We start from the raw sequence: 72089 nt of genomic DNA on the forward strand, positions 1-72089 counted from the left end.
GATGGAACTGAAAGACCAATAGGGTTTATGTCCCGAACTCTAACACCAGCGGAAAAAAACTATTCCCAGTTAGACAAAGAGGGGTTATCAGTAATGTTTGGGTTACAGAGGTTCCAAAATACATATATGGCAGGAAGTTTACCATATGCACCGATCATAAACCTCTTCTCTCTCTTTTCAATGAAATGAAAGCAGTTCCACAGATGGTGTCACCCCGGATCCAGAGGTGGGCCGTGATGTTGAGGGCATATGAGTGTGTCATCGTCTACAAGGCGGGCAAGTACCATGGGAACGCAGATGCCTTGAGCCATCTTCCACTGCCAGGCACACCTATCCGTGCAGCTCCAGAGGACAGAGTTTTGATGTTGGAGGACACTGACATGGCACTTGTGACTGCAGAGCAAGTAAGAACATGGACAGGTAAAGATCCAGTACTGTCTAGAGTTCGAGAATATGTGGTGAGGGGATGGCCACAGCATCCAGAAGGGGCTGACTTCACACCTTACAGAGTCAGGAAAACAGAGCTGAGTGTGCAGGATGGTTGCGTGTTGTGGGGAGCACGAGTGATTATTCCACAGCCAGCAAGACAGTCTATCCTAGAGCAACTACATCAGTGTCATCCTGGGGTCTCGCGTATGAAAGCCTTGGCTAGGAGTTACTTGTGGTGGCCAAAGCTAGATGAGGAGATAGAAAATCTAGTCAAGACATGCAGCACTTGTCAGGAACACCAGAAGGCACCAGCAGCGGCTCCTCTCCACCCCTGGGAGTGGCCAGATAAACCATGGAAAAGATTGCACTTAGATTATGCGGGTCCATTCATGGGGAAGATGTTCCTCATAATCATTGATGCACATTCCAAATGGATGGATGTTTATCCTGTAAATTCTGCTTCCGCCACTATGACTATAGACTGCCTGTGTCGGAGCTTCAGTAATCAAGGGCTACCGGAGATCATGGTGAGTGACAATGCCATTTGTTTTGTGAGTACAGAGACAAAAGAGTTCTTGAGAAAAAATGGCATAGTGCAGGTGACCTCAGCTCCATATCATCCATCCTCAAATGAACTTGTGGAGAGAGCCATACAAACATTTAAAGAGATGATGAAAAAAAGTGCAGAAGGGAGTTTAGCAGCCAAAGTGTCACTGGTTCTGTTCAGCTACAGAATAACACCTCAATCCACCACAGGACTCTCTCCTGCTGAGATGTTATTCGGTCGTAGACTACGCTCCACTCTTGACCTTGTCCACCCAGACCTAAAAAGGAAAATGGAAAACAGACAAAACAAACAAAAAAAGAACCATGACAAAAGAACAAAGAGCCAAAGTTTTGGAGAAGGAGGTGCGCTCCTTACCAGGAATATCAGTTATGGACCAAAGTGGATTCCTGGCTTCATAGACTCAATGACAGGTCCAGTATCATACAAGGTCATGTTGGGAGATGGTAGGGTAGTACGCAGACATGTAGATCAGATACTTACCAGACAAGGGGAAATTGAAATGAAGGTTCCAGATGCAATGGCTGAGGACAGGTTTGCCCCCAGTTATCCAAGTGCATCTGTGGTGCCACCACCAGGGGCAGAGACAATTCCACAGGAACCCATCGTTGCAGAGTCAGATACTCCGAGCACTGCTCAGGAGCAGCTGGTGGCTTCACCAGAAACAAGCAGGGACTTCACTGTCAGACGTTCACAAAGGTCCCGCAAGCCACCAGAGAGATTGATACTGACCTGTTAGATTCGTCAAGTATGGAGCATGGTGAATGGAGACTTCTTATGTGACCCTTAGGAATGGTTGTTTGTTAAGAAATTCATACTGAAATCTTAAGGGGGGAGGGATATAGTAATCTGGGATGTTATGATTAAGGTTATCCACCAGGTGGTGCTGTAGCCAATGCTGCTGCTAAGGTCAGGGGTTTGCTTCCTGTTAAGGCCAGGGGTTTGCTTTCTGCCAAGGTCAGCAAAGGGTGCAATGACTGGATGCAGGCCTGCCTGGTTGTTTCGCAGTCGTTTAATAAAGTACTCGTATTAATCCTAATACCTCGCCTCTTCGAGTTCCTTGTCCCACTGCATGGATTTATCTCAGTGCCCCTTAGTGGGCGGAATCCGCATTGTGACTCTGGGAGGAGCTCTTCGGCCACTGGCTTCCCCTGTGGCAGATAGCAGGGAAACTCCTCTAATTACCGCAATCGGACTTGTCACCTTTCTTGAAGATGGTCACAATTACGGCGTCTCTGAGATCCCCTGGCATGCTCTCCTCCTTCCAGATAAGAGAAATTAGTTCATGAATTCGCGCCAGTAGTGCTTCTCCGCCATGCTTTAGTGCCCCGGCGGGGATTCCATCTGCTCCTGAGGCCTTGTTGTTCTTCAGTTGTCAGATGGCCTTTTCAACTTCATGCCGGGCTGGGGTTGTGCTGAGATGGTGGCGGGTAGCATGCTGTGGGATGGAGTTGAGGACACTCGTGTCGAAGACAGAGTCGTGGTTAAGGAGATCTTCAAAGTGCTCCTTCCAGCGGGCACTGACTGCTTCCCTGTCCTTGATGAGTACCTCTCCGTTCTTGGTCTTGACTGCGCTAAAGAATCCACGCACATCGTGGTTTTCAGCTAGCTGCTGGATCTCCTGCGCTTTCTCCACCCACCATCTGTTCTCTAGGTCGCGAGTTTTTTGTTGGACCTCAGCCTTCAGGCTTCTGTAGAGCTGCTTTCTTGCTCTCGAGTTCTGTTGCTGTTTCCAGATCAGAAATGCCTTGCGCTTGCGGCTTATTAGCTCCTGGATGTCCAGGTCATTCTCATCGAACCAGTCTTGGTGTTTCCTGGTTGAGTGACCAAGCGTCTCTTCACAGGTGCAGATTATGGAGGCCTTGAATGCAGACCAGGTGCTGTGGGCACTCTGTGACTGTGCATCACTGGGAGTCGTCAGGTTGTTTGTGAGGCGCAGGCTGAATAGGGCTTTCTTAGCGGGGTCTTTGAGTGCTCCAGCGTTAATTTTCCTGCGGCATTGTTTCTGTTGCCGCCGCTGTTTTGGGGCTACATTGACGGAGATGACAGAACGGATTAGGCGGTGGTCTGTCCAGCAGTCATCAGCTCCTGTCATGGCGCGGGTGATGCGGACGTCCTTGCTGTCCCTTGCTCGGACGATGACGTAGTCCAGCAGATGCCAGTGCTTGGAACGAGGGTGCTGCCATGACGTCTTGTACTTGTCCCTCTGACGGAACAAGGTGTTGGTTATGACGAGGCCATGTTCTAAGCATTTCGACAGGAAGAGGGTACCATTGGAGTTGGCTTTCCCTACCCCCTCTCTGCCGATCACACCTCGCCAGAGGTCTGTGTCCTTTCCAACTCTGGCGTTGAAGTCGCCAAGGAGGATCAGCTTGTCGCCCGTTGGGACTCGGGACAGGGATTGTTCGAGGCTGGAGTAGAATTCCTTTTTGGTCTCGTCTGTGGCTTCCAGTGTTTGGGCATACGCACTGATGACCGTAGCGCACTGGTTTCGGGCTAGGGTGAGTCGAAGAGTCATGAGGCACTCGTTTATACCACTAGGGGAGTCTCTGAGACGCCCGACCAGTTCATTTTTTATGGCGAAGCCTACCCCACGGAGGCGGCGTTCTTCTTCGGGTTTGCCTTTCCAGAAGAAGGTGTAACCACCACCTTGCTCCTTGAGCTGGCCTTCCCCTGCCCACTGGGTCTCACTTAGGGCGGCGATGTCAATGTCAAAGCGTCTGAGCTCCCGGGCAATGATAGCAGTACGGCGTTCCGGTCTGTCACTGTTGGGGTTGTCCATGAGGGTCCTGACATTCCAGGTCCCGAACTTCATTTTAAAGGGTGGAAGATGCCTGTGCGTGAATTCTTTTAACGTGGGGTGGCCGTTGCACACCAGCTACCACACGGGCTTGACAGAGCAAGGTCTTCACCGCACGTCAATTACAAGAGAAATGCAGGGAACAGCACCAACCACTGTACATGGCCTTCTTTGATCTCACAAAGGCCTTCGACACTGTCAACCGTGAGGGATTATGGAGTGCCCTCCTCAAATTCGGCTGTCCTCAAAAGTTTGTCAATATCCTCCGCCTGCTTCACGACGACATGCATGCCGTGATCCTGACCAACGGTTCCACCACAGAACCAATTCACGTACGAACCGGGGTCAAGCAAGGCTGTGTCATCGCACCAACACTCTTCTCAATCTTCCCCTCAGTAAGCTCCCCACTGGAGTGGAGCTAATTTACAGAACAAACGGGAAACTGTTCAACCTCCATCGCCTTCAGTCCCGATCCAAGGTCGTCCCATCCTCTGTCGTCGAATTACAGTATGCAGACGATGCTTGCGTCTGCGCTCACTCGGAGGTCAAACTCCAAACCATCGTAAACACCTTCACCGAAGCATACGAGAGCATGGGCCTTACACTAAACATCCATAAGACAAAGGTCCTCTACCAACCTGCCCCTGCCACACAGTGCTGCCCCCCGATTATCAAAATCCACGACAAGGCCTTGGACAACGTGGACCACTTTCCATCCCTCAGGAGCCTACTGTCAACAAGGGCAGACAACGACGACGAAGTCCAACACCGCCTTCAGTGTGCCAGTGCAGCCTTCGGTCGCCTGAGGAAGAGAGTGTTTGAAGACCAGGACCTCAAACCCGGCACTAAGCTCATGGTCTACAGGGCAGCAGTGATACCTGCCCTGCTGTATGCCTCAGAGACATGGACCATGTACAGCAGGCACCTCAAAGCACTGGAGAGGCACCACCAATGCTGCCTCCGCAAGATCCTGCAAATCCATTGGCAGGATAGGCACAGTGTTCTTGCTCAGGCCAACATCCCCAGCATCGAAGCTCTGACCACGCTCAATCAGCTCCGATGGACAGGTCACATTGTCCGCATGCCCGATACGAGACTCCCAAAACAAGCGCTCTACTCGGAGCTCCGGCATGGCAAGAGAGCCCCAGGTGGGCAGAGGAAACGCTTCAAGGACACTCTCAAAGCCTCCTTGAAAAAGTGCAACATCCCCACCGACACCTGGGAATCCCTGGCCCAAGACCGCACAAAGTGGAGGAGAAGCATCCGGGAAGGCGCCGAACACCTCGAGTCTCTTCGCCGGGAGCAAGCGGAAGCCAAGCGCAAGCAGCGCACGTAAACCCAAGCACCCCACCCACCCGCCCCTTCAACCACCGTCTGCCGCACCTGTGACAGAGACTGTAGGTCCCGCATCGGACTAATCAACCACCTGCGAGCTCATTTATAATGTGGAAGCAAGTCATCCTCAATTCCGAGGGACTGCTTAAGAAGAAGAAGAAGACGACAGTTTGAGTATTGGAGTTAATCAAACTGTCTGGGGACTGTCTAACGTCACTCAACCCCTATCAGACAATTTACATTCTAACAATAGACCCACGGAAGAGCAGTCCCCACCAAAATTACAGGACCCATCCAAAACATGCATAAAACAAATCACCTCGCCCAACTCCATAGAAATCTCAGGCCCAGTCAGGAAACTCGAAACCTGAGCACAATGACTACAATCAAGTAAGAGCTCAACAGCTCATGGAACCATCCTGAAACCACTTCACACATTCATAAACAAGTTACTATTAACGAGCCCGCCAAAATCTTACAATAAACCGGGACTGATTTGGCGCACAGTATAGGAGGCCCCAATTAGTATAATTGAAGGCCTGTTTTCTCAAGAAGACAGTTCAGCAGTTACACAGTTACAACAAGTTCTCTCAGGAGTTCGAGTTCGAAGAAGTTCACAGTTCTGGAAGCAGGTCAACACACAAGAAGAAACCGGAGCAACAGTTCCCATGACCATCAGACACCTTACGAAACAACCAACCGAATATTACCACCAACCAACCGGTTAATATTGGGCCACCGTGACCAAAGAAAACCAACTCGGGAGAAAACCGAAGATTCGCAAGTTTTCCACTTTGCAATCTATTCCTGACTTACCCCGGGTAAGATTTTTACTTAAAAAGACTCTAAACCCTATCTCTAACAGAAGAAAAGTGGGGACTCACCTGATAAATCCAATACGTACCCTACCGCATCAGCGGACTCGTGAAGACTGACCAGACACGCAGTCGAAGTCCTCCACTGTGTCCGGGGTACGGCAGGCACCAACCACACATCCAGCGAACCCCAAAACCGTGAACCAGCTCAACTGTCAAGGATTCGTTTGGTGAGCATTAGCCCTGGTCCTTTAGAGCCCAACTTAGCTAGTAAAGTGGGATTGGGAGGGCAGAGGTATTTTTCTACTGTCATTTCCCTCGTGTGTATCGAAGTATTCCCCATTTTATTAGAGTGTTAAGATTGTTGTTATTGCATCTTGACTGAACAGTAATGAATAGAGGAGACGGAATGTACCTTTTACTATTTACTGAGTAAATGGGTGGACATTACAGCACATTGTCTGCATGGCAGAACCCAAAACTGAAAGTGAAAGACAAAGTAAAGCCAAGCCCCCCAGCACCCCCTTCAGGTAACACCTGGGAACTGGGACAAACTTAATTGAAGCAAAACTCAAAACACAACACTCCTTTCCCCCAGATAAAACCCCTTAGTCCTCCAGGTGTCTGGGATGGAATCTAACCCGACTTGAGCGCCGCTGGACAGGCATAGTCGGGGTGCCACTGCTAGCCGCAGGAAAACCTTCCTCCGTGGCTGATGACTCCGTGACACCTTCTGTCGATGTGGCTTCCGTCGTCGTTGCAGGAAGCAGGCCGTCACTGCCTGGCAGAGGTGGCGGAGACAATGGCCTAGCCTGTGACGTCTCTGTTACTCTCACCGGAGTACAACCCCATAGCTGGTCTACGTGGCATCTGTGTAGCTGGCCATCAGGTGTACAGACGCTGTACAACAGGGGACCCGTGGCCTGCTCCACCACGGCAGGCATCCATTTGTCTCCTCCTGCATAGCAACGGGCAAACACAGTCTCTGACGGCCCGAACTGCCTGGCAGTGCCCTGGTGCTTCTTAGCCAGCTCCTCTTGCTTTGTGTGCATCTCATCCCTGTAGTCCGGGTGTAGCCGGTCCAGTGCAGTCGCCAGCCGGCGACCCATCAGCATCTCGGCAAGACTCTTCCCCGTTGCTGAGTTTGGTGTGGTATGCTGTGATAACAGGAACCTGGCCAATCTGGTTTGCCAGTCCCCCACCGATATCCTCACCAGTGCCTCTTTTGTGGTTTGCACCATCCTCTCTGCCTGCCCGTTAGAGGAGGGGTGATAGGGCGCTGTGGTCACGTGGCGGATCTAGTTTCTGCCTGCAAAAGCCTTGAACTCCGCTGACGTGAAGGCTGCTCCATTGTCCGAAACCAGCACATCGGGGACCCCATGTGTGGCAAACAGCAAACGCAACGCGTTGATCACTGCACTGGATGTCATGGAGCTCATGATAGCCACCTCCAGCCATTTCGAATGAGAATCCACCACTATCAAAAATACCTTCCCCTGAAATGGCCCTGCAAAGTCAATGTGGAGTCTTGACCATTTACGAGTGGTCCACTCCCAGGGGTGAAGGGGAGCCTTGGATGGGCTATGGCGAGTCAGCTGACATGTCTCACAGCTCTTTACCACCTCCTCCACATCTCGGTCCAACCCAGGCCACAAGACGTAGCTTCTCGCCAACGCCTTCATGTGCACAATCCCAGGGTGTGAATCATGCAGCATTTTTAGCACCTCCTCTCTTGCGGCGGCAGGAACCACCACACGGCTTCCCCAGAGCACACAGTTCTTGTGTGCAGACATTTCATGGCGCCTCTGAACAAAGGGCTTGAAATGCTCCCCCTGGACCTCGGAGGGCCAGCCATGCAGCAGCCAGCGTAGCACCCGTGATAAGACTGGATCTTTCTGTGTGAGGCTGCCAATCTGCTGGGCATGGAGTGGGGCCTCCGGAACCTCCTCCAGTAGCAGCACCTCCAGGGGTGGTGGCATCTCAGCCATCGGCCGGTTCAAAGGCAAGCGACTCAGAGCATCAGCATTAGCCAGCATCTTCCCAGGCCTGTAGCAAAGTTCATAACCGTAGGCCCCCAACATCAGACTCCACCGAAGCATACGCGGTGATATGATCTGGGGCATGGGCTTGGAGTGATGCAGGAGCCCCAAGAGTGGCTTGTGGTCTGTGTAGATGACGAACTGTCTCCCTAACAGGTACTGGCTGAACTTCTTTACTCCAAATATGATGGCTAGGGCCTCCTTGTCAATCTGGGCGTAATTACGTTCTATTGTTGAGAGTGTTCTTGAGGCAAAACTGATAGACGCTTCCCGGCCATCTGGCTCTATGTGACCCAACAGAGCTCCCAGTCTGTATGGTGAGGCATCACACACCAACACCAATGGCTTGTTTTCATCATAGTGTGCCAGAGCCTTATCTGCTTGTAGCAGTTCCTTTGCCTGTCTGTAGGCTGTTTCATGAGCTGAGGTCCAGTTCCACACTGTTGTTTGGTCTAACAGCCTGTGCAGTGGTTCTAAGATTGTGGCTTTGCCCTTGAGAAAACAACTGTAGAAGTTTAACAGTCCGAGGAATGCCTGCAGTTCGGTCTTGTTCTTGGGGGTGGGAGCGCTCCTGATAGCCTCCACCTTTTCCGTAGTCGGATGCACACTGTCTTTGTCCACTCGGAATCCCAAGAACTCCACCCCATTGGCAGCGAACACACATTTCTCCTTCTGAAGGCGTAGTCCTACCTCAGCCAGCCGGCGTAGTACTTCCTGCAGCCGCTCATCATGGGCTTCCTGTGTCCTGCCTGTAATCAGAATGTCATCCAAGTAAGGCTGAACTCCCGGAACACCAGCCAACAGGGTGTCCATGAACCTCTGAAAGATTGCCACAGCCGTAGACACCCCAAACTGCAGCCTTGTGGCTCGGAAAAGTCCTCTGTGGGTGTTGATTGTCAACAGCTCGGCTGACTCTTCATCCAGGACCAATTGCTGGTATGCTTGCTTGAGATCCAGCTTGGTGAACAGAGTGCCTCCAGCCAGTGTTGAAAACAGCTCTGTAACTGTTGGTAAGGGATACACATCTGGTAACACAGCAAAATTAACCGTACATCTGTAATCTCCACAGATTCGCAGGCCCCCATCCTTCTTTGCAATGGGCACGATAGGGGTGGCCCAATGGGAGTTCTTCACTGGCAAGAGAACCCCTTGGTTCACCAGCTTATCCAGGGCCTCATCCACCTTCTTGCGCAACGCAAAAGGAACTGGTCGTGCCTTGAAGAACTTAGGCGCTACCCCTGGGTCCACTTCGATTGAAACTGCCGGTCCCCGACAGGCCCCGAACTCACCAAAAACCTCTTCATAGTTCTCCAACATAGGCATTATGGGCTGTCGCTGTACCGTGTGTACTCCTGTCACTTCAATACCGAGGGGCTCAAACCAATCTCTGCCCAGCAGGCTTGTGCCCTGCCCCACCACCACATAAAGTGGAAGTGTGTCCTTGACTGCCTGATAATTAACTTCCACATGAATCATACCCAGCACCTGGAGCTGAGCTTTGGACCACTGCCGTAGCACGCCACTGACCTGAGCCATCGCCAGGGGTTCACTTGGCCACAGCCTATTGTAAGTCTCTTCACTTATCAACGAACACGCTGAGCCTGAATCCACCTCCATGCAGAGTGGTGCCCCATTCATGATCACATTTGCCGTGTATCCCCACGGTCTGTGGGGTAGCTGCTCAGCTTCCGTGGTATACACTGTGTACTCATTGTTGTCCTCCAGTGTCAGGATGTGTGTCTGCAATGGTTGTGTTGGCTCTGCTGCAGCAGCCTGAGCTTTCTTCATGCAGACACAAGCTATGTGTCCTCTTTTCTTACAGAAATGACATACTGCTGACACAAATTTGCATGTAGTGGAACCATGGAGAGCCCCACAGCGGAAACATTTTCTTCCTGTCTCTTTAGTTGCCTCCATGTCTCTCGCAGCAGCAGCTGCGTGTGTGGTCTTGTGCACCTCCTCGGCGGCCTGAGATGGTGCTGCCTCTGTACGGAGCATACGTGTGTTCATCGATGCAGCCTCTGCTGCCAAAGCCTTCTCCTCGGCCAGTCGGAACGTCAGGGCCTTCTCCGCTAACAGCTGTCTCTGCAATGCCGAGTCCAGCACTCCACACACAATCCGATCATGGAGCATATTGTCTAAATGGTCACCAAAATTACAATGTAATGAGCGTTTCCTCAACTCAGCAATGTAACTTGAAATAGATTGTCCAGGCTGTTGTTTACAATTGTGAAAATGGAAACGCTGCACAATCTCTGAGGGTTTTGGGTTAAAATGTTTCTGCAGCTTCTCAATCAAATCAGCATAATCCACCTCACTAGGTTTACGAGGAGCCACCAATGAATGCAGGACGGAGTAAGTAGCAGCTCCGCATACACTTAGCAACACTGAGCGCTTCTTCTCTTCTTTGTCAATATTATTGGCCTCAAAGAAACACCCCAGTCTTTCTGCGTATTCCTCCCATGAACTGTCTTATCCCCAGAGAACTCTTCAATACGTCCCAAGGTCATCATAGTTTTAATGTGCACTGTCCCTTTTAGATCCACGGACTTTTTTCTTTTAAAAAAAAATTCTTTTTCTCCTCCGGCCAGAGTTACGGTAGCTACACTCATGCTAGTTGCCTGACCCGCACAATACTCTGTCCGCCGTCGACGTTGCAGCTAGCCAACTATCAAAATGCCGTTGATGTTGCTAGCTGAGTGGCCCGCTCGTCGCCATTTCCAATATCACGGCTGTAGGTTCGCATGTCTATCTCCGTCCTTCTAGAGAGTTCAACAGCCGCCTCGTCACCAGTATTGCATCTTGACTGAACAGTAATGAATAGAGGAGACGGAATGTACCTTTTACTATTTACTGAGTAAATGGGTGGACATTACAGCACATTGTCTGCATGGCAGAACCTGAAACTGAAAGTGAAAGACAAAGTAAAACCGAGCCCCCCAGCACCCCCTTCAGGTAACACCCGGGAACTGGGACAAACTTAATTGAAGCAAAACTCAAAACACAACAGTTGTGTTATATTTTCTCTCTTGAATAAAGATCAAAGTTCTTGCACCAAAACCAGTTGTCTGCTGCACTTTTGTCACAACCCCCAAATAAGTCCAAGGTCTAGAACCAATTCGAACCGCTCATAAGTCAGAGGTGAAGCTGACACACACTACCACCCCCTACACACCCCACACACACCCCCCACACACACCCCAAACACACATCCCACACACCCCCCACTTCTTTTTCTTCGGCTGTCCCTCGGAACCAAGGATGACTTGTGTTAGATCCGTGATTCTGAGAGTATGATGTTTTCAAATAACTACACGGATGCTGTAACTTAACAATCAACAGGTGTTTACTGGAGTAGGGTAGTCTCAAGACTGGGGGTACAGAGGCATGCTCAAGGCTTATATACAGGTGTGGTCACTGCCGGCACTACAGTACATAGGAGCATAAAGTAGTTCTCTCTTAAAGGTACATACACTACAATTCCTCCCCTTTTAGATTAGCAGTACCCATAATATTCAAATAACAATCAACACTTTAACATGCACATTAAACAAAAATAGTCCATTTATAGATTCAGTCTTTGGGGCGGCTTCCTGATCCTTTCTGGATAGCGCCTTTCCTGAGGTTCTTGTTCTTGGTGCGGAGGCAATTCTGGCCCCTTTTCGTCGGTTAGTTCTTCAGTTTCCACTGCTACTGGTTCTGAGGTAGATGGTACCAGTATGTCGGGTTCATCCCCAGGTACTCGAGACATGGGGTTGACTCGTTCCTGTGACGCTAAGATCAGATCGATGTGGCATCTCACAATGTTCTCCCAACATCCACTGTGTACATTAATGGCCCCTGCCTTGTGCATATCGTTCCAGGATGCCATTTCTCTGTTCGATAGTCACGGGCCAAGACTGGTTGTCCTACATTGAAGCTCCTTGTCGGCTTCTCATTGATGTGCTGGAATTGTTTATCCTCAACATTTCTTCGCACATTTGGTCTGAGCAAATCCAGACGAGATCTCAACCTTCGGTTAAAGAACATCATGGCCGGGGTCTGTTCGGTAACTGCATGTGTCGTATTTCTGTAGGTTAATAGGAAATTGTCCACCTTATGCTGTAGTGGAATTTCATCGTCGCACATGGCCTTTATCGCCTTTTTAAAGGTTTGTACGAACCTCTCAGCCAATCCATTTGTGGCTGGATGATACGGGGCGGATGTGTAATGCCTTACCCCATTCCTTCTCATAAATTTCTGAAACTCTTCGGACACAAACTGTGGTCCATTATCAGAGCAAATCTGCTCTGGCAAGCTGTTCCTGGCAAATATGGTCCGTAGGACTGCAATCATTTTCTCTGTAGTGTTTGAGGACATTTTTATCACCTCAAGCCATTTCGAGTGAGCATCCACTGCTATTAAAAACATTGAGTCCATGAATGGACCAGCAAAATCAATATGCACCCGTTGGCATGGAGAGGAGGGCCACTCCCATGGGTGTAGAGGGGCATGTGGTGGTGCATTTTGGACCTTCTGGCATCCTGAGCAGCTCTTGGTTAGGTCCTCGATTTGTTGATCGATCCCCGGCCACCACACATAAGCCCTAGCAAGGCTTTTCATTTTCACCCCTCCCAGATGACTTTCATGAAGCTCATTTAGCACTCTCTCCCTTAACTTGGGTGGAATCACCACTCGGGATCCACACATCACTGTCCCCTGGCATACTGACAACTGTTCTCTTCTGGATGAGAATGCTGGCAACAGTGAGTCGCCATGTGTTGGCCATCCCCTCACCGTCAAATCATATACCCGAGACAGTGTCGGATCATTGCGGGTCTCCTTCTCTATATCCGTGTTAGTTACTGGCAATCGTTCAATTATTGACGAATAAAATATCTCGATAGGGTCCACTGCTGGTGCTTCCTCCACAGTAGGCAGTGGCAAGCGTGATAGCCCATCAGCGTTTCCATGCTGTTTCGTGCCTTTATATTCTGTTTCATATTGGTTCGCCCGTAGAAAAAGGGACCATCTTTGTAACCGCTGTGCAGTCATCACCGGAACGCCCTTCTTTGGATTAAAGATGGAGACAAGTGGTTGGTGGTCAGTCAGCAAGGTGAACTTCTGCCCATGCAGAATGCTATCACTACGATGCCCTGAAATGCCAAGAGCTGACCATAAAGAAGAATACCCTCAGTCAACTAGTCCTGGGACTCAATAAAGTAACTAATAACAATACTAACAATAACCAGTCCCAGGACAGTGACAGGGTAACACAAAGAATTCGACCCAACACAATCGTCGCTAAGCAAAAGGAAAAATATCTGTCATATTGGGCAGAAACAACAAAAACCCAAAGCAAACTCAATTGCTACTTGGCCTTAAACAGACAATACAACATAGCTGATTACCTGACCATGGTAAAGGATAACAAACTGAGAAGAACCTTGACAAGGTACAGACTTAGCGAACATAGCCTAGCGATCGAAAAAGGCAGACACAGGCAAACCAGGCTGCCAAGAGAAGACAGGATATGCTCTCACTGCAGTCAGGGAGTAGTAGAGACAGAGATGCACTTCCTCACAGCCTGTGGAAAATATCAGGGCATCAGAGAGAATTTCTGTCAAAAATTCTCACAAATATGCCCTGAATTCAGAAATCTGACTGACAACCAAAAACTCCCATTCCTACTGGGGGAGGAGAGAAGCTGTGTAACACTGGCGGCACACTATGTTACAGCTTGCCATGAACAGAGGGACAACCAGTAAACTAAGACAAGAGTATATATAAACAAGGCGAAAATATATTTATAAACTCAGGGATATACCTGTTTATACACTGTATGAATGGAACCGCGTTTATGTGTTCAACCATAAATGTATTTTGATGCTTTGGCAACATAAGATGTACCTTATCATGCCAATAAAGCGATTTGTATTGTATTGTATTGTATAGTGGTTGAATTTTTTTACTCCCCATACTAGGCTGAGGGCCTCCCTGTCAATCTGGGTGTAGTTGCGCTCGGCTGAGGTTAGTGACCAAGACGCAAAGGCTACTGGCCTCTCCAACCCGTCTGGGAATTTGTGCGACAGCACCGCTCCAATACCGTAGGGTGATGCATCACATGCAAAACGAATTGGTAGTGCTGGGTTGAAATGGGCCAACACTTCTTTTGATGTGATCAATTCTTTGCACTTCTGGAAAGCTCGTTTACGTTCGTCATTCCACTTCCATGGTACCCCTGTTTGCAGTAGGGTGTTCAGTGGGTGTAATACCGTAGACAAATTTGGCAAGAACTTATGGTAGTAGTTTACCAGCCCGAGGAACGACCTCAGTTGTGACACATTTTCCGGTGCTGGAGCCTTGACTACTGCCTCAATCTTTCCAGGGGACTTCATCGATAACGTGGCCACAATACGAGATCTGCTTCTGGAAAAACTCGCACTTGTGGCGATTAGCTCGTAGCCCATATTCCTTTAATCTAGTGAGCACCTTCTCCAGGTTGGCGAGGTGATCACTGTCACTTTCGCCCGTGACCAGGATGTCGTCCAAATAACACTGGGTTCCTGGAATCCCTTGCAGGACTTGATCCATCGCCCTTTGCCAAATAGCCGGAGCCAATGCTACCCCGAACACCAGCCGGTTGTATTGGTAGAGACCTTTATGAGTGTTGATCGTGAGGTATTGTTTCGAGGCTTCTTCTACCTCCATTTGCAAGTACGCCTGGGCTAGATCAATTTTGGTGAAGCGTTTACCTCCAGATAGCGAGGCGAAAATATCCTCAATTCGTGGAAGCGGATATTGTACCGTGTGAAGGACTGGGTTCACTGTCACCATAAAATCCCCACAGATGCGGACCTTCTTTGGTTCCCCAGGTATATTACTCAACGACCTCTTCATTACAGGAACGATGGGTGTAGCCCACTCGCTCCAGCCTACTTTGGACAGTACTTCTGAACGTTCCAACCCTTCCAGCTCTGCTTCGACGGCTGGTCTGATCGCATAAGGCACTGGTCTGGCCTTAAGAAACTTTGGGCTTGCATTTTCCTCTATTTTAATCGTTGCTGTTATGCCTTTTATTGTTCCGAGTCCCTCCTGGAACACTTCTTTTGCGTCAGTTAGCATTTTTGACAGTCGTCCAGGTGTGACGTCGTCATCCTTTTTGGCCTCAACCTACAGTACCTGTATGGAATGCCAATCTAATTGTATCTTCCGGATCCATTCACATCCTAGTAGCGGTGGTCCTCCATCTGACAATACATATAGGTCCATTTTAGGTATTTCCTGGCCTTTGTATATCACTTTCACCCTTATTTTTCCTTTGGGGTAGACTTTTTGCCCCGTGTACGTCTTCAAGACAACCTCTGTAGCTTTCAAGGGTATGTGTGAAAATAACCGCTTGTAGTCCCTTTGGTTTATGACTGTTAGGGCTGATCCTGTGTTCAATTCCATTTTCACTTGGACTCCGTCTATCTTGAGTGTGACCCAGATAGTCTGGTGATCCTCCATTTTGGTTACCTTATGTAGTTTCAGACAACCCAGCTCCTTGCTTCCGGAGTCTGTATCACTTTTCTGTTCGTCTGAACTACTGTCCATCACCTTGTGTACCTTTTTGTACTTCTCCTGTGGAGATTTCTTGCTGTTGGTTTTCTTCCCTGACCTGCAGACTATTGCTATGTGTCCTGCCTTTCCACACTGTCTGCACACTTGGTCCTTGAACCAACAATCCTTCTGGTCGTGTGTTGTTCTGCCGCAGCAATAACACTTCCCTGTTCCATATGACATTTCATTGGTGCCATATTCTTGTGGTCTCCGTTGTATCTCTGCAGCGCCCCTTGCAGCTGCTTCGTGTGATACTGCCATGCTGAAAGCCTTGTCCAGCGTAAGATCCTTTTCTGATAGAAGCCGTTTCTGGGTTCCTTCACTTTGAAGCCCACACACAAACTTGTCCCTTAACGTATCTGCTAGTCCCACTCCAAACTGGCAGTGTTTCGATAGCTTGCGCAGTTCCGTTAAATACTCAGCATTACTTTCGACTTTATGCTGGTTCCTTTTGTGGAACTTAAATCTTTCTGCTATCAGCAGCGGTGTGGGGTTTAAGTGGTCCTGTAGGATTTCTACTATGCTTTCGAAATTCTTATTCACGGGCTTCTCTGGGGTTATTATGTTTCGCAGTAAGCCATAAGTTTTTGCACCCATGGAATTTAACAAAACCAATGCTTTCCTAGCATCTGGCACTTCATTCGCCCTGCAGTACACCTCAATACGTTCCACATATGTCGCCCAATCTTCGACTTCATTGTCGAACGTAGAGATACTGCCACTCTTCGCCATCCCTGGGTGTGATTTAACTGTCAACAATGGCGTCTCCCGCGCTTTCCCTTCTTCTCCGCTGGCACAAAATGGCGTCTCCCGCGCTTCCCTTTCGTCTCCGCGGCTCAATGGCATCTCCCGCGCTCTCCCTTCTTCTCCCCGCAGACACTGTTCAGCCCTTGAGCCCTGGCTGTGCTCTGCGCGTTTTTTTCTTTTTTTTCCTGTGCGCCTTCCCCGTTTCCGCCGCTCGGTCCTGAACCCGGCTGTTGCTTTACCCTCTTTATCTCCGTTTTGTTTTTCCTCGATGCCGCTCGGTTTTCAAACCCCGGCTGCGCACTGTGCGCTTCACCCTCTCTCTTACCTCATCGACGCTGCTCGGCTTTTTCTCTGCCGTCGGTCGGCTCCAGCCGCCGCTGTCCGGGAAGGGTCTGCGCTGTACCTGTTGTCAGTCTGTTGCTGGATCGTCGTGGCTGGGGAACCAAGCCCGGCTCTCAACAGCCTCCCCTGCGATGTTCACTCTCTGCCGGGCGACTGGGCGGTTGCTCGTGGTCGACGCCCGTGCTTCTGGCCTCGACTTTCTTCCACCGCCCTCCCGGAGCGAATCCTTGAAGGGAAATGCAGAGTTGCAGGTGGATTCGAATCGCCACTCGTCGCCACTGTTAGATCCGTGATTCTGAGAGTATGATGTTTTCAAATAACTACACGGATGCTGTAACTTAACAATCAACAGGTGTTTACTGGAGTAGGGTAGTCTCAAGACTGGGGGTACAGAGGCATGCTCAAGGCATGGTCACTGCCGGTACTACAGTATACAGGAGCTGTAAAAGTAGTTCTCTCTTAAAGGTACATACACTACAACTTGCTTCCACATTAAAAATGTGTTCGCAGGTGACCTGCGGGACCTACAGTCTCTGTCACAAGTGGGGCAGACAATGGTTGAAGGGGCGGGTGGGTTGGGTGCTTGGGTTGACGTGCGCTCCTTGCGCTGCCTGCGTTTGCTCCCAGCAAAGAGACTCAAGGTGTTCAGCGCCTTCCCGAATGCTTCTCCCCGCTTTGTACGGTCTTGGGCCAGGGATTCCCAGGTGTCAGTGGGGCTGTTACACTTTTTCAAGGAGGCTTTGAGGGTGTCCTTGAAGCGTTTCCTCTGCCCACCTGGGGCTCGCTTGCTGTGCCGGAGCTCTGAGTAGAGCGCTTGTTTTGGGAATCTCGTATCGGGCATGCGGACAATGTGACCAGTCCATCGGAGCTGATTGAGTGTGGTCAAAGCTTTGATGCTGGGGATGTTGGCCTGAGCGAGAACACGGACGTTGGTGCGCCTGTCCTGCCAATGGATTTGCAGGATCTTGCGGAGACAGCGTTGGTGGTGCCTCTCCAGTGCTTTGAGGTGCCTGCTGTACATGGTCCATGTCTCTGAGGCATACAGGAGGGTGGGTATCACTGCTGCTCTGTAGACCATGAGCTTAGTGCCAGGTTTGAGGTCCTGGTCTTCAAACACTCTCTTCCTCAGGCGACCGAAGGCTGCACTGACACACTGAAGGCGGTGTTGGACTTCGTCGTTGACGTCTGCCCTTGTTGACAGTAAGCTCCCAAGGTACGGAAAGTGGTCCATGTTGTCCAAGGCCTTGTCGTGGATTTTGATAATCGGGGGGCAGTACTGCGTGGCGGGGGCAGGTTGGTAGAGGACCTTTGTCTTACGGATGTTTAGTGTAAGGCCCATGCTCTTGTACACTTACACAGACACCCCACACAAACACCCCCACATACACCACACCCACACCAAACACACACCCCACACACCACAAACACCCCCAAACACACACCCCACACACACACCCCACAGACATTCCACACACCACAACACACACCCTGACATATATATCACACACACACCGCACACACAGCCCACACACACACCACACTCAGACCCCACACACACACACACACCGCATACAAAAATCCCCCACACACACACCACACACACACCGCACACACAGCCCACACACACACCACACTCAGACCACACACACACACACACACCGCACACACAGCCCACACACACACCACACTCAGACCACACACACACACACACACCGCACACAAAAACCCCCCACACACACACCACACACACACACCACACTCAGACCCCACACACACACACACACACCTCACACACTCCCCACACAAAAACCCCCCACACACACACCACACACACACACCACACTCAGACCCCACACACACACACACACCTCACACACTCCCCACACAAAAACCCCCCACACACACACCACACACACACACCGCACACAAATGCCACACACTCCCCACACCGCACAAAAACTCCCCACACACACACCCCACACACACTGCACACATCCACACACACACCCCACACACAACTCCCCATACCCCACACACATCCCCCCCCACACCCACCCCTCACACACACACCCCGACACTCGCCACACACAGACCACACACACCCCACACACACCCCACACACGCACACCATACACACCCCACACACTGCGCACACAGTCCACACACACACACCCAACACACACACCACACACACCCTCCATACAAACCCCACACACACCGCACACACACCCCCACACACACACTCACCACACACCCCACACACCCACCCCGCACACACCAGACACGCACCCCACACACACCAGACACACCCCACACACTCCCCACAAACAAACCTCACACACCAGACACACCCCACACACTCCCCACAAACAAACCTCACACACACCAGACACACCCCACACACTCCCCACAAACAAACCCCCACACACACACCACAGATACATCACACACACCTACCCCATACACACATCCCAAAGAAACACCCCGCACACCCACCATGCACACCCCCCACACACACACCCCACACACACACCCCACACACCACACACACACACACCCCACCACACTCCCCACACACACACAGACACTCCCCACACACGCTCCCCACACACGCCCCCCCACACACACACCACACACCCCCAGACACCCCCCCCCGACACACCCCACACCCACCCCCCCACACACACACCCAGACATCCCCCCCCCACACAGACATGCACAGGAACAAGGAACAGTTGTACAGGGCCTTGGCGAGACCACATCTTGAGTATTGTGTGCAGTTTTGGTCACCTTATCTGAGGAAGGATATTCTTGCCATGGAAGGAGTTCAGCGAAGATTCACCAGGCTGATACCTGGGATGGCAGGAATGACGTATGAGGAGAGATTGAGGAGAAATTGAGGAGAGATTGGGGAGATTGGGCTTGTACGCGCTGGAGTTAAGAAGAATGAGAGGGGATCTCATTGAAATTTATAAAATTCTGGCAGGACTGGACAGGCTAGATGCAGGGAGGATGTTCCCGATGGTCGGGGAATCCAGAACCAGGGGTCACAGTCTAAGGATAAGGGGTAGGCCCTATAGGACAGAAATGAGGAGGAATTTCTTCACCCAGAGAGTGGTGAACCTGTGGAATTCTCTACCACAGAAGGCAGTAGAGGCCAATTCATTGGGCCAGAAATTCCAGGCCAGAAGCGTGAGTACGGTCGGGTTACTCACGCATCTGGCTGTTGGAAATGCCGGCGTTCAGCAGGAACAGCGCATGCGGGGAACGCCGGCATTTCCAGACCCGAGGTCTATTCACAGCGCGTGCGACTGCACAGGCAGCGCTTGCGCAGTGAACTTTGTAGATTTCACTGATGGATTCAGTGAGGGTAAGTCCCTAGAACTTGCACTTAAAAAAAGCAAGTGTAAAGTTGTTCATTGGCTGGGGAAGGAGATATATTTTATGGAGGAGCTTATGAAATGCAATATTTAGGTTTGGGAAAGGGAGGGAAGTTATTTTAAGAAATTTTAACTAAGTTTTAAACTTTAATTTTTTTTTTTTTAAACGGGTTTTCAGAACGGTAGGTAGAAGGAGCAATTGTGGCTGTGTGAATGGAATGTGAGAATGAGTTATGTATGTATGTCCACATATATTCCTTTACGTATATGTATGTATGTTTTATATTCCTTTACTAATGTGTATGAATGTATATTTTTAATTATGATTTTCCAATAAGTTACTTTCTCTGAAAGTCATAATTAAATAATACATTCATACACATAAGTAAAGGAATATATACATAACACGCAAAGGAATATATACAGACATACATACTTTCAGAAGCTCCACGATAAGAAATATCTTCCTCCGCAGCCTCTGGAGCAACTGTACCCATGCTTTTTTCATGTGTAAGTTGTAATGACTGGACCTCACTGAAAGCATTAATGAAAGCGGCGAATTATACTGCGCACGCGCTGCCTGTGCAGTCGCACGCGTTCTGCCTCTGAACCCCTTCGTTCAGAGGACAGGAAATGCCGGTTTTCCCCACATGCACTGTGCATGCTGAAAACCGGCATTTCATCCAGCCAGATGCGTAAGTACCCCGACCGTACTAGCGCATTTGGAAGGGAATTACTGGGCCAACATTTTACATGTCAATAAAATAAAAAATTTAACAATTGCACAACTTGCCCCCTCGCATCTGCGACTGAGGGTCCAAGGAGGTGCATTGCGCAAGAGGTCATCATCGTACGTATCCTCACACTGTTCCCTTTGGGGAACTGTATGAAGTGGTGGAAGGATTTATGGCCGTGATTAACGCTCATTCCGTGACCGTAACCATCTTTGAACCAGCCATTAGGGTGGTTAGTCCTATGGCGGGCGGGTTTTACGGGCTCCCACAACCCATCTGAGGCGGGGGGGGCCACCAACACCCACGGACGCAAGTATCCCGCTGGATGTCCACCCAGAATTTAAAGTTGGAGCTCCGACTCCACTTGCCGGGACTGTCTGGAGCGGGGTTCAAAACCCTACTCCTTCTGGCCCAGTGGCGGGGATGCTTACTGCTACGCAAAAGGCCCATTCCGCACAAAAGGTGACACCCATACGTTTCCTGCGCCCTTTCCCTCCCCGTGACTGGAGCCCTATGCTGCCATTTCACGTTGCTAATTGGATTGGGCCTTTGTCATAGCGGTAGGATCCCCGCCGCTGGGCCAGATCAGGGTAGGGTTTCGAACCCCGCTCCAGACAGTCCCGGCAAGTGGAGTCGGAGCTCCGGCTCTAAATTCTGGGTTGACATCCAGTGGGATATTTGCGTCCGTGGGTGTGGGTGGCCCCCCCTCCTTGTATAGCTTGTGGGAGCCCGTAAAACCCTCCCGCCATAGGACTAACCGCCCTAATGGCTGGTTCAAAGATGGTTACGGTCACGGAATGAGCGTTAATCATGGCCATAAATCCTTCCACCACTTCATACAGTTCCCCAAAGGGAACAGTGTGAAGACACGTATGACGACGACATTGCTAAATAAATAAATGGAATTAAAAAAATTCTTTTAGGGCTTTTAAAAGTCTTTAAATTGCTTTAATTCTCTTTAAAACTACTTCAGATTACTCAAAATAATGTAAACATTTTAAAAAGTTTATGAAAGTTACCAAAATCTTCAAAAAACTTCCAAAAACCTATTTAAACTGCTGCTTTGCATGTAAAAATGGTTAGCAGCTTGACAGAAACATTGGGGGCGTGTCCAGTGAAACTGAGACCTCAAGGGGCGTGTCTCACTTGCACTGCACGCTCCTGACTTCGCGCTGGCTGCACTCCTGGGCGGCGTGACGTCATACGCTGCCCGGGATTCTTCTTCTGGAAACACCAATTCCAGGCGTCCCTGGAGCTGATCAGCAGTAGCGCGGGGTAAGTGTAAATACGGGGCTTGCATGCGCTGCAAGCCCCGTTCTGGAATTTCTGGGCCATTAAATATATTCAAGAAGGAGTTGGATATATTTCTTAAGGCTAAAGGGATCAAGGGATATGGGGAGAAGGCAGGTATCGGGTACTGAACTTGGATGATCAGCCATGATCGCATTGAATGGCGGAGCAGGCTCGAGGGGCCGAATGGCCTACTCCTGCTCCTATCTTCTATGTTTCTATGTTCCTATGTTTCACACACAGACCCACACACACGCCAGCCCCCCACACACACGTCACACACATGCCCCACACACGCCACCCCCCCACACACACACCCCACCCCCACCAGGCACACATCCCACACACACACCCACGCACACACCCACCCCTCACACAGACCTACACACCCCCACACACACACACCCCACATACACACCCCACCCCCACACCCCCACACACACACACCCCACATACACACCCCACACACACACACACCCGACTCACCCCACACAACCCCCACTCACACACCACACACATACTCCCCACACACACACCCCACACACACACCTCACACCCCCCCCAAACACACAACTCATACCCCCCCCAAACACACACCTCACACCCCTCCAACACACACCTCACACCCCCCCCAAACACACACCTCACACACACACCTCACACCCCCCCCAAACACACACTCCACACACACACCTCACACCCCCCCAAACACACACCTCACACCCCCCCCAAACACACACCTCACACACACACCTCACACCCCCCCCAAACACACACTCCACACACACACCTCACACCCCCCCAAACACACACCCCACACCCCTCCAACACACACCCCAAACACACATCTCACACCCCCCCCCAAACACACACCTCACACACACACCTCACACCCGCCCCAAACACACACTCCACACACACACCTCACACCCCCCCAAAACACACACCCCACACACACACCTCACACCCCCCCAAAACACACACCCCACACACACACCTCACACCCCCCCCAAACACACACCACACACACACACCTCACCCCCCCCAAACACACACTCCACACACACACCTCACACCCCCCCAAACACACACCCCACACACACACCTCACACCCCCCCCAAACACACACCCCACACACACACCTCACACACCCCAAACACACACTCCACACACACACCTCACACACCCCCAAACACATACCTCACACCCCCCCAAACACATACCTCACACCCCCCAACACACACCCCACACACACACCTCACACACACCCCAAACACAACCAACACACACCCCACACACACAGCCCACACACACAACCACAAACATACCCCACACACACAACACACTCCAAAAAACACCACACACACCCCAGACACACCCCACAACACGCACCACACACACCCAACACATCCCTCCCCAGACAAAACCCCACACACACAACCCCACACACACACCGCACACACACCAACACAAACACCCCACACACATCTCACGCACTCCCCACATACACAACCCACACACCCCACACACAACCCACACACACACCCTACACACATTGACACACACCCCACACCCCCCCAGAAACACACCACACGCCCCACACACACCCATCACATCCCTCCCCGACAAAACCCCAAACACAGCTCACAAACACAACCACTCACACATACCCCACACACACACACACACACCACACACAACACACATACCCCAGAAATTCCTCATACACAGACCACACACACCCCCACACACACACAACCCACACAAACACACCCCACACACACAACCCCCACACATACACCCCACCCACAACCATACACACAGCCCGCACACACAACCCACACACACAACCCACACACAACCCACACACCCTGCCCCAGACATGTCCCACTACACGCACCACACACACCCAACACATCCCTCCCCAGACAAAACCCCACACACACAACCCCGCACACACCAACACACACACCCCACACCCTCCCCAGATACAGCCCACACACACCCCACCAACACACACCCCACACTCACCCCACACACACCCCACACACCACTCACACTCACACCCCCCACACACACACCCACCACACAACCCCCAACACCCCCCCCCCACACATCACACACATCACACACCCCACACACACACCACACATACCCCCCACACCTCCCGCACACAGTCCACACACACTACACAAACCCCACACATACAAATGTGGGGACATTTTGTAAGACAGGAACTAATGAAGTACAACTAGACCGCCATGTTCTGAAACAAGTTGATTAAGGCCTTGCTTTATGCTCAAACCAAGTGCGTAGTGAGTTGTATTACGTCACACCCCACACAACCCCCGCTCACACACCACACACGTACTCCCCACACACACAACCCACACACACAGCCCTCCCACATACCGCACAGAAACCCCACACTCACAACCCACACACACAGCCCTCCCACATACCGCACAAAAACCCCACACTCACAACCCACACACACACCCCACACCCCACAATCACACCCCACACACTCCCCATGGACACACCACACAGACACCTACCCCAAACAAACACCCTGCACAACCCCCCACACACACACCACACGCACCCACACCCCACACACACCTCACACACCCCCCAAACACATACCTCACACCCCCCCAAACACACACCTCACACCCCCCCAAACACACACCTCACACCCCCCCAAACACACACCTCACACCCCCCCCAAACACACACCTCACACCCCTCCAACACACACCTCACACCCCCCCCAAACACACACCCCACACACACACCTCACACAACCCCCCAAACACACCTCACACCCCCCCAAACACATACCTCACACACCCCCCAAACACACACCTCACAACCCCCCAAACACACACCTCACACCCCCCCGAAACACACACCCCACACACACACCTCACACACCCCCAAACACACACCCCACACACACACCTCACACTCCCCCGAAACACACACCCCACACACACACCTCACACACACCCCCAAACACACACCCCACACACACACCTCACACCCCCCAAACACACACCCCACACACACACCCCACACACACACCTCACACACCCCCAAACACATACCTCACACACCCCCCAAACACACACCTCACACCCCCCCCAAACACACACCTCACACCCCCCCCAAACACACACCTCACACCCCCCCCAAACACACACCTCACACCCCCCCCAAACACACACCTCACACCCCCCCAATCACACGCCTCACACCCCCCCAACACACACCCCACACACACACCTCACACACACCCCCAAACACACACTCCACACACACACCTCACACACACTGCCAAACACACACCACACACACACCGCACACACCCCCAAACACATACCTCACACGCCCCCCAAACACACGCCTCACACCCCCCCAAACACACACCTCACACCCCCCCAAACACACACCTCACACCCCCCCAAACACACACCTCACACCCCCCCCAAACACACACCTCACACCCCCCCAAACACACACCTCACACCCCCCCAAACACACACCTCACACCCCCCCCAAACACACACCTCACACCCCCCCAAACACACACCTCACACCCCCCCCAAACACACACCTCACACCCCCCCCAAACACACACCTCACACCCCCCCCAAACACACACCTCACACCCCCCCAATCACACGCCTCACACCCCCCCAACACACACCACACACACACACCTCACACACACCCCCAAACACACACTCCACACAGACACCTCACACACACTGCCAAACACACACCACACACACACCTCACACACACCCCCAAACACACACCCCACACACACACCTCACACACACTGCCAAACACACACCACACACACACCCCCAAACACACACTCCACACAAACACCTCACACACACTGCCAAACACACACCACACACACACCGCACACACAACCAACACACACACACCCCACACACACCCCCAAACACACACTCCACACACACACCTCACACACACTGCCAAACACACACCACACACACACCGCACACACAACCAACACACACACACCCCACACACACACCTCACACACACCCCAAACACAACCAACACACACCCCACACACACAGCCCACACACACAACCACAAACACACCCCACACATCACAACACACTCCAAAAAACACCACACACACCCCAGACACACCCCACAACACGCACCACACACACCCAACACATCCCTCCCCAGACAAAACCCCACACACACAACCCCACACACACACCGCACACACACCAACACAAACACCCCACACACATCTCACGCACTCCCCACATACACAACCCACACACCCCACACACAACCCACACACACACCCTACACACAATACAATACAATACAATAATAATACAATACAAATCGCTTTATTGGCATGATAAGGTACATCTTATGTTGCCAAAGCATCAAAATACATTTATGGTTGAACACATAAACGCGGTTCCATTCATACAGTGTATAAACAGGTATATCCCTGAGTTTATAAATATATTTTCGCCTTGTTTATATATACTCTTGTCTTAGTTTACTGGTTGTCCCTCTGTTCATGGCAAGCTGTAACATAGTGTGCCGCCAGTGTTACACAGCTTCTCTCCTCCCCCAGTAGGAATGGGAGTTTTTGGTTGTCAGTCAGATTTCTGAATTCAGGGCATATTTGTGAGAATTTTTGATAGAAATGGTAGAAATTCTCCCTGATGCCCTGATATTTTCCGCAGGCTGTGAGGAAGTGCATCTCTGTCTCCACTACTCCCTGACTGCAGTGAGAGCATATCCTGTCTTCTCTTGGTAGCCTGGTCTGCCTGTGTCTGCCTTTTTCGATCGCTAGGCTGTGTTCGCTAAGTCTGTACCTTGTCAAGGTTCTTCTCAGTTTGTTATCCTTTACCATGGTCAGGTAATCAGCTATGTTGTATTGTCTGTTTAGGGCCAAGTAGCAATTGAGTTTGCTTTGGGTTTTTGTTGTTTCTGCCCAATATGTCAGATATTTTTCCTTTTGCTTAGCGACGATTGTGTTGGGTCGAATTCTTTGTGTTACCCTGTCACTGTCCTGGGGCTGGCTATTGTTAGTAGTTACTTCACTGAGTCCCAGGACTAGTTGACTGAGGGTATTCTTCTTTATGGTCAGCTCTTGGCATTTCAGGGCGTCGTAGTGATAGCATTGGGGATTGCTCATTTGTAGGTGATTCCAAAATTTGGTGGCTCTTTTTTGGATAGTGATTATTAATGGATATTGGCCTAGTTCCGCCCTGCATGCATTGTTTACTGTTTTCCTTTGAGTCCGGAGGATACTTTTACAGAATTCTGCATGTAGGATCTCAATTGGGTGTTTGTCCCATTTTGCAAATTCTTGTTGAGTTAGCGGTCCCCATACCTCACTGCCATAGAGTGCGATTGGTTCAATTACTGATTTGAAAATTTTGAGCCAAATGCTAATTGGGATTTCTATTTGGATTGATTTTTTGATGGCATAGAAAGCCCTTCTTGCTTTCTCTTTCAGTTCATTCACAGCCAGTTTGAAGTTTCCCGTCGAACTGATTTTTAAGCCCAAGTATGTGTAGTTAGTGGTTTGTTCAATTTTGGTTGTTCCTACTGTGAAATTTATTTTGGGTCCCTGATGTTTGGATCTTTGCTGGAACACAAGGACTTTGGTTTTTTGGGGATTTATTGTCAGGGCCCAAGTCTGGCAGTACGACTCCAGCAGGTCCAGGTTCTGCTGTAGACCCTCTTTAGTTGGTGACAGCAGAACCAGGTCGTCTGCATAGAGGAGGAATTTAACCTTGGATTCATATAGGGTGAGGCCGGGTGCTGTAGATTGTTCAAGTAGTTTTGCCAATCCATTTATGTAAATATTAAAGAGTGTCGGTGAGATTGGCGAGCCCTGCGTCACCCCCCGCCCCTGTGGGAAGTATTTTGTTTGTTTGTCTCCAATTTTAACTGCACATTTGTTGTTTGTATACATTGATTTAATTACATCATATGTTTTCCCTCCTACCCCGCTTTCTATAAGTTTCAGGAATAAACCGTCATGCCAGATGGAGTCGAAAGCCTTCTGGAAATCTACAAAGCATGCGTAGATTTTGCTTTTGTGATGGTGAACGTGTTTGTCAATTAGGGTCTGTAGGGTGAAGATATGATCGGATGTTCTATAGTTTGGCAGGAATCCAATTTGGCTTTTACTCAAGACATTGTGCTCCTCAAGGAAGTTTATAAGTCTTTTGTTTATGATGCTACAGAATACCTTCCCCAGGTTACTGTTTACACAGATGCCTCGATAGTTGTTTGGGTCGATTTTGTCCCCACTTTTGTATATGGGCGTTATGAGTCCTTTGTTCCAGATATCAGGGAAATAACCGACACTCAGAACCAAGTTGAAGAGTTTTAGGATAGCCAGTTTCATTTTGTTGTCTGTGTGTTTAATCATCTCGTTTAGTATGCCGTCTGTCCCGCAGGCTTTTCCTGGTCGCAGGTCCTTGAGTTTTTCAAGAAGTTCTTTTTCTGTTATTATGGCGTCCAGCGGATTTTGGTTATCTTTTATGGCCATTTCTAGCTTTTCCAGTTTTTTGCATATTTGGTGTTGCTCTGGTCTTAGTGTGTTTTTCTGGTATAATTTTTCAAAGTGGTTTACCCATGTGTCCCCATTTTGAATGGCCAAATCGTCGTGTTGTTTTTTGTGTAGTGTTTTCAAGTTTTCCCAGAAACAATTGGAATCAATGGATTCCTCCATGGAGCTGAGTGTATTCTTAATATATTGCTCTTTTTTGGTTCTGAGTGTGTTTCTGTATTGTGTTAGTGTCTGACAATAAGTAAGGCGTAGTTCCTCATTTTCTGGATGTCTGTGTTTTTGGTTTGATATATTTCTAAGTTTTTTCCTCATGTTATGGCAATCTCGGTCAAACCATTTTTCATAGTTTTTTGTTTTGGGTTTGTTCTTGCGAGCTTTCAAGTTTGCATTTGTTGCCAAATTATCAAAGATATTGTTTAGTTTACTAACTGCCCGGTTTACGCCTTCTTTATTGTGAGTGTATATGTTATCCAGAAAGGTGTCTAAGAGAGCTTGAGTTGATGCATTGCTAATTGTTTTCTGGTATTTTTCCGTGTCGTTTTTGGCCCATCTGTACGATTTTTTGGTGTTGTACAGTTTACTGGGTTGTGTTTCTATGTTGTTTGTTTCTGTCTTTTTGAGGAACATAGTAATTTGACTGTGATCTGACAGTGTTGTTTGTGGTTTGACTGTGAATGCTCTGAAAGAGGATGGGTCTAAGTCTGTAATCATATAGTCTACTGTGCTGCAGCCAAGAGGTGAGCAATAGGTCGATCTTCCTAGGAGGTCTCCTATGAACCTACCATTGACAATGTACAGACCCAGGTTTCGACAGAGCTGTAGTAGCTGTTTTCCGTTGGTATTTGACTGCTTGTCGCAGTTATGCCTGTATGGAAGGGAAGGGATGTCAAAGTGGTTATTCCCGAAAACGTAATTGTTTCCCTGATTATTGGTGAAGTCTGGTTCTTCGCCCGTTCTTGAATTGAGGTCCCCACAGATCAACACGTTCCCCTGGGCCTGGTATTGGATAATTTCCCCCTCCATGTTGGAGAAGGTGTCCTCTTTAAAGTACGGGGAATCGATTGGAGGGATATAAAGTGCGCAAATGTAAACATCTTGGGTGTTTGAGATAATCTCCCTCTCAAGTTTGAGCCACATATGGTTTTCGCCCTTTTTTATAAATTTGATGTAATTCTTAAGTTCTGTTTTAAACCAGATCAGTATGCCTCCGGAGTCTCTGCCTTGGGTTACACTTGGTAATTTATTGGAGGGGACCACCAGCTCAGTGTACCCTTGGGGACAGCCAGTGTGTCCTTTTCCTTTATACCAAGTTTCCTGTAAAATGATAATATCTAGGTCTTTAGTTTCATCTATGAACTCTGGGGTCCTACTTTTCACTTCTCGCAGTGAAGAGCGTAGACCTTGGATATTCCAGGTCGAAATATATAAGGATTTCATGTTAAGTTTGATCTTTTACTATGATAGGTTAAAGAGTGGTACGTGTTTGTCGTGTCTAAGTGTGGGGAAAAAAAAGATCACATCAGTTGTCTACAAAAGTTAATACAATTTGGTTACAGTTCTTTCTATTAATTAGTCCTTGATCCATAAGGCGGAAGTAGATGCTGCTGCACATCTGCTTATTGTCTCTTAATGGATTGTTTCTGTCTGAGGTATTGCGTACGTCCTGTGCATCTCTCCCTCTGTCTGGCTGGGAGCGGTCCTATTCCCCTGTGGGACAGGAGTGGTGCAGGTCTGATATTGTTGTTTTGCATGGGGATCCTCTCTGGTCTCGGTTGGTGTGTTGGTGGTCCTTGTAGTGTTCCTGGTATGTACCCCGCTGATCTCTGGTGGTCGGGGGGGGGTCCTCTTGGAGTCTGGGTATGGACCCGGTTAAAAGCGACGTCCTTCAGGGCTTTAGCAAAGATCGATATTCTTTGCATTTGGATGTGGACGTGGTCGTAAAGACATTCCTCATCGAGGGTGGGGTGTTGGGCCAGGTGTACGTTGTGGTTTGATTCGCAGTCTCTTGCTATGCTGGCATTTATCTCATGAATTGTGTTGTTGTTGAAGTCTGTTCTCGGCAATATTGTGGAAACAGTGATTCTAGTGTTTGGAAATGTACTGCTTGCTTTCCTAATCATTGCTCTGAGCGATGTTGCTACTTCTTTCTGTTGGGTCTTTAGGTCATTTGTGCCCGTGTGTATTATTATGTGTTGGGGGGAGCCTAATCTGGCTTTGGTCAGCCATCCCATGGCTCTGTCTGTTGTTGGGCACCAGATCTTTTCTACTTTACTTCTCGGGAATAGCTTTTTCTCCCATAGAAATTTCCCATTTGAGTCTATGAGTATTACGACGTCAGCCTTGTTTGTGTTTACTGTCTGGTGGCTTTCGCTTGGACTCATAGTGTGTGTGCTGGGCTGGGGTGTCTGGTGTGTGCGTACCTCTTGTGCGCGGCCCACTTGTGGTTCCACGGTGGTGGGGGAAGATTGCGAATCAGTATGCTGGTCGGTCTGTGTGGCACCCCTTGTATTGTGTGTCTGTTGCTTTTGTTCCGTGTGGGAGTGCAGCCGTTCCGTCCGGCTCTGTCTTGTCTTATCTCTAGCCTTTGGTTGCTGGTCTAATGGTGTTATCTCTCCTCTATGGCTCTCTTCATTTTCCTGCAGCACTTTCACCTGATTCCTAAGTAGATTCACCTGGTTCTCAAGTAGATTCAGCTCTCTCTTGTGTCTCTCCCTCTCCTGATTTTGATCGTCATTCATTTTGAGGAAGTCCTCTCTAAGTTTAACCATCTCTATCTCTAATTGATTAAATTTATCTTTTGGTTGTATCTGGCTGTGTGATCCCGGGGTATGTGTCTGGTCGGCCCTGGAAGGCTCACTCACTTCCTGGCTAGGCTGGTCGGCCCTGGAGGGCTCACTCACTTCCTGGCTATGCTGCTCTTCTCTTGGTGAGCTGGGAATGGTAGGGGGACTATGTGTGGCTTCCTCCCTGGTAGTTATGCTGGGGTTTGTCAGTTGTATCGTGTGGCTGTGGTTCCCCGGGGTTAGTGTCTGGTTTGAACTGTGTGGCTCGTTCACCTCCTGACCAGGCAGATTTTCTCCTGGTAAGTTGTCAATGTTGGGGGGAGTGCGGGCCACTCTGGGGCTGTTCCTTCCCCCCTTAGTTAATTTTTTCAGTGTCCTGAAGGCCGTTGCAAATTTGTCGAGGTTGCCTTGCACTAATATTGTTCCGGTATTGTACGCGTTGACCGTCGTAGTTGAACTGTCTCCTGGTGTGTTAATTTTCATTATGGACCCATTTGCGGTATTTTCTAGCTTAACATTGGTATAGTGTGATTTTATTGCTGTGATCCAAGCCACTGGCTGATCTGAGTAGAAAATGAGGTTACTTTTTGTCCCATTGTTGTAACAGTCAGCAAAAAGTGTTTCTGGTTTTTCTCTCATCTGCTCATGCTTGATCGCTTTTATAGCTTTTTTTGCGGTGTTGGGGGGAATCTGGAAGCGGGGCTGTTGTGGATCTTCTGATTCACTCATTTTTGGTAAAGTATTGTTGATCTTCGAATAAGCTTTTCTGGGGCCCCGGGTTTGGTGTTTCCCTCTCCCTGTTCGCGAACTTTCCCGGTCCCCCTCTCCGACCCCGTGGTCCCTGGGCCTCGGCTTCTGGGTTCACCCTTCTCAGGTCTGGGTCTGTGAGCCGCTGTTTCCCGGTGCCTTCGGGCTGTTCCCCTCCCCCTCAGAGGTCTCTGTGCCTCTGTCTCGGCCTGGCTCCTCGGGCCTTTCCCTGGCTTCAGTCTCCCTCCCTGGGCCCTGTACTCACAGTCTTGGTTTGCTTCTGGAAGCCTTCTGGTTGCTCCCCTTCTCCTCAGAGGTCTCTAGGCCTGGCTCCTCGGGCCTTTCCCGGGCTTTCTAGCCCAGCCGCCGCTCGGGCTGTGCCTCGTTCGCCGTTCGGGTGCTGGACTGCGGCCGTCGCTCGGGTGCTGGGCTGCGGCCGCCGATCGGGCCGTGTCTCGTTCGCCGCTCGGGCTCCCCGAGCCACCTCGTTCCGGCTGCCGCTGCGTCTCCGTGCGGCCTCCCCGATTCGCCTCGTTTCCCGAAGCGGCCGCCCCGAGTCTCCTCGCTCCGGCTGCCGCTGCGTCTCCGTGCGGCCTTCGCGCCTCGGTTCCCGATGCGGCCGAGTCACCTCGCTTCTGCTGCTGCTGTGGCCCCGTGCGGCCGCTGTTCTTTGGTTTGTATATTTTTTTTTCCCTTATTTCTTTTTTTTTTCTTTGGCTTTTTTTTCTAATTTCCTCTGGTTTTATTTCCTTTGGTGGTCTTTTCCTTCCTTACTTAATCTAGACTAAACTAAACTTAAACTTAACTAAACAAACTAAACTAACTTAACTGGAACTAAATTTAACTTTAAAACCTTTTTAAACTTGAAATGAACCTTTTTTTCCCCCACTTTAAAAACTAAAAACACTAAAAATTCAGCAGCCCATCTTCAGCGTGTGTATTCACTCTGTCTGGCTGTCTGGCTATCTCTCTCTCCCCCCCCCACCCTCTCTCTCTCTCCCCCCCCACCCTCTCTCTCTCTCCCCCCCCACCCTCTCTCTCTCTCCCCCCCCACCCTCTCTCTCTCTCCCCCCCACCCTCTCTCTCTCTCCCCCCCACCCTCTCTCTCTCCCCCCCCACCCTCTCTCCCCCCCCCTCTCCCCCCCCACCCTCTCTCTCTCTCCCCCCCCACCCAATACAATACAATACAATACAAATCACTTTATTGGCATGATAAGGTACATCTTATGTTGCCAAAGCATCAAAATACATTTATGGTTGAACACATAAACGCGGTTCCATTCATACAGTGTATAAACAGGTATATCCCTGAGTTTATAAATATATTTTCGCCTTGTTTATATATACTCTTGTCTTAGTTTACTGGTTGTCCCTCTGTTCATGGCAAGCTGTAACATAGTGTGCCGCCAGTGTTACACAGCTTCTCTCCTCCCCCAGTAGGAATGGGAGTTTTTGGTTGTCAGTCAGATTTCTGAATTCAGGGCATATTTGTGAGAATTTTTGATAGAAATTCTCTCTGATGCCCTGATATTTTCCACAGGCTGTGAGGAAGTGCATCTCTGTCTCAACTACTCCCTGACTGCAGTGAGAGCATATCCTGTCTTCTCTTGGCAGCCTGGTCTGCCTGTGTCTGCCTTTTTCGATCGCTAGGCTATGTTCGCTAAGTCTGTACCTTGTCAAGGTTCTTCTCAGTTTGTTATCCTTTACCATGGTCAGGTAATCAGCTATGTTGTATTGTCTGTTTAGGGCCAAGTAGCAATTGAGTTTGCTTTGGGTTTTTGTTGTTTCTGCCCAATATGACAGATATTTTTCCTTTTGCTTAGCGACGATTGTGTTGGGTCGAATTCTTTGTGTTACCCTGTCACTGTCCTGGGGCTGGTTATTGTTAGTATTGTTATTAGTTACTTTATTGAGTCCCAGGACTAGTTGACTGAGGGTATTCTTCTTTATGGTCAGCTCTTGGCATTTCAGGGCGTCGTAGTGATAGCATTGGGGGTTGCTCATTTGTAGGTGATTCCAAAATTTGGTGGCTCTTTTTTGGATAGTGATTATTAATGGGTATTGGCCTAGTTCCGCCCTGCATGCGTTGTTTACTGTTTTCCTTTGAGTCCGGAGGATACTTTTACAGAATTCCGCATGTAGGATCTCAATTGGGTGTTTGTCCCATTTTGCAAAATCTTGTTGTGTTAGTGGTCCCCAGACCTCACTGCCATAGAGTGCAATTGGTTCAATTACTGATTTGAAAATTTTGAGCCAAATGCTAATTGGGATTTCTATTTGGATTGATTTTTTGATGGCATAGAAAGCCCTTCTTGCTTTCTCTTTCAGTTCATTCACAGCCAGTTTGAAGTTTCCCGTAGAACTGATTTTTAAGCCCAAGTATGTGTAGTGAGTGGTTTGTTCAATTTTGGTTGTTCCTACTGTGAAATTTATTGTGGGTCCATGTTGTTTGGATCTTTGCTGGAACACAAGGACTTTGGTTTTTTGGGGATTTATTGTCAGGGCCCAAGTCTGGCAGTACGACTCCAGCAGGTCCAGGTTCTGCTGTAGACCCTCCTTAGTTGGTGACAGCAGAACCAGGTCGTCGGCATAGAGGAGGAATTTAACCTTGGATTCATATAGGGTGAGGCCGGGTGCTGTAGATTGTTCAAGTAGTTTTGCCAATCCATTAATGTAAATATTAAAGAGTGTCGGTGAGATTGGCGAGCCCTGCGTCACCCCCCGCCCCTGTGGGAAGTATTTTGTTTGTTTGTCTCCAATTTTAACTGCACATTTATTGTTTGTATACATTGATTTAATTACATCATATGTTTTACCTCCTACCCCGCTTTCGATAAGTTTCAGGAATAAACCATCATGCCAGATGGAGTCGAAAGCCTTCTGGAAATCTACAAAGCATGCGTAGATTTTGCTTTTGTTATGGTGAACGTGTTTGTCAATTAGGGTCTGTAGGGTGAAGATATGATCGGATGTTCTATAGTTTGGCAGGAATCCAATTTGGCTTTTACTCAAGACATTGTGCTCTTCAAGGAAGTTTATAAGTCTTTTGTTTATGATGCTACAGAATACCTTCCCCAGGTTACTGTTTACACAGATGCCTCGATAGTTGTTTGGGTCGATTTTGTCCCCACTTTTGTATATGGGTGTTATGAGTCCTTTGTTCCAGATGTCAGGGAAATAACCGACACTCAGAACCAAGTTGAAGAGTTTTAGGATAGCCAGTTTCAGTTTGTCGTCTGCGTGTTTAATCATCTCGTTTAGTATGCTGTCTGTCCCGCAAGCTTTTCCTGGTCGCAGGTCCTTGAGTTTTTCAAGAAGTTCTTTTTCTGTTATTATGGCGTCTAGCGGGTTTTGGTTATCTTTTATGGCCATTTCAAGCTTTTCAAGTTTTTTGCGTATTTGGTGTTGCTCTGGTCTTAGTGTGTTTTTCTGGTATAATTTTTCAAAGTGGTTTACCCATGTGTCCCCATTTTGAATGGACAAATCGTCGTGTTGTTTTTTGTGTAGTGTTTTCAAGTTGTCCCAGAAACAATTCGACTCAATGGATTCCTCCATGGAGCTGAGTGTATTCTTAATAAATTGCTCTTTTTTGGTCCCGAGTGTGTTTCTGTATTGTGTTAGCGTCTGACAATAAGTAAGGCGTAATTCCTCGTTTTCTGGATGTCTGTGTTTTTGGTTTGATAGTTTTCTAAGTTTTTTCCTCATGTTATGGCAATCATGGTCAAACCATTTTTCATAGTTTTTTGTTTTGGGTTTGTTCTTGCGAGCTTTCAAGTTTGCATTTGTTGCCAAATTATCAAAAATATTGTTTAGTTTACTAACTGCCCGGTTTACGCCTTCTTTATTGTGAGTGTATATGTTATCCAGAAAGGTGTCTAAGAGAGCTTGAGTTGATGCATTGCTAATTGTTTTCTGGTATTTTTCCGTGTCGTTTTTGGCCCATCTGTACGATTTTTTGGTGTTGTACAGTTTACTGGGTTGTGTTTCTATGTTGTTTGTTTCTGTCTTTTTGAGAAACATAGTAATTTGACTGTGATCTGACAGTGTTGTTTGTGGTTTGACTGTGAATGCTCTGAAAGAGGATGGGTCCAAGTCTGTAATCATATAGTCTACTGTGCTGCAGCCAAGAGGTGAGCAGTAGGTCGATCTTCCTAGGAGGTCTCCTATGAACCTACCATTGACAATGTACAGACCCAGGTTTCGACAGAGCTGTAGTAGCTGTTTACCGTTGGTATTTGACTGCTTGTCGCAGTTATGCCTGTATGGAAGGGAAGGGATGTCAAAGTGGTTATTCCCGAATACGTAATTGTTTCCCTGATTATTGGTGAAGTCTGGTTCTTCGCCCGTTCTTGAATTGAGGTCCCCACAGATCAACACGTTCCCCTGGGCCTGGTATTGGATAATTTCCCCCTCCATGTTGGAGAAGGTGTCCTCTTTGTAGTACGGGGAATCGATTGGAGGGATATAAAGTGCGCAAATGTAAACATCTTGGGTGTTTGAGATAATCTCCCTCTCAAGTTTGAGCCACATATGGTTTTCGCCCTTTTTTATAAATTTGATGTAATTCTTAAGTTCTGTTTTAAACCAGATCAGTATGCCTCCGGAGTCTCTGCCTTGGGTTACACTTGGTAATTTATTGGAGGGGACCACTAGCTCAGTGTACCCTTGGGGACAGCCGGTGTGTCCTTTTCCTTTATACCAAGTTTCCTGTAAAATGATAATATCTAGATCTTTAGTTTCCTCTATGAACTCTGGGGTCCTACTCTTCACTTCTCGCAGTGAAGAGCGTAGACCTTGGATATTCCAGGTCGAAATATATAAGGATTTCATGTTAAGTTTTATCTTTTTCTATGATAGGTTAAAGAGTGGTACGTGTTTGTCGTGTCTAAGTGTGGGGAAAAAAAAGATCACCCCAGTTGTCTACAAAAGTTAATACAATTTGGTTACAGTTCTTTCTATTAATTAGTCCTTGATCCATAAGGCGGAAGTAGATGCTGCTGCACATCTGCTTATTGTCTCTTAATGGATTGTTTCTGTCTGAGGTATTGCGTACGTCCTGTGCATCTCTCCCTCTGTCTGGCTGGTAGCGGTCCTATTCCCCTGTGGGACAGGAGTGGTGCAGGTCTGATAATGTTGTTTTGCATGGGGATCCTCTCCGGTCTCGGTTGGTGTGGTGGTGGTCTTTGTAGTGTTCCTGATATGTACCCCGCTGATCTCTGGTGGTCGGGGGGGGGGTCCTCTTGGAGTCTGGGTATGGACCCGGTTAAAAGCGACGTCCTTCAGGGCTTTAGCAAAGATCGATATTTTTTGCCTTTGGATGTGGACGTGGTCGTAAAGACATTCTTCATCGCGGGTGGGGTGTTGGGCCAGGTGTACGTTGTGGTTTGATTCGCATTCTGTTGCTATGCTGGCATTTATCTCATGAATTGTGTTGTTGTTGAAGTCTGTTCTCGGCAATATTGTGGAAACAGTGATTCTAGTGTTTGGAAATGTACTGCTTGCCTTCCTAATCATTGCTCTGAGCGATGTTGCTACCTCTTTCTGTTTGGCCTTTAGGTCATTTGTGCCCGTGTGTATTATTATGTGTTGGGGGGAGCCTAATCTGGCTTTGGTCAGCCATCCCGTGGCTCTGTCTGTTGTTGGGCAGCAAATCTTTTCTACTTTACTTCTAGGGAAGAGCTTTTTCTCCCATAGAAATTTCCCATTTGAGTCTATGAGTATTACGACGTCAGCCTTGTTTGTGTTTACTGTCTGGTGGCTTTCGCCTGGACTCATAGTGTGTGTGCTGGGCTGGGGTGTCTGGTGTGTGCGTACCTCTTGTGAGCGGCTCGCTTGTGGTTCCATGGTGGTGGGGGAAGATTGCGAGTCAGCATGCTGGTCGGTCTGTGTGGCACCCCTTGTATTGTGTGTCTGTTGCTTTTGTTCCGTGTGGGAGTGCAGCCGTTCCGTCCGGCTCTGTCTTGTCTTATCTCTAGTCTCTGGTTGCTGGTCTAATGGTGTTTTCTCTCCTCTATGGCTCTCTTCTTTTTCCTGCAGCTCTTTCACCTGATTCTTAAGTAGATTCACCTGGTTATCAAGTCTATTCAGCTCTCTCTTGTGTCTCTCCCTCTCCTGCTTTTGTTTGTCATTCAATTTGAGGACCTCCTCTCTAAGTTTAACCATCTCTATCTCTAATTGATAAAATTTATCTTTTGGTTGTATCTGGCTGTGTGATCCCGGGGTATGTGTCTGGTCGGCCCTGGAAGGCTCACTCACTTCCTGGCTAGGCTGGTCGGCCCTGGAAGGCTCACTCACTTCCTGGCTATGCTGCTCTTCTCTTGGTGGGCTGGGAATGGTAGGGGAACTATGTGTGGCTTCCTCCGTGGTAGTTATGCTGGGGTTTGTCAGTTGTATCGTGTGGCTGTGGTTCCCCGGGGTTAGTGTCTGGTTTGAACTGTGTGGCTCGTTCATCCCTTGACCATGCAGATTTTCTCCTGGTAAGTTGTCAATGTTGGGGGGAGTGCGGGCCACTCTGGGGCTGTTCATTCCCCTCGTAGTTGATCTTTTCAGTGTCCTGAAGGCCGTTGCAAATTTGTCGAGGTTGCCTTGCACTAATATTGTTCCGGTATTGTACGCGTTGACAGTCGTGATTGAACTGTCTCCTGGTGTGTTAATTTTCATTATGGACCCATTTGCGGTATTTTTTAGCTTAACACTGGTATAGTGTGATTTTATTGCTCTGATCCAAGCCGCTGGCTGATCTGAGTAGAATATGAGGTTACTTTTTGTCCCATTGTTGTAACAGTCAGTAAAGAGAGTTTCTGGTTTTTCTCTCATCTGAGCATGCTTGATCGTTTTTATAGCTTTTTTTGTGGTGTTGGGGGGAATCTGGAAGCGGGGCTGTTGTGGATCTTCTGATTCGCTCATTTTTGGTAAAGTATTGTTGATCTTAGAATAAGCTTTTCTGGGGCCCCGGGTTTGGTGTTACCCTCTCCCTGTTCGCGAACTTTCCCGGTCCCCCTCTCCGACCCCGTGGTCCCTGGGCCTCGGCTCCTGGGTTCACCCTTCTCAGGTCTGAGTCTGTGAGCCACTGTTTCCCGGTGCCTTCGGGCTGTTCCCCTCCCCCTCAGAGGTCTCTGGGCCTCTGTTTCGGCCTGGCTCCTCGGGCCTTTCCCTGGGCCTCCCTCCCTGGGCCCTGTACTCACGGTCTTGGTTGCGAGCCTTCTGGTTGCTCTCCTTCTCCTCAGAGGTCTCTGTGCCTGCTGGCCTGGCTCCTCGGGCCTTTCCCGTGCTGGATTGTTGGGCTGTGGCCCGAGTCCCCTCGGCTGTGCTGATTGCTGGATTTCCGGGCTGCGTTCCGAATCTCCTCGGCTGTGCCGATTTCTGCGATGCGGCCCGAGTCCTCTCCGCTGTGCCGATTGCCGGGCTGCGTTCCGGATCTCCTCGGCTGTGCCGATTTCTGGGATGCGGCCCGAGTCCTCTCCGCTGTGCCCGTTGCCGGGCTGCGTTCCGATTTCTGGGATGCGGCCCGAGTCCTCTCCGCTGTGCCCGTTGCCGGGCTGCGTTCCGATTTCTGGGCTGCGGCCCGAGTCACCTCGCCTCCTCGAACTCGGTCCCGATGCCGCCGACTCAACCACCGCTGCTGAAGCCCCGTGTGGCTGCCGTTCACTGGTTTGTGTAGTTCTTCTCTTGTTTCTTTTTTTTTGCTTTGGCTTTTTTTTTTCCTCTATTTTCCTCTGGGTTTTTTTTTTCTTTGGTAGTCTTTCTGGCGGTCTTTTCCTTCTCTACTTTGTCTAGACTAATCTAAACTTAAACTAACCTAAACTAAACTAACTTAACTAGAACTAAATTTAATTTTAAAACCTTTTTAAAAATTGAAATGAAATGAAACTTTTTTTTCCCCACTTTAGACACTAAAAACACTAAAATCTCAGCAGCCCATCTTCAGCATGTGTATTCACTCCGTCTGCAATTCTCTCTCTGTCTCTCTCTCTCTCTCCCCCCACCCTCTCTCTCTCTCCCCCCACCCTCTCTCTCTCTCCCCCCACCCTCTCTCTCTCTCCCCCCACCCTCTGCCCCCACCCTCTCCCCCCACCCTCTCTCTCTCTCCCCCCACCCTCTCTCCCCCCCCCCACCCTCTCTCTCCCCCCCCCCACCCTCTCTCTCTCTCCCCCCACCCTCTCTCTCTCTCCCCCCACCCTCTCTCTCTCTCTCCCCACCCTCTCTCTCTCTCTCCCCACCCTCTCTCTCCCCACCCTCTCTCTCTGTCTCTCCACCCTCTCTCTCTCTCTCTCCCCCGCGATTTCCCGAGGCTCTCCCCCCGCCCCCCGCGATTTCCCGAGGCTCTCTCCCCCCCGCCCCCCGCGATTTCCCGAGGCTCTCCCCCCCCCCCCGCGATTTCCCGAGGCTCTCCCCCCCCCCCGCGATTTCCCGAGGCTCTCTCCCCCCCCCGCGATTTCCCGAGGCTCTCCCCCCCCCCGCGATTTCCCGAGGCTCTCCCCCCCCCCCCGCGATTTCCCGAGGCTCTCCCCCCCCCCCCGCGATTTCCCGAGGCTCTCCCCCCCCCCCCCCCCGCGATTTCCCGAGGCTCTCCCCCCCCCCCCCCCCGCGATTTCCCGAGGCTCTCTTCCCTCCCCCCCCCGCGATTTCCCGAGGCTCTCCCACCCCCCCCCGCGATTTCCCGAGGCTCTCCCCCCCCCCCCGCGATTTCCCGAGGCTCTCCCCCCCCCCCCCCCGCGATTTCCCGAGGCTCTCCCCCCCCCCCCCGCGATTTCCCGAGGCTCTCCCCCCCCCCCCCCGCGATTTCCCGAGGCTCTCCCCCCCCCCCCGCGATTTCCCGAGGCTCTCTCTCTCCCCCCCCCGCGATTTCCCGAGGCTCTCCCCCCCCCCCCGCGATTTCCCGAGGCTCTCCCCCCCCCCCCCCGCGATTTCCCGAGGCTCTCCCCCCCCCCCCGCGATTTCCCGAGGCTCTCCCCCCCCCCCCCCGCGATTTCCCGAGGCTCTCCCCCCCCCCCCCCCCGCGATTTCCCGAGGCTCTCTCTCTCCCCCCCCCGCGATTTCCCGAGGCTCTCCCCCCCCCCCCCCCCGCGATTTCCCGAGGCTCTCCCCCCCCCCCCGCGATTTCCCGAGGCTGTCCCCCCCCCCCCCCCGCGATTTCCCGAGGCTGTCCCCCCCCCCCCCCGCGATTTCCCGAGGCTGTCCCCCCCCCCCCCCCCGCGATTTCCCGAGGCTGTCCCCCCCCCCCCCGCGATTTCCCGAGGCTGTCCCCCCCCCCCCGCGATTTCCCGAGGCTGTCCCCCCCCCCCCCGCGATTTCCCGAGGCTGTCCCCCCCCCCCCCCGCGATTTCCCGAGGCTGTCCCCCCCCCCCCCGCGATTTCCCGAGGCTGTCCCCCCCCCCCCCCGCGATTTCCCGAGGCTCTCCCCCTCCCCCCCTGCCGGCCCCCGGCCCCCTGCGATTTCCCGAGGCTCTCTTTCCGCCCCACGCGATTTCCGAGGCTCTCCCCCCCCGCGATTTCCCGAGGCTCTCCCCCCCCCCCCCCCCCCCCGCGATTTCCCGAGGCTCTCTCCCCCCCCGTCGCGCTCTCTCTTCCCCCGTCGCGCTCTCTCCCTTCCCCCCGTCGCGCTCTCTCTCTTCCCCCGTCGCGCTCTCTCTTCCCCCCCCGTCGCGCTCTCTCTTCCCCCCCGTCGCGCTCTCTCTCTTCCCCCCCGTCGCGCTCTCTCTTCCCCCCCGTCGCGCTCTCTCTCTTCCCCCCCGTCGCGCTCTCTCTCTTCCCCCCCGTCGCGCTCTCTCTCTTCCCCCCCCGTCGCGCTCTCTCTCTCTTCCCCCCCCGTCGCGCTCTCTCTCTTCCCCCCCGTCGCGCTCTCTCTCTTCCCCCCCGTCGCGCTCTCTCTCTTCCCCCCCGTCGCGCTCTCTCTCTTCCCCCCCGTCGCGCTCTCTCTCTTCCCCCCCGTCGCGCTCTCTCTCTTCCCCCCCGTCGCGCTCTCTCTCTTCCCCCCCGTCGCGCTCTCTCTCTTCCCCCCCGTCGCGCTCTCTCTTCCCCCCCCCGTCGCGCTCTCTCTCTTCCCCCCCCCGTCGCGCTCTCTCTCTTCCCCCCGTCGCGCTCTCTCTCTTCCCCCCGTCGCGCTCTCTCTCTTCCCCCCCGTCGCGCTCTCTCTCTTCCCCCCGTCGCGCTCTCTCTCTTCCCCCCGTCGCGCTCTCTCTCTTCCCCCCGTCGCGCTCTCTCTCTTCCCCCCGTCGCGCTCTCTCTCTTCCCCCCGTCGCGCTCTCTCTCTTCCCCCCGTCGCGCTCTCTCTCTTCCCCCCGTCGCGCTCTCTCTCTTCCCCCCGTCGCGCTCTCTCTCTTCCCCCCGTCGCGCTCTCTCTCTTCCCCCCGTCGCGCTCTCTCTCTTCCCCCCGTCGCGCTCTCTCTCTTCCCCCCGTCGCGCTCTCTCTCTTCCCCCCGTCGCGCTCTCTCTTCCCCCCGTCTCGCTCTCTCTCTTCCCCCCGTCTCGCTCTCTCTCTTCCCCCCGTCGCGCTCTCTCTCTTCCCCCCCGTCGCGCTCTCTCTCTTCCCCCCCGTCGCGCTCTCTCTATTCCCCCGTCGCGCTCTCTTCCCCCCCGTCGCGCTCTCTCTTCCCCCCCCGTCGCGCTCTCTCTTCCCCCCCCGTCGCTCTCTCTCTCTCCCCCCCCGTCGCTCTCTCTCTTCCCCCCCAGTCGCTCTCTCTCTTCCCCCCCAGTCGCTCTCTCTCTTCCCCCCAGTCGCTCTCTCGCTTCCCCCCCCAGTCGTTCTCTCGCTTCCCCACCCCAGTCGTTCTCTCTCTTCTCCCCCCAGTCGCTCCCTCTCTCTCTTCCAACAACATGCCCTCAAAAAAGCCTCTGCACCGCCCCCCCCCACTCGCTCTCTCTCTCTCTCTTCCCCCCCCCACTCGCTCTCTTCCAACAACAACATGCCCTCGAAAAAGTCTCTCTCCTCTCTCTCCCCCGTCTCTCTCTCTCTCCCCCATCTCTCTCTCTCTCCCCCAGTCTCCCTCAGTCGCTCTGTCTCTCCCCCCTCAGTCTCTCTCTCTCTCCCCCCTCAGTCTCTCTCTCTATCTCCCCAGTCTCTCCCTCTCTCTCCACATCTCTCTCTCTCTCACCCCTCAGTCGCTCTCTCTCTCTATCTCCCCATTCTCCAATTCCAATTCCAATTCCAATTCAAATGCTTTATTGGCATGAAAGTTTACAGAGAACCATATTGCCAAAGCTTACATAGCAAAAAGGTACAGTTTTCCAACATTCTGTAGGTGTCAATCGATTTGACATTTGTTGGGTACATACAATATTACTTTTAAACAATATTAATTTTAAACAGTCTTTGTACTTCATTTGGTACGTTCAATATTAATTTTAAACAGTCTTAATTTTAAACAGTCCTCAGGTTGTGACATGTTGTTACATATTTGGCCCCAAGGTATGGTCCGTCTCCTTCTCCTAGGACTAATCTCAATTTTGACAGGTCATCCAATTCCTTGAAATCTGGGGTTGTTTGGCTTAGCTTGTTGAATAATATGTTTCTTGATGTGTTGAATTTTTCGCATTTTAGGAGGAAATGCATCTCTGTTTCAACCTCGCCGGCCAGACATTGATCGCATACTCTATTCTCTCTAGGCTGCCAGGATTTCTTGTATCTGCCTTTTTCAATTTCCAGTTGGTGGTCGCTTAGTCTGTACCTGGTGAGGGTCTGTCTCTGTTTTGTGTCTCTGATGGTCGTGAGGTAGTCTGCCAGTTTATATTCTCTTTTTAGGGCCCGGTAACATTCTAATCTGCTTTGGCTTTCGGTTATTTTGTTCCAATGTTCCAGGTAGGTTTCTTTGCATTTTTTAATGATTTGGTTCACTCGGATTGGTGTTTGGACGGCTGTGTTGGTCTGGGGCTGGTCAGGGTCCGGCTGAGTACTTAGTTTCAGTAGCAACTGACTCAGGGGACTCTTTTCTGGGTTTAGCTCTTGGGTCTGAAAGGCTTTGAAATGAAGGGTGTCTGGGGAGCTAGATTTGAGGTGATTTAGGAAGTTTAGTGCTCGTTTTTGGATGTTTATTATCAGTGGGTATCTGCCTAGTTCGGCTCTGCATGCATTTGTTGGCGTTTTTCTTTGGGTGCGAAGGATGCTTCGGCAGAATTCTGCATGTAGGGCTTCTGTTGTGTGTTTTTCCCATTTAGTGTAGCTTTGGTGATTTAGCGGGCCCCATATTTCACTACCGTACAGTGCAATGGGCAGGATTATGCTGTCAAATATTTTGAGCCAGATTTTGATTGGGATTTGGATGTTGTAGAATTTTCTTTTTATTGCATATAGGGCTCTTCGTGCTTTTTCTTTTAGTGCATTCACTGCTATGCTGAAGCTCCCTGATGCTGTAATAGTTAGACCAAGGTAGGTGTAGCTCATAGTGTGTCCTATAGTGGTATCACTGAGGGTAAACTGGTATTTGTTTTCCTGACATCTGGGCCTTTTTTGAAAAATCATGATGTTGGTTTTCTTTAGATTTACTGTTAGAGCCCAATTTTGGCAGTATTTGTCGAGTAGGTCTAGTTGTTGCTGTAATCCCTGTTCTGTGGGAGACAGCAGAACCAGGTCGTCCGCATAGAACAGGGATTTCACTTCTCCATCCAGGAGACGGAGACCTGGTGACTCGCTTTGCTCCAGCATGTCTGCTAATTCATTTATGTATATGTTGAACAGGGTCGGGCTCAAATTGCAGCCCTGCCGGACGCCTCTTCTCTGGGTGAAGAAATCGGTGCGTTTGTCTCCAATTTTGACCCCGCATTTGTTTTTCAGATACATTGATTTAATAAGGTCATAGACTTTGCCCCCTATTCCACACTGAAGAAGTTTATAATAGAGCCCTTCGTGCCATATAGAGTCAAAGGCTTTCTTGAAGTCGATGAAACAGGCGAATATTTTCCCATTTTTTGTTTGGTGTATATGTTTTTCAATGAGGGTGTGAAGGGTATAGATATGGTCGGCGGTGCGGTGTTTTGGAAGAAAGCCTATTTGGTTTTTTATGAGGATATTATGTTTGTTAAGAAAATCAAGTAATCTACTATTTAGAATACTGCAGAATAACTTCCCTAGACAACTGTTGACACAGATGCCGCGGTAGTTATTTGGGTCTGATTTGTTTCCACTTTTATATATGGGGGAGATTAGTCCTTGGCACCAGATATCGGGAAAACAGCCTGAACGTAATATGATGTTGAATAATTTGAGTACCGCACCCTGCATCTCCATATTGCTGAACTTGAGCATTTCATTTTTGATGTTGTCTGGGCCACAGGCTTTCTTTAGGTGGAGAGATTTTGTTTTTGTGGCCAGTTCTTTCCATGTGATTGGGGAGTCTAGAGGGTTTTGGTTGTCTTTAATTGTTGCTTCTAATGTGTGGAGTTTTTCTGTGACCTGATGTTGACTTGGGTTTGTTTCGTTTATTGGGATGTCTTTGTAGAGGTTTTCAAAATGTGTTCTCCAGATGTCGCCATCTTGGATTGGTAATGCTTGCAATTGTGTTGTACTCAGGTTATTCCACATTTCCCAGAATTGTTTTGGATTGGTGGAGTTTTCAATTTCTTCGAGTATTTTGTGGGTATAGTTTTGTGTTTTGTTCCTAATGGTGTGTTTATATCTTTTGAGGGTTTCATTGTATCTAGTACGTAGGTCCGGATTGTTTGGTTGGCGATGCTTTTGGTTTGATATTTTTCTCAGGTCTTTTCTGGCATTTTTGCATTCGTGGTCAAACCATTTCTTATTTTTATTTTGTCTTTTGTGACGCTTCCTCTTCTGTTTCACAAGGTCGGCTTTTACAGCTGCCTCATGGAAGATCATATTTATATCCTCTATGGCCATGTTTACACCATCTCTGGTGATCTCGTATGGGTTTTCTTTAAATTTTGATATTTTACTTGTGAGATCAGGTGACTTTAGTGCTGTGATGAATTTTTCTCCACTGTCTGGGGCCCATCTGTATGTCTGGTTTATTTTATGGAGCTTACTGGGTTCTTTTTTTGTGTCTGTAGTTTGGGCAGAAAGTTTGAGGTACATATTTATTTGGTTCTGGTCTGAGAGGGGGGATTGCTGCCTGACAGTGAATGAGTTGATATCGCAGGGGTCCAGGTCAGTGATTGTATAGTCCACCACACTAGACCCAAGAGTTGAGGAGTATGTGAGTCTCCCTAGGGAGTCCCCTCTGAACCTACCGTTAACTATGTACAGGCCTAAGGCTCGGCAGAGTTGCACTACTTCCCTACCGCTTTTATTTATTTCACGATCAAGGTTGTTCCGATTTGCGATGGCTGGTGTGACATCTAAAGGGGTCTGGCCAAACACATGGTTGTTTCCCTGTGGGTCTATGAAGTCAGGTTCACAACCGGTCCTTGCATTTAGGTCCCCACATATTATCACCTTTCCTTGGGCCTGGAAATGGCTGATTTCCATGTGGAGAGTATCAAATAACTCCTCTTCGAAATATGGCGATTCTATTGGAGGTATGTAGATCGCACATAAGTAAACATCTTTTTTTGCTATTCCTATATTTTTATCTAGTTTTAGCCATACGTGTGATTTTCCCTGTTTTACCGGTGAGATGTGTTTGTCCAGTTCTCCCTTATACCACACCAATATTCCCCCGGAGGTTCTGCCCTTGCGTGTTTTAGTGTTCGGGCACAATGATTTCATGGTACATTGGGGGACAGTGGGTCGGCACGTCCTTTTGGCACCATGTTTCTGTTAACACAATTATATCAATGTCTTTTATAGCTTTTAGGAATTCAGGGCCTGTACTCTTCGTCCCAAAAGTTGAGGAGCGGAGGCCCTGGATATTCCAGCCGCTTATGTGGAAAGAACGCATTTATATAGTTCAATAAAACAAAATAAAATGGACCTATTTTGTGGGATGAGTGTGGAAACACTATTTTCTATAATGCTAAATGATGATTTAGTATAAATTTCATGAGGCATGCACATATATCTATCTAATAATAGTAATAATACTGATCAATAATGATAATGATAAATAACAATATTAATAATTTCTCCGGCTTTCTATCAGGCTGTTCAGCATCGTCATGATCTTTCTCAGTTCTTGGTCTACAGTCTGTGGTCTAGAGGGGGGTCTTGGGTCAGGTATAAAAGTACGGTTCTGTTGTTGGTTTTGTAATGGGGGGTGGGGGACATTGGTGGTCCTGTTTGGGCTCCCAATGGTAGAGGGGGTGGGAGGGCTGCGTCTTTTGGCAGTGTTTATGAGGTTTCTTGCGAAGACCCACATCCGCTGTTTGAGTAGATGTATTTCGTCATAGAGGTCCCTTGTGTTGATGTTTGGATGATGGGCCAGGGAGACGTTGGGGAGGACAGAACATCTCGTGTCGATCTCCCTGTTGGTGTTGTGGATTATATAGGCTGGGGTGTCCTTTCTGGGCAGTAGTGTGGAGATCACGATCCACGCCTCGGGGAATTCCCTGCTGGCCTTTTCCGCCATCCTGCTCACCGCCCTAGCAGTGCCTTCCTGTAGGGTGCGTAGGTCGTTCGTGCCTGTGTGGATCACAATCCATTTGGGGCTTCCAAGGGATTCTTTGTTCAGGATCTTCATTGCTTGGTCTGTGTTGCTGCACCATTTTTTCAGGACTTGATGGTCTGGGAACAGCCTCTGGGGGTCCAGAAACTTTCCGTTGGAGTCGGTCAGCAGGACCGCCTGAGGGGCTGGTTTTTCAGACTGGGTAACAGTAGTCTGGGTAGGACTCGCCTGGTGGTAGGACTCGCCTGGTGGCTGGTTGTTGGCTGGGTTTCTGGGATATGTTGTGTGGCAGGAGCGGGGTTTGGGGCTTTCGGTGTGTCCTCGTTTGGGGGGGTATCTGTCGGTTATTGTGTTCCTGTGTGTGAGGACTGGGTAGCAGTAGTCTGGGCATGATTCGACTGAGGGCTGGTTGGAGCGGGGTTTGTGGCTTTCGGTGTGTCGTCGTGTGGGGTGGCATCCGGCGGGTTCTGTGTCCTTGTGTGTGTTGTTTTTGTGTCCTCAGGTTTTTGGACCTTAAGAGGTTTGTGTTGCCTGCTGAGCCTTTCTACGGTCTCCTTCGTTTAGTTTAGTTGAGTACGGAGTTCTTTGATCTCATTTCTTTGCTCCTCTCTCTCTCTCTCTCTCCCCAGTCTCTCTCTCTCACACTCCCAATCTCTCTCTCTCACACTCCCAGTCTCTCTCTCACACTCCCAGTCTCTCTCTCACACTCCCAGTCTCTCTCTCTCTCACTCCCAATCTCTCTCTCTCTCTCTATCTCCCCATTCTCTCTCTCTCTCCCCAGTCTCTCTCTCTCACACTCCCAATCTCTCTCTCTCTCTCACACTCCCAGTCTCTCTCTCTCTCACTCCCAATCTCTCTCTCTCACACACTCCCAATCTCTCTCACACTCCCAGTCTCTCTCTCACACTCCCAGTCTCTCTCTCACACTCCCAGTCTCTCTCTCTCACACTCCCAATCTCTCTCTCACACACTCCCAATCTCTCTCTCACACACTCCCAATCTCTTCCCTCTCTCTCTCACTCCCAATCTCTCTCTCTGACACCCCCAATCTCTCTCTCTCACACTCCCAATCTCTCTCTCTCTCACACTCCAATCTCTCTCTCTCACACTCCCAATCTCTCTCTCTCACACTCCCAATCTCTCTCTCTCACACTCCCAATCTCTCTCTCTCACACTCCAATCTCTCTCTGTCTCTCACACTCCCAATCTCTCTCTCTCACACTCCCAATCTCTCTCTCTCACACTCCCAATCTCTCTCCCTCTCACACTCCCAATCTCTCTCTCTCTCACTCCCAATCTCTCTCTCTCTCACACTCCCAATCTCTCTCTCTCTCACACTCCCAATCTCTCTCTCTCTCACTCCCAATCTCTCTCTCTCACACTCCCAATCACTCTCTCTCACACACTCCCAATCTCTCTCTCTCACACACTCCCAATCTCTCTCACACTCCCAGTCTCTCTCTCTCACACACTCCTAATCTCTCTCTCTCTCACACACTCCCAATCTCTCTCTCTCTGACACTCCCAATCTCTCTCTCTCACACACTCCCAATCTCTCTCTCTCTCACACACTCCCAGATCTCTCTCTCTCTCTCTCTCACTCCCAATCTCTCTCTCTCACACTCCAGTCTCTCTCTCTCACACTCCCAATCTCTCTCTCTCTCACACTCCCAATCTCTCTCTCTCACATTCCCAATCTCTCTCTCTCTCACATTCCCAATCTCTCTCTCTCTCACTCCCAGTCTCTCTCACACTCCAGTCTCTCTCTCTCACACTCCCAATCTCTCTCTCTCACACATTCCCAATCTCTCTCTCTCTCACTCCCATTCTCTCTCTCTCACACTCCCAATCTCTCTCTCTCACACTCCCAATCTCTCTCTCTCTCACACTCCAATCTCTCTCTCTCACACTCCCAATCTCTCTCTGTCTCTCACACTCCCAATCTCTCTCTGTCTCTCACACTCCCAATCTCTCTCTCTCACACTCCCAATCTCTCTCTCTCACACTCCCAATCTCTCTCCCTCTCACACTCCCAATCTCTCTCTCTCACTCCCAATCTCTCTCTCTCTCACACTCCCAATCTCTCTCTCTCACACTCCCAATCTCTCTCTCTCTCACTCCCAATCTCTCTCTCTCACACTCCCAATCACTCTCTCTCACACACTCCCAATCTCTCTCTCTCACACACTCCCAATCTCTCTCACACTCCCAGTCTCTCTCTCTCACACACTCCTAATCTCTCTCTCTCTCACACACTCCCAATCTCTCTCTCTCTGACACTCCCAATCTCTCTCTCTCACACACTCCCAATCTCTCTCTCTCTCACACACTCCCAATCTCTCTCTCTCTCTCTCTCACTCCCAATCTCTCTCTCTCTCACACTCCCAGTCTCTCTCTCTCACACTCCCAATCTCTCTCTCTCTCACACTCCCAGTCTCTCTCTCTCACACTCCCAATCTCTCTCTCTCACACTCCCAATCTCTCTCTCTCTCACACTCCCAATCTCTCTCTCTCACTCCCAATCACTCTCTCTCACACACTCCCAATCTCTCTCTCTCACACACTCCCAATCTCTCTCACACTCCCAGTCTCTCTCTCTCACACACTCCTAATCTCTCTCTCTCTCACACACTCCCAATCTCTCTCTCTCTGACACTCCCAATCTCTCTCTCTCACACACTCCCAATCTCTCTCTCTCTCACACACTCCCAATCTCTCTCTCTCTCTCACTCCCAATCTCTCTCTCTCTCACACTCCCAGTCTCTCTCTCTCACACTCCCAATCTCTCTCTCTCTCACACTCCCAGTCTCTCTCTCTCACACTCCCAATCTCTCTCTCTCACACTCCCAATCTCTCTCTCTCTCACACTCCCAATCTCTCTCACACTCCCAGTCTCTCTCTCACACTCCCAATCTCTCTCTCTCACACTCCCAATCTCTCTCTCACACACTCCGTCTCTCTCTCTCTCTCACTCCCAATCTCTCTCTCTCACACTCCCAATCTCTCTCTCACACACCCAATCTCTCTCTCTCACACTCCCAGTCTCTCTCTCTCACATTCCCAATCTCTCTCTCTCACACTCCCAATCTCTCTCTCTCACACTCCCAATCTCTCTCTGTCTCTCACACTCCCAATCTCTCTCTCTCACACTCCCAATCTCTCTCTCACACTCCCAGTCTCTCTCTCTCACTCCCAATCTCTCTCTCTCACACTCCCAATCTCTCTCTCTCTCTCACACACCCAATCTCTCTCTCTCACACTCCCAGTCTCTCTCTCTCACATTCCCAATCTCTCTCTCTCACACTCCCAATCTCTCTCTCTCTCACTCCCAATCTCTCTCTCTCTCACACTCCCAATCTCTCTCTCTCTCACACTCCCAATCTCTCTCTCTCTCACTCCCAATCTCTCTCTCTCACACTCCCAATCTCTCTCTCTCACACACTCCCAATCTCTCTCTCTCACACACTCCCAATCTCTCTCTCTCACACACTCCCAATCTCTCTCACACTCCCAGTCTCTCTCTCTCACACACTCCCAATCTCTCTCTCTCTCACACACTCCCAATCTCTCTCTCTCTGACACTCCCAATCTCTCTCTCTCACACACTCCCAATCTCTCTCTCTCTCTCACACACTCCCAATCTCTCTCTCTCTCTCCACACTCCCAATCTCTCTCTCTCTCTCTCACACTCCCAATCTCTCTCTCTCTCACACTCCCAGTCTCTCTCTCTCACACTCCCAATCTCTCTCTCTCTCACACTCCCAGTCTCTCTCTCACACTCCCAATCTCTCTCTCTCACACTCCCAATCTCTCTCTCTCTCACACTCCCAATCTCTCTCACACTCCCAGTCTCTCTCTCTCTCACACTCCCAATCTCTCTCTCTCACACTCCCAATCTCTCTCTCTCACACACTCCCAATCTCTCTCTCTCTCACACTCCCAATCTCTCTCTCTCACACTCCCAATCTCTCTCTCACACTCCCAATCTCTCTCTCTCACACTCCCAATCTCTCTCTCTCTCACACACCCAATCTCTCTCTCACACACCCAATCTCTCTCTCTCACACTCCCAGTCTCTCTCTCTCACATTCCCAATCTCTCTCTCTCACACTCCCAATCTCTCTCTCTCTCACACTCCCAATCTCTCTCTCTCTCTCACACTCCCAATCTCTCTCTCACTCCCAATCTCTCTCTCTCTCTCACTCCCAATCTCTCTCACACTCCCAATCTCTCTCTCTCACTCCCAATCTCTCTCTCTCTCACTCCCAGTCTCTCTCACACTCCCAATCTCTCTCTCTCTCACACTCCCAATCTCTCTCTCCTTCCCTCTCTCTCTGTCTCTCTCTCCTTCCCTCTCTTTCTCCTTCCCTCTCTCTCCTTCCCTCTCTCTCTCTCTCCTTCCATCTCTCTCTCTCTTTCCTTCCACCTCTCTCTCTCCTTCCCCCTCTCTCTCTCTCTCCTTCCCCCCCTCTCTCTCTCTCCTTCCCCCCCTCTCTCTCTCTCTCCTTCCCCCCCTCTCTCTCCTTCCCTCTCTCTCCTTCCCTCTCTCTCTCCTTCCCTCTCTCTCATTCCCTCTCTCTCTTCCCCCCAGTCGCTCCCTCTCTCTCTTCCAACAACAACATGCCCTCGAGAAAGCCTCGGCACCGCCGGGCTCCCCCAGCTAGTATATAATAAAGCGGTACTTCTGTCTGTCATTCCGTCTGTCTGTCTGTCGGTCCGGCTATACACTCTCAAGTTATAGAGCGTACCTACACGTGCGTTACATCAAAAGAAAGCTTACGATTCCACAACGGTCGTAAGTGTATTTACGTTTCGGCGCAACAAAAATTGCGCCCGCAGTATCCAAAAAACATTCAAAATTCTGCTCATTATCCGCTCATTATTCAAAATTCCGCTCATTATCTGCTCATTAGCATCGAGTGACGTGAAGGTCGACCAATCATATGGTTGAGCGACCCGACGATCGACCAATCGGTGCGTGTGTGGGCGGGCCTTATCATTCTGAACCGAGGTGAGTGTCAGCCATCTTGATTCATAAGTTTTATTTTTTCCCACTTTCTCTGCGTGTGCAGGGGATTTTATCCACCACAAATTTGGTACTTAGGAGCCCAACTAACTCATTATATAATTTGTGTGTAATAAATGAGTCCATTATCTGTTTCATTTCTCCAGGTCTGCTGTCGCTGGGACCGATTCCGAACCAGCGGCCAGCCATCACAGAATCACAGAAACCCCACAGTGCAGATAGAGGCCATTTCGGCCCATCGAGCCTGCACAGACACATATCCCACCCGATCCCCGTAACCCCTACACCAACCCATATCCCACCCTATCCCCGTAACCCCACGTATTTAATCCCCCTAACACTAAGGGTCAATTTATCATAGCCAATCAACCTAACCCGCACATCTTGGTGAAGGCTGGCCACAGGGCCCACAGAGCGCGGGCAGAGGGAAGCGAGCAGGTTACCGGGGGGCGGGGTTCGGGAGGGGAGGGGGGAGGGGGGTAGCGGGAAGGGGGAGCGGAGAGGGGTTAACCCGGCAACCGGGCTCGGCCAGCCGCAATCGGCCATCTCAAGCCGCCTCAGGCCCGGCCTCGGGAGGGGGGGGCGGGGCTCGGGGAGCTGGAGGGGGGGCGGGGCTCGGGGAGCTGGGGGGGGCGGGGCTCGGGGGGGGGCGGGGCCACGGGAGGGGGAGGAGGGTTACCCCGGCAACCCGGCCTCTCCCCCTCTCTCTTTCCCCCCCTCCCCCCTCCCCCCTCTCCTCTCCCTCCTCCCCCTCACCTCCCTCCCTCCTCCCCTACCCTCCCCCCTTCCCCCCCTCCCTCCCTCCTCCTGCTCCCTCCCTCCCCTCCCCCCTTCCGCCCCCCTTCTCCCCCTTCCTCCCCTCTTCCCCCCACTCACTCTCCCTCTTCCCCCCCAGTCGCTCTCTCTCTTCCCCCCAGTCGCTCTCTCTCTTCCCCCAGTCGCTCTCTCTCTTCCCCCCAGTCGCTCTCTCTCTTCCCCCCAGTCGCTCTCTCTCTTCCCCCCAGTCGCTCTCTCTCTCTCTTCCAACAACAATATGCCCTCGAAAAAGCCTCGGCACCGCCAGGCACTCCAGCGAGTATATATATATATATATATATATAAGGGGCAGTACTGGGAGAGCTGCACTGTCAGAGGGGCAATACTGAAGGAGCGCTGCACTGTCGGAGGGGCAGTACTGGGAGGGCAGCACTGTCGGAGGGGCAATACTTGGAGGGCTGCACTGTCAAAGAGACAGTACTGAGGGAGCACTGCACTGTCGAAGGGGCAGTACTGAGGGAGAGCTGCACTCTCAAAGGGTCTGTGCTGAGGGAGCGCTGCACTGTCAGCGGGACACTACTGAGGGAGCGCTGCACTCTTGGGAGGTCAGTGCTGAGGGGACGCTGCACTTTCGGAAGCTCCGTCTTTCGGATGAGAACTTAAACCGAGGCCCTGTCTGCCTGTTCCAGTTGGTGTTAAATATCCCATGGCCACTATTGGAAGAAGAGCAGACTGTAGTTCTCACCGGTGTCCTGGGGAAAACATTTCTCCATCAGCCAACCGATCAACTGAGTCACTCGTCCCATGGCTGTTGTTGGGATCTTGCTGTGCGCAAAATGGCTGCCTCATTTGTCTACAGACTGACAGTGACTGTATCTCAAGGTGAGCCGAGGTGTGAAGGAGTGCGAGATGTCGTGATTGTTTGGAATGTGCTAAATTAATGCAAGTTCTTCCTCAAATATTTTATTAAGTTAACTAACATCCCACTTCCAGGATGAGATCTAGTCACTGATTGGGTGAGTATGACTGCCTTATAAAAATATATTTACAACTTCACAAACTATAGCGAAATTTCCAAAGCACAGTTACCTGAAATTAGAACCCATCCTTAATCCCACTCCAGAGATTTAAGCCCCATAATCCAGACTGACACTCCCCGGTGCCAGTACTGAGGGAGCGCTGCACGGTCGGAGGTAGATGTATATAGTCTCGGACTAGAGCCCCATAATACACGCCGACACTCCCCAGTACTGAGGGAGTGCTGCACTGTCGGAGGTAGATGTATATACTCTCGGACTAGAGCCCCATAATACACGCCGACACTCCCCAGTACTGAGGGAGCGCTGCACGGTCGGAGGTAGATGTATATACTCTCGGACTAGAGCCCTATAATCCACGCCGACACTCCCCACTACTGAGGGAGCGCTGCACCGTTGGAGGTAGATGTATATACTCTCGGACTTGAACCCCATAATCCACGCTGACACTCCCCAGTACTGAAGTAGCGCTGCACTGTCAGAGGTAGATGTATATACTCTCGGACTAGAGCCCCATAATACACGCCGACACTCCCGGTGTCAATACTGAGGGAGGGCTGCACTCTCAGAGGTGCCGTCTTTCGGATGAGGGGTTAAACCCCGTCTGCCCTCTCAGGCGAACATAAAAGATCCCACAATCACTACTTCGAAGAGCAGGGAGTGTTCCTCCCCGATGTCCATGGGGCCAATATTTATCCATCAACTCACATCATGAAGAGAGGATCAAAGGGATCTGGGAGTACCAGGAGCCATGCAGGTTAACAAGGCCATAAAAAAGCAAACCAAGCTCTCGGGTTTATTTCTAGAGGGATAGAATTCCAAAGAATATGCTGAACGTGTATCGAACACTGGTTAGACCACACTCGGAATACTGTGTACAGTTCTGGTTGCCATATTGGGGCAGTAATTCCTCCCCAAACGCGTGAGTACGGAAGGGGTACTCACGCGTCTGGCCGGAGGAATTGCCGGTTTTCAGCATGCACAGCGCATGCGCTGAAAACCGGCATTTCCTCTCCTCTAACCCAAGAGGTGAAGAGGCTAGCACGTGTGCTGTAGGGGGCAGCGCGTGCGTCTTGGATTTCCTCTGTTTTGGGGGATTTGCGCATGTGTAAAGGCCTCCGGTCTTTACGCTTGTAAAAAGCACACGTAAGTATTTATTTTTACAGGTAAGTGGTGTTTTAGTGTAATTTAGAATTTTTTTTTCCACAGGTTTATTATTTTAAAGAATCTACAATAAAGTAAGTTTAGTTTTAGACCCTTTTTATTAAAAATTTATTGTTTTCAAAAAAAAAAAATTATTGTTTAAATTATTTTTTTAAACTTATTTATACTTAATTTAATGATTGGGATGTTTTTTTAAATTTTATTTAAAGTTTAAGTAGTGTTTTGGGGTGCAGTACTTCTCATGATTTTTAACAGTTCTTACTCTCAAACTTATGAATGAAGTTTCCCCTCCCCTGATTGGCTGAACAGTGCTCACCTGACCCCAGCCGGCACATCGCACTAACTACGCCGCTGGGTCAGGTTAGCACAGTGCGCCAACATCAGAACCGGGCCACTGACAGGAAATCCACTGCGGGCCAGGTTTCAGATGTCGGCGCGCAGGGTGAGCGCACATCGGGGGCTTGCACGCGCGGCAAGCCCCCGACACCAAGTTCTGGGCCAATATAAAAAGGATATCGAGGCATTGGGAAGGGTGCAAAAAAGATTGACAAGGATGATACCAGAACTGAGAGGTTACTCCGATCAGGAAAGGATGAACAGGGTGGGTGTCTTTTCTCTTGAACAGAGAAGGCTGAGGGGTGACAATAGAGGTCTTTAAAATTATGAAAGGTTTTAATCGAGTAGACCCAAAGAGTGTTTCAACTTGTGGGGAGGAGCAAAACTGGAGGCCACCAATATAAAATCTGAAAGGGTTCTATAGGGTAGACGAAGAGAAGTTGTTGCCACTTGTGGGCGAGGCCAGAACTAGGAGGCCATAAATATAAGAGAGTCGCTAATAAATCCAATAGGGAATGAAGAAGAAACTTCTTTACCCAGAGAGTGGTGAGAATGGGCTACCACATGGAGTGGTTGAGAAGAAAAGTATTTTTTGATTCATTCACAGGTTGTGGGCAGTGGTGCCCATCCCTAATTGCCCTCGAGAAGGTGGTGGTGAGCCACCTTCTTGAATCGCTGCAGTCCATGTGCTGAAGGTGCTCACACAGTCCTGTTAGGTCGGGAGTTCGAGGACTTTGACCCAGCGACGATGGAGGAACGGCGATACATTTCCAAGTCAGGATGGTGTGTGACTTGGAGGGGAACTTGCAGGTGGTGGTGTTCCCATGCGCCTGCTGCCCTTGTCCTTCTAGGCGGTAGAGGTCACGGGTTTAGGAGGTGCTGTCGAAGAAGCCTTGGTGAGTTGCTGCAATGCATCTTGTAGATAGTACACACTGCAGCCATGGTATGCCGCTGGTCGATGGGGTGCCAATCAAGCGGGCTGCTTGGTCCTGGATGGTATCGATCTTCTTGAATGTTTTTGGAGCTGCACTCATCCAGGCAAGTGGAGAGTATGCCATCACAATCCTGCCTTGTAGATGGTGGAAAGGCTTTGGGGAGTCAGGAGGTGAGTCACTCACCACAGAATACCCTGCCTCTGACCTGCTCTTGTAGCCACAGTATTTATGTTGCTGGTACAGTTAGGTTTCTGGTCAATGGTGAGCCTCAGGATGTTGATGGTAGGGGATTCGGATATGGTAATGCCGTTGAATGTCAGTGGGAGGTGGGTTTTTTTTTATATTCATTGATGGGATTTGGGCGTCGCTGGCTAGCTAGGCCTGCATTTAGTGCCCATCCCTAATTGCCCTTGAGAAGATGGTGGTGAGCCGCCTTCTTGAACTGCTGCAGTCTATATGGTGTAGGTACACCCACAATGCTGTTAGGAAGGGAGTTCCAGGATTTTGGCCCAGCGACAGTGAAGGAACGGCGATACAGGTCCAAGTCAGGATGGTGTGTGGCTTGGAGGGGAACTTGTAGGTGGTGATGTTCCCATGCGTCTGCTGCCCTTGTCCTTCTAAGTGGTAGAGGTCGCGGGTTTGGAAGGTGCTCTTGAAGGAGCTTTGGCGAGTTGCTGCAGTGCATCTTGAAGATGGTACACACTGCAGCCACAGTGCGCCGGTGGTGGAGGGAGTGAATGTTGAAGGTGGATGGAGTGCCAATCAAGTGGGCTGCTTTATCCTGAATGGTGTCGAGCTTCTTGAGTGTTGTTGGAGCTGCACTCATCCAGGCAAGTGGAGAGTATTCCATCACACTCCTGACTTGTGCTTTGTAGATGGTGGAAAGGCTTTGGGGAGTCGGGAGGCGAGACACTCGCCACAGAATTCCCAGCTTCTGGCCTGCTCTTGTAGCCACAGTATTTATATGGCTGGTCCAGGTCAGTTTCTGATCAATGGTAACCCCCAGGATGTTGATAGTGGGGGATTCAGCGATGGTAATGCCATTGAATGTCAAGGGGAGATGGTTAGCATCTCGCTTGTTGGAGATGGTCATTGCCTGGCACTTGTGTGGTACGAATGTTACTTGCCACTTATCAGCCCAAGTCTGAATGTTGTCCAGGTCTTGCTGCATGCGGGCACGGACTGCTTTATTATCTGTGATGTTGCAGATGGAACTGAACGCTATGCAATCATCAGCCAACAATCCCACTTCTGACCTTATGAGGGAGGGAAGGTCATTGATGAAGCAGCTGAAGATGATTGGGCCTCAGACACTGCCCTGAGGAACTCCTGCAACGATATCCTGGGGCTAAGATGAATGGCCTCCAATAGCCACAACCACCTTCCTTTGTGCTAGGTATGACTCCAGTCAGTGGAGAGTTTTACCCCCGATTCCCATTGGCTTTTACTAGGGCAATTGTTCCACACTTGGTCAAATGCTGCCTTTATGTCAAGGGCAGTCACTCTCACCTTGCCTCTGGAATTCAGCTCTTTTGTCCATGTTTGGACCAAGGCTGCAGTGAGGTCTGGAACCGAGTGGTCCTGGCGGAACCCAAACTGAGCACTGGTAAGCTGCATATTGGTGAGTAAGTGCCGCTTGATGGAAGGTGTCGTCAACACCTTCCATCACTTTGCTGATGATTGAGAGTAGGCTGATGGGGCGGTAATTGGCCGGGTTGGATTTGTCCTGCTTTTTGTGGACAGGACATACCTGGGCAGTTTTCCACTTTGTCTGGTAGATGCCAGTGTTGTAGCTGTACTGGAACAGCTTGGCTAGAGGCACGGCTAGTTCTAGAGCACAAGTCTTCAGCACTACACCTGGGATGTTGTCGGGGCCTATAGCCTTTGCTGTATCCAATGCACTCAGTCGTTTATTGATATCACGTGGAGTGAATCGAATTGGCTAAAGACTGGCTTCTGTGATGGTGGGGACCTTAGGAGGAGGCCGAGATGGATCATCTGCTCAGCAATTCTGGCTGATGATTGTTGTAAACACTTCAGCCTTGTCTTTTGCACTCACGTGCTGAGTTCCGCCATCATTGAGGATGGGGATGTTCATGGATCCTCCTCCTCCTGTTAGTTGTTTAATTGTCCACCACTATTCACGATTGGATGTGGCAGGACTGCAGAGCTTTGATCTGATTCATTGGTTGGTGGATCGCTTAGCCCGGTCTATAGCATGCTGCTTCTGCTGTTTAGTATACATGTAGTCCTGTGTTGTAGCTTCACCAGGTTGGCACCTCATTTTTAGGTATGCCCGGTGATGCTCCTGGCATGCTCTCCTACACTCCTCATTGAACCAGGGTTGGTCCGCTGGCTTGATGGTAATGGCAGAGTGAGGGATATGCTGAGCGATGAAGATACAGATTGAGGTGGAAAACAATTCTGCTGCTGCTGATGACCCACAGTGCCTCATGGATACCAAGTTTTGAGCTGCCAGATCTGTTATGAATCTACCCATTGAGCACAGTGGAGGGTGTCCTCAGTGTGAAGATGGGATTTTGTGTCTACAAGGACTGTGGTGGTCACTCCTACCAATACTGTCATGGACAGATGCATCTTTGACAGGTAGATTGGTGAGGACGAGGTCAAGTAGTTTTTCCTCTTATTTTGGTTCCTTCAAGACTCGGCCAGCTTGGTCAGTAGTCATGCTACCGAACCACTCTTGGTGATGGACATTGAAGTCCCCACCCAGAGTACAGTCTGTGCCATTGCTACCAGTGCTTCTTCCAAGTCATGATTCATCAGCTGAGGGAGAGCAGTCGGTGGTAATCAGCAGGAGGTTTCCTTGTCCAGGTTTGACCTGCTTCCATGAGTCTTCATGGGGATCAGAGTCAATGTTGAGGTCTCCAAGGGCCATCCCCTTCACACTGTATATCACTGTGCCGCCATCTCTTTTGGGTCTGTCCTGCTGGTGGGACAGGACATACCCAGGGATGGTGATGGAGGTGTCTGGGACGTTGGCTGAAAGGTATGATTCTGTGAATATGACTGTGTCAAGGTGTTGCAGGCCTCTGGATTATCAGTCCAGTAACATAACCACTATGCTACCATACCCCCATATATCCTATTTTGTGAAGATAGATGTAAAGTACTCATTCAGTACCCCAGTCAGGCCCTCTGATTCCCCAAGAAGATTTCCTTTTTGTCCCTAATTGGCCCCATCACTCCTTTAACTATCCTTTTACTTTTTATATGTTTATAAAAGATTTTTGGGTTCCCTTTTATGTTACCTGCTAATCTTTTCTCTTGCTCTCTCTTTTTGCCCTTCTCAGAAGGAGAGTCCCTGGTTTCAATAAAAGAACTGGCAGAAGGGTTGGGACAGGTTTGCAATAATGTAATACGGTAATTATTCAAAACATCAAAGACTATAAGGAGCAACTGGTATCAAAGGCAATGTATGGAGGGTATGTGCAGAATCAGGTTCAAATGGGGTTAAGTGATATAGAAAATAATCAGATCCCATATTTTATATCAGACAAACAATTGAGCATCTGGGAATCGGATGGGTATATGGATTGGTTGAAGGTGTGAAGGTTCAGATGGGTGTATTATGCCAGGGGGCCTTGCCAGCAGAGTGACATTATTGTGGGACTGATCCCTGTGATAATGGCAATACCATTGCTATCTGCTGCTGTATGACCGATGGAAGTATTTAAAGTGGATTTAAAACATAAGAAATAAGAGCAGGAGCAGGCCATTCGGCCCCTCGAGCCTGCTCCACCATTTAATAAAATCATGGCTGATCTGATTTTGGCCTCAACTCCACTTTCCTGCCTGTTCCCCATAACCTTTGACTTCCCTGTTGCTCAAAAATCTGTCTATCTCAGCCGTGAATATATTCAATGACTCAGCTTCCACAGCTCTCTGGGGTAAAGAATTCCAAAGAGTCACGACCCTCTGAGAGAAGAAATTCCTCCTCATCGCCGTCTTAAATGGGCGACCCATTATTCTGAGACTGTGCCCCCTCCTTCTAGATTCCCCCACGAGGGGAAATATCCTCTCAGCATCTACCCTGTCCAACCCCCTCAGAATCTTATATGTTTCAATAAGATCACCTCTCATTCTTCTAAACTCCAATGAGTATAGGCCCAACCTGCTCAACCTTTCCTCATAAGACAACCCTTCCATCCCAGGAATCAACCTAGTGAACCTTCTCTGAACTGCCTCTAATGCAAGTATATCCCTCCTTAAATAAGGGGGCCAAAACTGTATGCAGTACTCTACGGGTGGTCTCACCAGCACCCTGTACAGTTGTAACAAGACTTCCCTACTTTTATACTCTATCCCCCTTGAAATAAAGGCCAACATTCCATTTGCCTTCCTAATTATTTGCTGCACCTGCATGCTAACTTTCTGTGTTTCATGTACGAGGACACCCAAATCCCTCTGTACCGCCGCATTCTGTAGTCTTTCTTCATTTAAATATTTTCTTTTCTATTCTTCCTACCAAAGTGGATAACTTCACATTTCCCCACATTGTACTCCGTCTGCCAAATTCTTGCCCACTCACTTAACCTGTCTATATCCCTTTGCAGACTCTTTATGTCCTCGTCACACCTTGCTTTCCCATCTATCTTTGTATCATCAGCAAATTTGGCAACAGTACACTCATCCAAGTCATTAATCCAAGTCATTAATATAGATTGAAAATAGTTGAGGCCCCAGCACTGATCCCTGTGGCACCCTACTAGTTACAGATTGCCAACCTGAAAATGACCCATTTATCCCGACTCTCTGTTTTCTGTTAGTTAGCCAATCCACTATCCATGCTAATATATTACCCCCAACACCATGAGCTCTTATCTTGTGCAGTAACCTTTTATGTGGCAACTTATTGAATGCCTTTTGGAAATCCAAGTACACTACATCAACTGGTTCCCCTTTATCCACCCTACTCGTTACCTCCTCAAAGAACTCTAATAAATTTGTCAAACACGATTTCCCTTTCCTAAAACCATGCTGACTCTGTTTGATTGTATTATGATTTTCTAAATGCCCTGCTACCACTTCCTTAATAATGGATTCGAGCATTTTGCCAATGACAGATGTTAGGCTAACTGGCCTATAGTTTCCTGCTTTCTGTCTCCCTCCTTTTTTGACTAAGGGCGTTACATTTGCGGTTTTCCAATCTGCTGGGACTTTTCCAGAGTCAAGGGAATTTTGGAAGATTATAACTAATGCATCCACTATCTCTGTAGCCACTTCTTTTAAGACCCTAGAATGCAGGCCATCAGGTCCAAGGTACTTGTCAGCCTTTAGACCCATAAGTTTGCCTAGCACTTTTTCTCTAGTGATAGTGATTGTTTTAAGTTTGTTCCTCTCTTTTACCCCTTGATTTTCTACAAATACTGGGATGTTTTTAGTGCCCTCTACTGTGAAGACAGATACAAAATATTTGTTCAATGCCTCTGCCATTTCCTTGTTTCCCATTATTATTTCCCCAGTCTCGTCCTCTAAAGGACCAATGTTTACCTTAGCTACTCTCTTCCTTTTTATATATTTGTAGAAGCTCTTACTGTCAGTTTTTATATTTTTTGCTAGTTTACTCTCATAAGCTATTTTCTCCCTCTTTATTATTTTTAGTCATTCTTTGCTGGTTTCTAAAATTTTCCCAATCTTCTGGCCTACCACTAATCTTTGCAACATTGTATGCCTTTTCTTTCAATTTGATACCATCCTTAACTTCCTTGGTTAGCCATGGTTGGTTCATCCTTCTCTTTGGGTCTTTCTTTCTCACTGAAATATATATTTGTTGTGAGTCATGAAATATCTCTTTAAATGTCTGCCACTGCTTTTCTACCATCTTACCTTCTAATCTATTTTCCCAGTCCACTTTAGCCAACTCTTTCCTCATACGTTTGTAATTGCCTTTATTTAAGTTCAATACTCTAGTTTCAGACCCAAGTTTCTCACCTTCAAACTGAATGTCGAATTCTATCATCTTATGATCACTCTTCCCTAGAGGATCCTTTACTATGAGATCATTAATTAATCCTGTTTCATTACACATTACCAGATCTAAAATAGCCTGTTCCCTGGTATTGTTCCAAGAAACTGTCCCGAATACACTCTGTGAACTCGTCTTCAAGGCTGCTTTTGCCAATTTGATTTATCCAATCTATATGAAGATTAAGATCACCCATGATGATTGCAGTACCTTTCTTACAAGCCCCCATTATTTCTTAATTTATACTCTGTCCTATAGTGTAGCTACTGTTAGGGGGCCTATAGACTACTCCCACCAGTGCCTTCTTTCCTTTACTATTTCTTACCTCCACCCAAATTGATTCTACATCTGGAACTTCCGAGCCAAGATCATTTCTCATTATTGTACTGATCTCATCCTTTATTAACAGAGCTACCCCACCTCCTTTTCCTTTCTGCCTATCCTTCCGAAATGTCAAATATTCCTGAATATTCAGTTCCCAGCTTGGTCTTTGATAGGCTTGTTGGAGGATGAAACGCAGAAGGACTTTGTGAATTACCCAAAGATATCAGTAAATGGAAAAGGAGGTTCGGGAATGAAGTGGACACCTCATGCTGTTCCAGAAGTGGGGCCTGGTTGTGCAGACATGATGTTGTACAAAGCACACGGCCAGCCTGTGGTTTCACCCTGGATGAAGAATCCTCAAATTGTCTTGATGGAATTCTAAGAGGACCAACGTTGTATATTTGAAGAGAGGAAGGTTTGTGTTACAACTAATGAGAAGCACTACACACGCGCAGACACTTCATGCTCGGTGTGGCAGTCAACATTTTGCCTTACACCAGCCAGAGACTAAAACTGAGAAAAGATATTACTGCCTGTTGGGACCCACAATGTTACAGCAATTCAAGTAAACATTACCCTCCAGACAGAAGCCTTACAAGCAGTTATAAACGATGGAAATATTAGCTCTGACTAGAAAGTAGACTTCAAGGCCGTAAAAGAAAGTTATTTTCAAACTTCAAGGTGGGGAAATGTAAGTACAGGTGTAACAGGTAGAACAGCCATGGTGAGCTTTTACTTCTAATACAAAAGCAAAATACTGCGGATGCTGGAAATCTGAAATAAAAACAGAAAATGCTGGAAATACTCAGCAGGAACCAGAGTCAGAACTCTGATGAAGGGTCATCGACCTGAAACGTTAACTCTGTTTCTCTTTCCACAGATGCTGCCTGACCTGCTGAGTATTTCCAGCATTTTCTGTTTTTATTTGTGAGCTTTTACCTATTCTGCAACGGCTATGTAAGTTAAACCTGAAACAACTGGAAACATTACCTCATTAACCATCCCTGAGAAGATATAGTAAATTAGTCAGGTGACTGTAGGGAGATAATCTGGTATCAATAGCTTTGTGTTACTAATGTACTGGGAAGAGAGGATAAGAAGGCCATGACTGATTTTTAGAGAACTGCAGAAGTACAGGTGCGGGGACGGGAAGAGAAGCGAATGCAGGAGATTCTCTGGCTATTAGGGAATAGGTAAGAATGGAACCAAGTGAAGGCAGTCCTATGGAGTTGGACAAAGGAGGAAAGGCATTCGAGGAGGATGATGTGGCTAAACCATGTCAAAGACTGCAGACAGGACAAGGAGGGATAATGCACCATGGTGACAGTCAATGAGGATGTCAATTGTGACCCTTTTTTAGGGTAATTTCAGTGCTCTGGCAGGTGCCGAAACCTGATTGGAGAAATTCAAACATGGAGTTGTAAGAAATCAGGGATCAGATTTGGGAGGTGACAACACTGGAGAAAGAGAGAGTTTTAAGGTGGGGGGTAGTTTACAAGGACAGGGGGATCAAAAGTGGGTTTTATGAGGATAGGGTTGATGACGGTAGTTTTGAACGAGAGGACAGTTCATGAGAGGGAACCATTTACAATGTCAACTAGCATTGGGGTCAGAAACATAAGTTGGGTGATTAGCAGTTTAGTTGGAATAGGGTCGAGAGAGCAAGAGCAGGGTCTCCTGTGGAAAATGAGCTCGGAGACACCATGAGGGGAGATTGGAGAGAAAGTAGAGGAAGGTGCAAGTTCAATGCTGGAGCGGGGGGATTGAACCTTGTGGAAAGCTCGGCTCAGAGGGCAAGGGGAGGGGAGGGAAGCGGCAGAGGCAGCTGAATGGATGGTCTCAACCTTAATGACAAAGAAGTGCAGGAGCTCCTCGCACTTGTTGGAGGGGAGGGGGCAGGGGAGAGGGGTTTAAGATGGTTGTTAGTGGAGAAGAGAAGCCGGGGGTTATCTTTGCATTGCAGGATGATCCTGGAGTACTGATCAGTTTTGGCAGAGGAGAGCAGAACCCAATAGTGTTTGATGTGGTCCAGCTAGTGCATCACAATCCCCGCGCCCGTTTTCAGCCAAACCAATTTCTAGGCCAGGTAGGCCCTGAGAAACAATGAGCTGTATTATTATATGTGGTACATGAGGCACCCACAGCAGGGTATCAAGAGATCAATAATACACTAAAAAGGCTGGTGAGCAGGAATGGCCAGGGACAAACAGACACAGTGTATTCAGTCCCTGATATGTGTCCAAGTAAAGCCAACCCCAAGAAGGCAAAAATCTCCGTTGGTGACCACCAGCAGGAGTCTTGACCCATGGCTATCGAGGCATTGTGATTCAGAATGTACAATATGTGATGAAGGCCTTGGTTACTAACCTACAAAAATGGATCGATCACACCAATTGGATTCACCTACCATGGCAATGAGCCAAGTCTATGCGATAGGAAGGAAAGTACGAACTTACAGAAATACTGCAGGAGGGGGGAGGAGGTGAGGGAAGGCATACCCGAGGGTGACAGAAGTTACTTTAGAGTACAAGATTGAAGAACGGACTTTAGTATTGGATAGAGAAATGGCGAACCTTCTGCGTCAAGTATTTAATTTCCAGAGGATTGCCATTAGTAATGGTCGGCAGGGTGCAGAGAGGCGATTACTGAGAGTGTTCTATATCATTAGCAATGCAGGATTATGGTGAATCGTGCTGTGCTAACTAAAATTAAGTTTCTGAAAAAAACCTGAACTACATGGAAAGGGTCAAAGAATCTGCAAAGGGATATAGACAGGCTAAGTGAGTGGGCAGACATTTGGCAGATGGAGTATAATGTGGGAAAGTGTGAGGTTATACACTTTGTCAGGGAAAATAAAAAAGCAAATTATTATTTAAATGGACAGAGATAACAAATTGCTACAGTTCAGAGGGACCTGGGGTTTCTTGTGCATGAAACACAAACAGTTAGCATGCAGGCACAGCAAGTAATCAAAAAGGCAAATGGAATGTTGGCCTTGATTGCAAGGGGGTTGGAGTATAAAAGCAGAAGAGTAGAAGTCCTACTACAACTGTACAGGGCGCTGGTGAGACCACACCTTGAGTACTGCGTACAGTTTTGGTCTCCTTATTTAAGGAAGGATATATTTGCATTGGAGGCAGTTCAGAGATGATTCAGTAGGTTAATTCCAGAGATGAGGGGGTTGACTTATGAAGAAAGGTTGAGCAGGTTGGGCCTATACTCATTGGAATTTAGAAGAATGAGAGGTGATCTTATTGAAACATATAAGATACAGAGGGGGCTCGACAGGGTAGATGCAGAGAGGATGTTTCCCCTCGTGGGGAAATCTAGAACTCGGGGTATAGTTTTAGAATAAAGGGTCGCCCTTTTAGAACTGAGATGAGGAGGAATTTCTTCTCTCAGAGGGTCGTAAATCTGTGGAATTCTCTGCCCGGAGAGCCATGGAGGCTGGGTCGTTAAATACATTTAAGGTGGAGATAGATAGATTTTTGCAAGATAAGGGAGTGAAGAGTTATGGGGAGCGGGCGGGGAAGTGGCTTTGAGCCCAAGATCAGCCGTGATTTTATTGAATGGCGGAGCAGGTTCGAGGGACCAAGTGGCCTATTCCTGCTCCTATTTCTTATGTTCTTATGTTAAACACCCCGGTAATAAAAAGTGAATGGACTTGCAGAGGAACGATGTGGGCAGCGGTTAGAACGGCTCCAATGAGATATCAATCGTCAACTGCTGAAAAATAATAAGCACGAGGACCTTGAGGACGGCTAAAAACAAGATAAAAGGAAATGACAAGGCCCGGTAGATTTATTAGATCCAAGAAAGGAGATGGAAAACTGTGAATTAATTTTTTTACTGAAAATAAAGGATGAAGCAGGTAAAAGTAAAAGAAAACCAAACAATTGTGTTTCAAGAAGAAAATAATCAGTGTAGGACTGAGTATGGTGGAGAACCACAGAGATTACAAAATGAGATCCAGGAGTGAGAAAAGAGGACAAATGATCTCACACAGCAAAAGGGAGACTTGGAATAACAGTTAGTAAAAACACAATTGAATAATGATAACTTGGAAGGAGGAAAGAAGAAACTGGTTAAATTGAACATAGGAACAGGAGGAGGCCATTCAGCCCCTCGAGCCTGTTCTGCCCCATTCAATTAGATCATGGCTGATCCGCATCTTAACCCAATCTACCCCCCTTGGTTCTGTAACCCTTAATACCCTTACCTAACAAAAATCTACCAATCTCAGCTTTGAAATTTTCAATTTACCCCCAGCCTCAACAGCTTTTTGCGGGGAAAAGTTCCAGATTTCCACTGCCCTTTGTGTGAAGAAGTGCTTCCTGACATCACCCCTTAACAGCCTGGCTCTAAAGTTGAGGTTAAGCCCCCTTGTTCTAGACTCCCCCCACCAGAGGAAATAGTTTCTCTCTCTCTACCTGATCAGGTCCTTAAATCATCTTAATCAAACACCCCTCAATCTTCTCTACTCAAAGTAAGATCCAAGTAAATCAGGTGTTGAAGGGTTTAACACCTCCCCATTGAACAGCTGCACAGCAGGTGTCTCATGGATCAGATATCATTTGAACAAAGACGAGCTTTGGTGTGTCGGGAGTCTGTGTGCTGCTAGAATGAGCTCCCTCTGCTCCAAGGGTACAATTACTGGTTTGTTCAGCTCCTGATTCTCAACTTCTCTATTCCGATTTTCTTCCTTCCACCTCCCATCAAAAAATAACACCTGAAATAATGTGCCACGTTTATATCCACACACATTAAATACATTGGTATGTCCCTGTATGTGCACGGTACTGGGCTCGAAAATACTATTCTCATTTTACTGAGATGCACAAACAAATTTCAAAGCAGGTGTCAGCCGTGGCTCAGTTGGCAGCAAACTCCCCTCCAGTGTCGGAGGTGCCGTCTTTCAGATGAGACGTTAAACCGAGGCCCCGTCTGTCCTCTCAGGTGGATGTAAAAGTTCCCCTGGCACTATTCAAAGAACAGCAAGGGAGTTCTCCCCGGTGTCCTCGGCAATGTTTATCCCTCAACCAACATCACTTAAAAAAACATTATCTGGTCATTATTACATTGCTGTTTGTGGGAGCTTGCTGTGCGCAAATTGGCTGCTGCGTTTCCTACATTACAACAGTGATTACATTTCAAAAGTATTTCATTGGCTGTAAAGCACTTTAGGACATCTTGAGGTCATGAAAGGCGCTCTATAAATGCAAGACTTTTCTTTATTTTTATTTTATTTTCCTCAACTCGCTCCCTAACAGCACTGTGGAGCAGTTTCACCACACAGACTGCAGCGGTTCAAGGCGGCGGCTCACGTCCACCTTCTCAAGGGCAATTAGGGATGGGCAATAAATACTGGCCTCGCCAGCGACACCCACATCCCATAAATGAATTTTTTTTTTAAAGGATTGTGCTACACAGGCTTACAGAAACATGATGGGTAACGATAGGTGCTTTTTTTTTATAAATCTTCCAATTTTGGAAGCCTTTTACTTGTAGTTATACATTGTACCTGTGCTGTGCTCGCTTAAGATAGCAAGGATAGAAACATAGAAGATAGGAGCAGGAGTAGGCCATTCGGCCCCTCGAGCCTGTTCTGCCATTTAAATGAGATCATGGCTGATCATCCAAATTCAGTATCCTGTCGCTGCTTTCTCCCCATATCCCTTGATCCCTTTAGCCTTAAGAAACATATCTAACTCCTTCTTGAATATATTTAATGAATTGGCCTCAACTGCCTTCTGCGGTAGAGAATTCCACAGGTTCACCACTCTCTGGGTGAAGAAATTCCTCCTCATCTCTGTCCTAAATGGCCTATCCCTTATCCTTAGACTGTGACCCCTGGTTCTGGACTCCCCCGCCATCGGGAACATCCTTCCTGCAGCTCGTCTGTCTAGTCCTGTTAGAATTTTATAAGTTTCAATGAGATCCCCTCTCATTCTTCTAAACTCTAGCAAATATAAGTCTAATCGACCCAATCTCTCTTCATACGTCATTCCTGCCATCCCAGGTATCAGTCTGCATGCTGGACTGCACTCCCTCCATGGCAAGAACATCCTTCCTCAGATAAGGCGACCAAAACTGCACACAATACTCAAGGTGTGGTCTCACCAAGGCCCTGTACAACTGCAGCAGGACATCCTTGTTCCTGTACTCAAACCCTCTCACTATGAAGGCCAACATACCATTTGCCTTCTTAACCGCCTGCTGCACCTGCATGCTTACCTTCAGCGACTGGTGCACAAGGACACATGGCAGCTGTCTCATTCTGCCAGCGCATTTCACACCTAATCTAGAGCTGTCTTTTGTCTCTTTACTATTCATATCACCATCTTGTCTCGTTTTGAATACCTTTTAATGTCTCTTCACTTCTCTTTTGTTCTTTCATCCCCATTTCCCAGCCCCCAAACTGGCCTTTTAATCTGTTTCATTTCCTGTGTTTTTTCAGTCCTGACGAAGGGTTTTGACCTGAAACATTGACTCTATTTCTCTCTCCACGGATGTTGCCTGGCCTGCTGAGTTTTTCCAGCATTTTCTGTTGTTATTTTGGATTTCCAGCATCCGCAGTATTTTGCTATCACCCAAGTGTTTTTTGCACTTCCCCTTTTCCCAATCTATTGCCATTCAGATAATAATCTGCCTTCCTGTTTTTGCCACCAAAGTGGATAACCTCGCATTTATCCACATTATACTGCATCTGCCATGCTTCTGCCCAATCACCCAACCTGTCCAAATCATACTGGAGGTTCTCGGCATCCTCCTCACAGCACACGCGCCCACCCAGCTTTGTGTCGTCTGCAAACTTGGAGATATTACATCTAGTTCCCTCGTCTAGATCATTTATATATATTGTGAATACCAGTGAATAAGTCGTATACTCATCTCTGTGAAACTAGTAATGGGGCAATAAAAAAACCTCTGTGTCTTAACTGTTTAAAAAATGGCCCTTTAGTTAAAATTAAAGCTGAGTAAACTCGATCTATTGAAGCGGAAATTTGCCAGAACTCATTTGCGCTTGATTGGGCAAACCATGCCGGTGACTTTTTAACCGTGTCCTGCTCTTTCCTCACATTAAGTTGATTTCAGCAGTTTTCATAAATCCACAGTGAGCATTAAACCAGCATAAAACCCACAGGAAAAGGAGGGGCCAGCGTGGTTCACATGCTTTTCCCAGTCACTGAGAATTTAAGATTAGATCTTCAACTCTGCCTGAATATTTACCAAGTAAAAATCTTGCTAGTTCCAGTTCTCAGTGTAAAGAAATGATGCTAACATTTATTACTATTAGTTCCACGTTTCAGGACTCAAGTCAGTGAATACAAACAACTTGACTAGTTTCACTCATTGCTGGAATCTACTTTAGAGCCCTCAGTTAGAGCCTCATGTTCTGTTTTATGTTGACAACCCGCTTGTACCCACAGGACGCTGGAGGAACATCTCCAAGTCTTACCACATTTATTCATAGCACGGTCACAAACTGGGCTAAAACTCAGCCTGTCAATGGCCTAGTTTTTAACCCATTCAGTGCCTATTCCTGACCACAATGTTTCCGCACACAGTGGATGCCCACTCCCATATATTAAAGTTACCTCCACCCTGTGACCTAAACACACTTGGGCCAATTTTTAGGGCTTCTTGAATACACCCCAACAAGTTCATTCCTAAATTTGCAGCTATGACAAAACCATTAGATTTTCCTCTGAAAAAGGAAAAAGGTGGTGGACTGCAGCCGGGCAAGATGCCTTCTTGCTGTTAAAAGAAGGCACTGACTCAGACACCCAGCCTGGATTCTCCAGATCCCACATAACCATTCCATTCAGAAATCTCCTGCTCCTCTACTGCGATATCCACTGCCTTATCTCACGGGGTACATGTACCTCGTTGACCCGTAACTTATGCTAGCTCTGTCCTGACATCAGTAGAACAAGAGTTTTCTCTTCGTAAGCTTTGTGTCCCAGTCACAACCTGGGCAGTCCTCTTGTTTGCACATATTACAGGGTTTAACAGAATTGACCTGCACTCTTCACACCAGCAGACTTTGTTTGTGAATTGTCCACGCCTACAAGAAGGTCAAGCATCAAACTGGGCTCAATCGCTCCAGGATCAGGATATTCATCGTGTTCCGGGGGCACAATCTAAAATTAGAGCCAGTCCTATTTACGGAGCGAGGTTAGCAAGCACTTCTATACACAAAGGGTGGTAGAAGTTTGGAACTCTCTTCCACAAACGGCAATTGATGCGAGGTCAATTGTTAATTTTAAATCTAAGATTGATAGATTTTTGTTAACGAAGGGTATTAAGGGATAGGGGGCAAAGGGCGGTATATGGAGTTAGGTCACAGATCAGCCATGATCTCACTGAATGGCAGAATGGGCTCGAGGGGCTAAGTGGCCTCCTCCTGTTCCTATAATTACACTCTCCCTTGTGGAAATACAATGTTTTTAGCCGACACTTAATCCTGTAACTCACTGGGGGAAAGTGCGATATTGTGCCATGAGACTGTGAGCAGTGATATAATCAACTTCATTGGCACAGTTACTGCAGCATAGGAGGCCATTCTAAACATCAAATTACTGCAAACCTTAAGTGTTTATAGTTGGTTTCACTCTGTGAATCTCAGTGAAACAGGGACAGTAGTGAATCCAGTCCATTCAACAGTTTCACTCTGGTGTTAATTCACTGGTGTGGCAGCTAACCAGATGTGTCAAATTGCATTTTACACACAGTACAACTCAAGTGGCCTCCTCAGTGTGGATCGGCTGGTGCTGCAACAAACTGGAGGAGTTAAACCACTTCGTGCACACGGTGCATTCGAACAGCTTCTCCCC

This window comes from Somniosus microcephalus, chromosome 1 (assembly GCF_052327205.1).
Source record: "Somniosus microcephalus isolate GS21.2 chromosome 1, FLI_Smic_1.0, whole genome shotgun sequence".
Lineage (NCBI taxonomy): Eukaryota > Metazoa > Chordata > Chondrichthyes > Squaliformes > Somniosidae > Somniosus > Somniosus microcephalus.